This window comes from Columba livia, chromosome 5 (genome assembly GCF_036013475.1).
Source record: "Columba livia isolate bColLiv1 breed racing homer chromosome 5, bColLiv1.pat.W.v2, whole genome shotgun sequence".
NCBI classification, from domain to species: Eukaryota; Metazoa; Chordata; class Aves; order Columbiformes; family Columbidae; genus Columba; species Columba livia.
Window position 1 is genome coordinate 21,558,775 of NC_088606.1, and position 72,089 is coordinate 21,630,863.

Below are 72,089 nucleotides of genomic sequence, written 5' to 3' on the forward strand. Positions count from 1 at the left end.
TTAATCTACCACAAAAATTACAACATACCATCTGAAGAGATTAGTGCACAATCTGAGGCCACAAAGAAGATGGAGTATTTCAACCAGTTATCTGCTTTGTATTCAACTGCTGTCACATAAATCAGAGAAATAATAACCTAGGTGATGTGGGCACTGGGGTTTTACAGTAAAAAATATTATAGGTGCAAGTAAGGATGCCCATTTTTCCAATTTATGAGGCAAGAACAAAGTCAATGTGGAGTCTCACCAAGATAAAGGTATATATTTATATACCTTTCTAAATGCATAAAATATATGTGCTTACAATACTGTTATATGGATATGAGAATTGAATGATGTGCAGCAGAGGTACCCTTCAACTTGACAACTTGAAACAGAAATCTCTTCTTGTAAGTTGTATGATACTCATCTTTGCTGACTAGACTTCTGAGGAGCTAATGGGCTAGATAATTATGTCCTGGGCCAATATACAAGTACCTACACAGATCCTTTACAGTGAACCAGTGAACCTGAGATTGAAAAGGGGAAATATTGTTCTCAGAAAAGTAGCTCAAGTAACACAACACCAAGTTGCCTGTATGCCTAGGCTGCCTCAAAGACAAAGAGCATGGCCTTGCACAGGAGAACACTTGAGATATATGTCAAACAAGCACAAGCATCAGCAACCCAGGATCAGGTCACCTGCTGAGTGACACTAAGAATTTTGCAAGGGTGTAAGCACAGATTCTAACTCATCTGAAGGGTAGTGATCTTGATTTACATATTCTTGCAACCGCACTGTCATCTTTGACAACACTGGACTCACAGTAAAAGAGAATGATCACCTCAAAAGTTAGTAAATTTTAGAATGCTCCAGGAAAGGGCAAAAGTTAACTCAAGTAGAACTAAAACAAGCAAGGGACAACATTTTAATAATAAATATTATAAAACTAAAGAAGTCTTCAACAGTAGAGTGACAAGCCAATTTTCTGAGTTGTTTTCAGTTAGACTGTTAATCAAAAATTCAATAGAAATTCTCAGAAATTTTCTATTTTTCCTTCATGTTAGAAAATACAGATCTATTAAAGAAATTAATTTTTTAATCTGTATCATTTTCAACTACTCTTTGTGAGAAAGAAAACAAGATTAAATATTTAGTTATGGCTTAAAAATTCAGTTATTATTTTCCTCTGTTCTTTAGCTTCACTCTTTCATGATTGTGTAAGAGATTTTGATTTTGTTTTATTATTTTCTTACTATTTGGAAGAGAATAAAATTAAATCAGTTCCAAAATGAAGAATAAAAAATATTTTATATAGTGCTATTATCCAAATTTTATTCTTTAAGGACTGTACAGAATAATTTCTACAGACAAATTCAATTTTAAGATTTAGAGATTTTCTCAAGTATATTGTGAAGATGGAAGTTGTGTTCCTCACAATTACACACTATACTAGTTTTTCCTAATAGAATGCAAATATTTTAGTCTATTTTTTCCTTTGCCCTACTTTACTTCACAGATTGCTTCTAGCAGACTTTTTTTTTTTCTAATAGCTACTATGGTTAATATTTTCTTTACTTTTAATAGTGTAATTTTATTGACAAAAATATTGTCAATCCAGAAAACAGGAAGGATGTATGCATTAAAGAGACTAAGAAATTAAAGGAGTCAATGTGTTCACAAGTAATAGGTAGTATTATTTTCCTTATTTTGTTATCTCTTTCTTCTCTTAAATTGTGCACCTTCACAGGTTTGCTGAAGGAAGAACAGCTTACTGCAAAAATATAATTGTGTGGATATATATATACATACACGTACATATGAGAACAAAACGAAGGCAATGCAGCATAAGTTTCATGAACAGATTTGCTTTAAAACTGCAAGTCAAGCCATAAAGGCACAGATGTTTCAAGGTTTAGATGTGAAAATCTTGACTGATAAATGATTTATATATTTTCATTTTACAACCCCCTTTATGATGGGAACAGAGTAAGGTGAATTGTTCTGTAAGTAATAAGTTATGAGATGTTGAAACATATGTTGAAAAGCTCAGTGTCTTGAATTCAAAACTCAGTTCTTCTGGCTTATTCTTTACAGCTGCACACACATAACTTCTGTTTCATATATTTCACATTATCAAATACTATCATTAATCTCTTAAGAAGATGTTCAGAAACAACATCTTACACAACTCCTCTACAAAGAGGGAAACAAAGCTGCATGATCTGTTTTAGCTGTATTTCACGGAAACCTGGTGACATAAGGAAATATTAAGTGTTAGTGGTAAGCAAGAACTGGTTAAGAAGTTATTTCACAAAAGTATGTAGAAGTCCAGATACATCCAAAATCTTCAGAAATTTAGAATCTTCACATGGATAGGCTTTACATTACATATGATGCCAAGCCAGGCAGTTGGAGTGACAAAGAGTTTCCAGAATATTTTTATTCTTAGAATATTTTCTTTCACTGGCAGACCAATTAACAGACTTGTGTCAGTAGTTTGATGTAAAAACAAGAATAAATTATATAACCTGTTTCATTAGAAAGACCAGCTGTTTCTGTCTTCTATTTCTGAACAAGAACTTTTTCTTTCCCCATATTATTTTTATTCTCTAGCAATTTCTTCTTTTTTCTTTGCCCTACTCTCAAACTGCTTGGGTAATGAATGTTTTTCCTTGGAAACCAAGAAAAAGTCTTTGCAAATTGTTTTATATCTTTAATATTTTACATTAATGTCACAAGTAAATTTTTTTCATAAATTCATGGAAACAACAATTATTTACTTTCTCCAATTGAATAATACATGTCTAATTTTCCCAATTATAAAGAGACAAAAAATACACAAGCAACAGGATAAACACTCTGTTAAAATACAGCAGGGTAGGCAGAAGTAAAATCCCAAGATAGTCAAGTCTGGTTAAGACTTGAAAATCTGTATCAAGCAAACTCTGTCAGCTAATTGCAGTAAGAAACTTTCCTATGGATGGATGTGGTGCCCATCAAAACAGAGAAAAGCACCATAAAACTACAATAGTTTCACCTGACTTAGAGGCATTTTGCAGTATCTTTTATCTCCTCTCCAGAAACTATACCATATTTTGTAAAGCTTGTCAGCAAACACAGTCCTTCACCATTTGAAACCAACCATGTTAATTCTACACAGGTATAGGTTCTTTTTCCTCTAAATATACACAGACAGTTATTACAATTGTTTCCCACAGAAGCAAAGGTATGGAGGCAAAGTTTCAGGAACAGGACAAGCAAAGTATGGTTGTGCTGTTTTTGACACAGTGATCTGTTTATAAGGTTTCACTCCACAATGTGCGGAGACGCGGTCCTTTAGAATGACTTTACTCTTTTAAAGAAAAAGGAAATTAATGAAAGGTCTCAGGAGTATAAAATACAGGTGGTTCACAGAGATCTTTCTGTAAGTGGATGATAAACCAAGCATCCCATATTAATTCTATGGGGAAGGTATGAAAAACAAGACAAAGGCAGGAGTGAGTGAGTAATGCTGACAGCACAGAGGGAGTGTTGGACCTTGAAGTTGACACGGTGGGGATAGGGATTCAATGAAGATGTATAAATATGAGAGTGATATTATCAGAACAATCAACAAGGAAGATCATTTCAGGTCCAACTGGGGAACATGCCAGATCAACCAGAGCAGTGACAAATACTCCTTCGCTGCTTTCCAAGATGAGAACTAGAAGGCCAACCACCTCAAGGGCACGCAGGGTTGTGGTAGATTTTCTGCACCCCTGATGAGAAACTCGCATGACTGAGTACTTCCCTGAAGTCTCTGGACACCAACACACACAGCATGCGGAATAAACAAGAAGAATTAGAGACCTATATTTGTTCATATGGCTATGACCTCCTTGCTATTATGGACATGTGGTGGGAGAGCTCACATGACTGAAATGTTGTCAGGGAAGTCTATGTATGTTTTAGGAAAGACAGGCCAGCAAGTGGAGTTGGAGGAGTTTCACTTCATGTGAGGGAGCAACCCAAATATCTTGAACTCTGCCTAGCAGGGGATGACAAGCGAGTTCAGTCCTTATGGATAAAAATTAAGGGATAAGTTAACAAGGGGGACACTGTTGTGAGTGTTTACTACAGGCCACCTGATCACAAAGAGGAAGTTGATGAGGCTTTCTACAGACAGCTGGCAGCAGCCTCATGATCACATGCCCTGGTTCTCATGGGAGACTTCAACCACCCTGACATCTGCTGTGTGGACAACACAGTTAAGCACGTACAGTCCAGGAGATTCCTACACATCATTGGTGACAACTTTTTGACACAGATAGTGGAGGAGGCAGTGAGGAGAGGCGTGCTGCTGGACCTTGTCCTAACAAACCAAGAAGAACTGGTTGGAGATGTTGGCGCTTGCTGGAGCTTTGGCTGCAGTGACCGTGAGATAGTGGAGTTCAGGATCCTGCTTGGAGGAAGCAAGACAATAAGTAGGACTAAAACCATGGACTTCAGCAGAGTGAACTTTGAATTCTTCAAGGTCCTGCTTGCAAAAATCCCATGGGATAGGGCTTTAGAAGGTAAAGGAGTCCAAGAGAGCTGTTTAATATTCAAGCATCATTTCCTTCAAGCTAAAGACTGATGCATTCCCATGAGGAAGAAATCAAGTAAAGGGAGTAAGAGGCTAGCATGGATGAGTAAGGAACTCCAGTCAAAACTTAGGTAAAAGAAGGATGTTTATGTAGAAAAAGGGACAGACCACCTGGGAGGAATACAAGGAGGCTCTTAGGCTATGCAGGGATGCAATAAGGAAGGCCAAGCTCCACTTGGAACCAAATGTGGCCAGGGATGTCGAAGACAAGAAGAAGGGCATCTTCAAGTATATTAGAAGGAAAAGGAAGGTTAGGGAAAATCTAGGTCTGCTGCTGAATGAGGAGGGTGCCCTGGCGATGGATGATACAGAGAAGGCAGAACTACTGAATGCCTTCTTTGCCTCCATCTTTACTGCTAAAACTGACCCTCAGGTTTCCCAGACTCTAGAGACAGGAGTGCAAGTCTGGCAAAAGGAAGACTTTCCCTTGGTTGAGGAAGATAAGATTAGAGATTGTTTACACAAACTGGACATCCACAAATCTGTGGACCCCAATAGGACGTACTCATGAGTACTGAGTTGGCAGATGTTATTGCTAAGCCATTCTCCATCATCTATGAAAGGAGAACAAGAGAGTTGCCTGAGGACAATAGGAAAGCCAAGTCACTCCAGTCTTCAAGAAGGGCAAGAAGCATGACCCAGGAAACTACAGGCCAGTCAGCCTCAGGTGATGGAACAGCTCATTCTGGACATCATCTCCAAGCATGTGGAGAAAAAGAAGGTTATCAGGAGTAGTCAGCATGGATTCACCAAAGGGAAACTATATTTTACCAACCTGATAGCCTCCTATGATGGTATGACTGGCTGGGTAGACAAGGGGAGAACAGTGGATGTTGTCTATATTGACTTCAGCAAAGCTTTTGACACCACCCCTCACAACCTCCTCAGCAAGTTTGCTTATGATGCCAAACTGGGAGGAAGGGCTGACACACCAGAAGGCTGTGCTGCCATTCAGTGAGACCAGGACAGACTAGACAGTTGGACGGAAAAGAATCTAATGAAGTTCAACAAAGGCAAATGTACCTGGGGAGGAATAACCCCAGGCACCAGTACATGTTAGGGGCAGACCTGCTCGAAAGAAGCATTGCAGAGAAGGACTTGGCAGTTCTGGTCGACAACAGGTTGACCATAAGTCAACAGTGTGCCCCTGTGCATGAAGAAGAGTGTGACCAGCAGGTCGAGAGAGGTTCTTCTCCCTCTCTACTCTGCCCTGGTGAGGCCACATCTGGAGTACTGTGTCCAGGTCTGGGCTTCCCAGTTTAAGAAAGACAAGGAATTACTGGAGGGAGTCCAGGAGCAGGCTACAAAGATGATTAGAGGCCTAGAGCACCTTTCCTGTGAGGCAGGGCTGAGAGAACTGGGTCTGTTCAATCTGGAGAAGAGAACTCTGAGAGGGGTTCTCATAAATGTTTTTAAATATCTCCAGGGTGGATGTCAAGAGGATAAGACCAGATTCCTTTCAGTGGTGCCCAACAATAGGATGAGGGGCAACGGGCGCAGACTGAAGCGTAGGAGGTTACATCTGAATATGTGGAAAAACTTCTTTACTTTGGGGGTGACAGAGCACTGGAACAGGCTGCCATGAGAGGTTGTGGAGTTTCTCTCTCTGCAGACATTCAAAACCCAGCTGGACACATTCCTGTGCAATCTGCTCTTGGTGTACCTGCTTTAGGAGGTGGGTAGGACTAGATGATCTCCAGAGGACCCTTCCAACCCCAACCGTTCTGTGATTCAGTCATTCTGTGACTCTGTTATTCTGTGATTTGACTGCAGCATCCATTTAGGTTCTTGAAGAAAAGTCAATATATGAAGTAGCTCTGTGGGAAGAAACAGAATATTCTGGAGATTCTGAGGCAGAATGAACAACAGATATCAATATGGCTTTGACAAACTGGTCAAGAAAAGTATGAAAAGTGGGCAGAAAAAAATACGTTGTAGACACAAACAATGATAAGAAAATTGCTATTAACTGTTTCTCACATGTAAAAGTGGTTTTGGAATTAGGTTCTGTGTGACAGTTATAAATATGGCAAGCTAAAAATAAATAGAAAGCTCTATAAAAGAAAAAAAAAAATAATTAAGTGGTACATTTGAACTGAAAGCCTAAAGATTGTGGGTTATTATATTCCTCTTAGTGACGAAATAGCATAGCCAGATTCACAGCAATTTCTAATGTTAATTCCTCAGCTAGTCATAACATTTAAGCAAAAAGGGGGGAAAAGAGCATTAGTGGACCCAGTGTCATAAAAACTAGAAGAAAATGGGTTCTTTTTTCCTTGAGCAAAATTCCTGCTACAATTTATCGGTGTCTAAATTTAGATTGCATGCCCTTTGTGGGAGAGACACTTTTATTTCTTATGCTTTATATCGAGTGGTGAAGTGCCATACATATTGGCAGTGGTTTGTAACTAAAATAATGTTCATAATGCCTCCATTTACAAACCAAAATACATTATTAATTTGTTACAGATACAGTAATTTGATAGCTGTCTTCATTGTCAATCTAGATAAACTATTCTTTTTGGTTAGTGAAAGGCTAATTAAGTTACATAGTAGATAGTGTCTTTACCGTTGGGAAACCAAACTGGAGACAGTGAAGAAACTGTGCCACAATGATCTAGGTAATGAATTTCACTATACGTGGTTCAAGGTCCCATATTCAATATATTTTAAGAATGCATTTTAAAATTATTTCTGAAGCTGGCAAGTTGTATTTTTCTAATAAAATGTTTCCTTTTTTATAGAAAGGTAGACTAGATATTTTTCTAAATACTGTCTTGCACATTACACAATATATAATTTAAAAGAAGCTTGATGTTTGTGGCAAAGATCACTTTCTTTCTATTTTTATTCCACTTCATTTGCGTCTAAACATTCTAGATATTCTCACCGAGGACTGGAGTTAGTACCTCCTAACACAGGAGAACAAAATTATAATTAAAACTAAATATTACAAATAAATCTCACTCTTTTTGAAGAAGTAAAAATCTTTTAGTCCAAATGAAAAATTCCTGAGTCAAAATCTTAAAACTTTTATGAACCAAAATTTAGAGGAAAAATCAATTTGTGACAATGAAAACATACTATTTTGATTTCAATTTGTTTGTTTGTTTTTAATTAGCTAGTATTTTGGAACAAACGTCATGTTGACTCAATTAATATACTTCATTTGAAAAAGGCACAGGAATGTGTTTTGACAACTTTTGATTGCTTCCAATCTGTTTTTTAATTGTAAAATACAAAGAGTGTTGTTGTTATTCTCACGAAGATAGAAAGATTGAGGAAATTCTCATAACCATTAATCTTCCACTGTCCAAGAGAGGTAGAATTCCATCAAAGGAACAAGGTGTGTGGAAGGTCATTATGAATTAAGAAGAATGTATTCCAGTCTCACCTATTCAACATTAAACAGTGTGCATTTTGGAGGCTAGATAACGTTGAAGCATCCTTGGTGCAATTAGGAAAGAATTTAATACAGTTTCTTGCATTTTCGTGTAATGAAAACAATAGAAACTCTCTGACTGCTGTCTCCGAAAGAGTTAAGAAGAGCTCTTAGTGACTTTTTTCCAAGTGCCGACTCTGTGTGTGTCTGTGTGTGCATGCACACATGCACACGTGAATGCACATGTTTATGCCAAATCCATGCCAGGAAATTAAGGAAGGGAGAAAAAGTCTGTAAATCTACATACTTTCAACCAGCACAGCCATTTTCATTCAAGCATTATACTCTTCTCTTTCTAATTCATCTCAAATCCATGAAAATTCCTTGAGTTGGACTTTAGTTTAGTTTTGTTTCAATTAAGGCAAAGGTCCCAATTAAATAGCAAAATGAGAAGTTTTTGTTTAAAAAAGTATTTAAGAAGGATTTTGTTTAAAAAATAGTTGATTTGAGAATGCTTCACAGGTGACAGGACACACATGAGGCTTTAGCTGCCCCCTCTTGCCAACCTATCATACTGTCTCATTGTCTATTCATAATAAAACAAAAATCTTACATCATACCTGATGGATATGACAAGTGAAGACCTAGTTTAACTGCGTAACAATACAATTTCAGATTCACTAATGCACCTGAAAGTGTGAATATTCTATTATTTCACCTAAGAAAATTAACTTTAATGAATGCATAACATTGTCTCAGAATCACAAAGTCACAGAATTATGGAGTCACAGAGTCACAGAGTCACAGAATCACAGAATCACAGAACGGTTGATGTTGGAAGGTACCTCTGGAAGTCGTCTAATCCCCCAGCCATCTACTCAAGCAGGGCTACCTGGACCAGGTTGCCCAAGACCACATCCAGTCAGCTTTTGAATATCTTCAAGGATGGAGATTCCACAACCTCTCTGGGCATCCTGTGCCAGTGCTTGATTACACTCACAGTAAAAAAACAGTTTTCTGATGTTCAGAGGAAACATCCAGTGTTTCAGTTTGTACCCATTGTCTCTTGTCCTGTCACTGGGAACCCCTGAAAAGAATCTGACTCCATCTACTTTACACCTTCCCTTCAGGTATTTATATACATTGATAAAGTATGCAGCGGGATAAGGGAAAGAATGTCCCTTTGGCCACTTTGGGTCAGCTGTCCCAGCTGTGTTCTCTCCCAAGTTGAGAGCTCAACAATGGGAGGTGTCAGGTTCCACACATGTGGAAGAATAATCCCAGCCACCAGTAGAGGCTGGGGGACAACTGGCTGGAAAGCAACTTGATAGAGCAGTAACCAGGAGTCCTGGTGGACAAAAAGCTGACCATGAGCCAGTAATGTGCCTTTACAACACTGAAGGCTAAAAGCATCCCAGGCTCTATTAGGAAGAGCACTGCCAGCAGATTTAGAGAGATGATCTTTCTTCTCTACTCAGCACTGGTGAGTGGTGAATATTTGGAGTAATTTGCTCAGTTCCAGACTCACTGTTACATGATAGAGGCGGACATATTGGAGTAAGTCCATCAAAGGGCCCTGATGATGATTAAGAGATTGGAGCATCTCTCATACAAATACAGGCTGTGAGAATCATGATTGTTCAGTCTGGAGCAGAGAAGGTTCACAATGGGTCTTATCCATGTGTATAAATACCTGAAGGCAATAAGGTTAAGGAATACAAGCCCAGGCTTGTATTCAAGTTGTACCCAGAGAAAGGACAAGAGGCAGATGAGCACAAACAAATACAGGAAATTTCATTTACATCTAAGGTGTTTGGGTTGTTTTGCCCAGATTGTCACAACAGATTATAGTCTCCATTCTTGGAGATTACAAAAACTCTACTGGATGGGGCCATAAGTAACCTTTTCTGAGTGGCAGGCTGGACTAAACCATCTCCAGAAGTCCCTTCTAACCTCAAGTAATATGTGATTCTGAGCAATAATTCTGTGTAAATTATACTCACATTCCTACCTTTTAGTAAAATTCATATTCCAGATCCCTTCTGTTGCATATTCCTCAGTTTGTCTTTAATGACTAGAACACAGAAACCCCCAGAGCACCCCTAGCAGAGACACTGAGCATACCATTACTTGCATGACAAGGTAAGGAGTATGACATCCATAAACAGAACATAGAAGCCATTATGCCATTCAGAAAAGAAAAATACATAATTACAATTTAGAGTTTTCTATTGCAATATAAGAAAATTCTTTAAACAATTAATTAAATGTCTTTAACCTCAGAATAATTTTGTTCTGATTCATTTGGAACTGAAATGCAAGTATATTTATTTTTATTTTTGTCTTCATAGATTCACACTTTCCTAATAAAAACCCTCAATTGTATTCAAATAAACATCCTCCAGCCTGACAATCTCTGCACATTTCACCAGAATTAGATCTGCAATTCTCAAGTCACTTAAAATCTTGTCAATATGTGTATATGAGTGTCAATATTTGTATATGAGTGTCTTTTTAGAACCTCACTCTTCGTGGACCAATTAATATATATGAAAATTTTGTTCCTTTATAATATGTTGACAGGAAACGAAACCACAGATTCTAGGACCATTAAATGGAGTCACACTCAAAGATAGAAGTACCTGGAAAGATGGGATGCTGCACTCAAAACAATATGGGAGTAAAGAATATTCTGTGCTAGTAGAGCTGGGACAATAGGTCCAGAGGTTGATCTGTGTGTGTATGTGAGTGGGAAATATACACTGTGGCTAGTTGCTGTAAGGCTGTCTTTAACAAGAGTCATTATTCCCTCACCTTTATAACTGTTATGTTCACCTGCGTGCACTTAGATCTGACAGCACTCATCTTCCTTTCAAGAAACCTTTATTGAGAAAGGAAAGGTGTTTGTAGTACATGCTAGGTATTAAATGATAAAATGACCTCTGCAGTTCGGGGTTTTTGGGTCACTTAGAGATTTAATTGATCCTTAATGCTGAGGTGAATGCAGGACAATGAATAACAAAGAATCAGCATTAACTGTATTTAAATACTTGATCTCTGCAATTATGTACTGCTCTGTGCATGACTGGGGCTCTATATAAACACTCTGAATCCTGTACAATTTCTGAGCCCTTATTAGGCTCAGCCCTGAAAGTATGTTCGTATCCTTTTTATCTGCTTTAAGCTTTTCACTTCTTAATTGCATCAGATGACTTCCTGAGAAAAAAAATAAATAGCATTATCTAACTTATTTGCTCTTTATCAACCACCATGTTTCAGTCATTCCCTCTTAAACTAACGAGAAAAAGGTTTTTCCTAACTTGACTAATTCAGCAATTTTGAATCATCATTTTCTTTACAGGGATGCAGGAAATTGCCTTATTCTCTGCTCATATAATGGAATGGGTCTATCCTAAACAGAGCACGTCTTGAAATAAATAATCTCAAAATAAGATCTAGAGAATTGTCTCTTGTCAAGTTTTATAATCGTAAACTCAATTAATTCTTTGCTCATTTGTTCTCTTTCTTCTGAAGGGTGAAAGGAGAGAACCAGACTGGACAGAAGGAGATTTTTTGAAGTGTTCACCCTTGTAGAGTGAGTGTTAAATGGTTTTAGGCCATAACATCATCCAAAAGAAACAATTTCCTTTTATAGTGAGTGTTTGTTTATTTTCACATACCTCATCACCTTGATCAGCAAGGCACTAATGGAACTCAGAGCATTCTCTGTTCACTGACACTGTTATTTTTGCATTAAGACTCTGCTTATGATTGATGAGTTTGACATAAGCAGAACAGCCTCTGGCCCAGAAAGAATGTTGTTACTAAGAAAGAGACAGTGGTGGGCATGGCTAATCAAACGCTCTCCTGACAAAACAGAAATGTTGGGAAGATTTTCAGGGACTTTTTTTTCAGAACCATGGATGATATGTGCTTGAGGAATTGGGATTAAGGCAACTGGGGAAACACTGAAGCTCCTGTTAAGGTTATCGGCAGGGTTTCTTATTCTCTTCTTTGTCTTTCCTCAGCTACTGGTGGCCTAGTTGCAGAGCAAAACAGCATCACCAGAATAGCCCTTGCTATTTTGTTAGATCTTATTATATTTGACTGCCTGACCGAGTGTGCTGAAATATATTTGTCTGAAGTAAATATATCTTACTTACTTCTTATCCAGAAGGGCCTTTCTTAGTCACTTTGTCATGGAAACCCATTTTTAACCCAATCGCTATGATTTCTAGTTCCACAGATTTTTAGCTTATATGATAATTTGCTTTTTTGTTTGTTTGTTTGTTTTTCTCCTAGTTATTGATTTTGGTGATTGGTACAGGGGAAGATGTGTGTCTTGAGAAAGCCGTGATGGGTGGGACTGAGGGGGACAGAACTAAGCATGCATCAAAAACAGAGATTTGGTAAGTAGACCACAAAGGTAACCAAGACACAAAAGTGTACATGTGTTCAGAGAGAAGGAATTCCCACACTGTGTTCTCATAGCAGATGGAGTGCTTAAAGAGGATGAGAACACATCTTGGGATTCAAAGAGAATCAAGATAAACAGTCATAAATGGAACTTAACGTGTCCTATACTAAATACAAATGTTAAATGAAGAACAACTGTAGCATTCATAATGTATTTTGGCTGTGCTTCACAATCACTTTTTATGATCTGTAGGTGTCTTGACTGGAGGCAAACTTGTTCAGAAGCATCCATCAGTCAGAAGAATGGCTCTCATTTCTGCTATCAGCTCAACAACTAGGATTGACCTACATAGGTACCAATGGGCCTATTCTTGGATCAGATTTACACTCTCCAGAAGCTTAGAGTGGAGGAAACTAGTGATTGACTCTTTCTACATAATAGAACTAGCTGCAAAAATCATACTCTGACGCTCTGACTTCCTTCTAGTAATCCCCAGAACACAGCTATACAAATACAGAGATTTGTATACAGAGACATTTTTCAAACTTGTCTCAGAGCAAAATGATGATTTAAACCTGCTTTCATCTGCAGGAGTCTTTGGGATCTTCTTTTACATAGGTAAACTGCCCTGGCCAGAATATTCTTGTCTGATGAGGAACACTGCTGAAATTCTAGCACTTTTTTCCTCCACCTGTTATAACCTAGAGAGAGAACCACTTTCCTTCAGGGAACACTGCTTATTGTTTGAGCATTTATTTCCTTCATACTGGACTGGATTGAGTTCAGAGGCCTTTGGCTGTGGAAAGTCAGTTTTAGTCTTACGTGCAAAAATAATTTTGGCTACCATTTTATTGTCATTGATATTTAATTCTAAGGCAGCAAAGCCAAAGGCTGAAACTGCTTCTTTCTACTTGGAACAAAGTATAAACATATATTTGGTCAGAATTTCATCAACAACCAACAGGATTCTTGCATGTGAACAGATGTGTTTAATAAAACATTTCTCTCTAAATCATTTGGGCAAGTAACAGTGTCCTTACTGTCTGTAATTGAGTGCTGAAAATTTTCATTCAGGTAAATACAACAATTTTTAGTGTTTACCAAGAAAATCTTGAGTGAACTTTATTCCTAAAAGTACTATTCTATACATTGGCAATTAGAACAGAAGATTCCAATTGGTAACACATATTTAGAAGTTAAATATTGTACATATTATTGTAATATAACACATATATATAGTATGTTTCCTAAATTCTTCCTGTCTCGAAGTAGAGGCATATTCATAGAGTGTAGTTTATTCTTATTTATATGAGAAGAACAATGAACTCTTGAAATAAATTAATATCAATGTTTTGTTGCTTAAGAAAAAGGAGAGAAAGGTAGCCATCATTAGAATCTTCTGTTGATTCAAAGTAAGGAAAGTATTTTCAAATGTTATTACAAAGAACTCAAATTTCATGTTATTACTACACTAAAAAAACAGATTCAAGCAGTTGTAAAACACAAAAAGTAAATAGAAAATGTTCCTTCACTCTTTCATTTTTTCCATTTTGAAAATGGTGAATGTGTATAACTGTGTTTGCTGTGTTTATAAGTAGCTGATTTCTCAGGGGGAGTCAGTGTGTTTTGCATAAATCAAAAGATAATTCAATCAATCAATGGAGACAGATATGTACAGTTGAACAGTCATTCTTTCTGACCACATGAGGGTAAGACAAATTACTCAGTGAACGTATCTCTCTCAAATATTGATTATAAAATGGATTCTACATGAAATACTTATCTGCTTTTTAGTTTTATAAAAATAAGTGAAAGCAACGCCACTTTCAGTATTCCAGACATAATAAGAAAATATCTTATTGTAATAGCTATATTTATCATGTATAACATACTTGAAATTTGGCTAAAATGGTTGCTATATAACTAAGTAATGAAAAGGGAGGTGAAATGGGAAGAGGCAAAAGTGCAGAAGTTTTCATTTGGAAAAGATGCATATTGAAAACAAAATGTGACACACCTTAACACTAAAAGTAAAAAAAGAATCCTTCACATATAAAAAGCTCACATTCTGATAGAAATGTTATCCTTGGTGATAGAACCAACTGAAAAAAAAAAAAAAAAGCAAACAAACAAACAATCAAAAAATACCTGAGAAAATGCATTGTTCTGTAAATAACTAGGTTACAAACTCCTTTGCTTATTCTAACCTGCATTAATTTTTACCTTGGCTTCCTAGTGAAATTTAAAAGTCCTCAGTTTTATTTAAAGGAGTATTTCCTCAGCAGTAATGAAAACATGACTACTGTATTTGACAGCCTTCAGTGAAAGACAAAATGCGAATTTAAGTGTGGAGAAAGTCTTTATCTAAATGTGGATTTGAACATGAAGAGATAAGGAAGATCCTTTACCTCAAAGAATGCCTTAAACATGTGGGGTGACATAAGGGACAAAGAAATGCTTTAATGTGGACTGCTGCTGATAGAGGAGAAAAAAGGTCAACATTTGAAGAGAGAATAGAGCACATGGGGTAAAACAGCTCATTTTACTAATCCACACGAGAAGAGTAAAACCTAGGGAGATGTCACTAATCTCTAGATAGCATGGGACTTTGCTAAAACTTCAGTGCTTTTTCACAGTTTGTCCCAAAGGTGAGGAATAAAATGTGCCATTGAAGAAAAAGATAATTACTATGAAGAGTAATCAAGCACAGATGTAGCTTTTTGGCCAATTCTATCAATGTGAGAAGTTATTTTTCAACTGATTTTATTTTTAAGTGACTCAAGAAGGACTGTTTCTTGTTCACCTGAGAATAATGCAATTTGACTTTAAAAAAGACAATTAGATTGCATGAAATACGAACTCCATTAAAACAGTAAATGTAAACACCATTGAAATTTTACTCCTATAGAAGACTGAGAATAATAATGGGTTGATCATAAAGCCAATACTTTATATGCAGAAAAGTCCTAATGACAAATGAAAAAATTTCTATCTCCTTCCTCTGTTGGCAAAAACTTAATTTTTCTGTATTTTTATATTATTATCAGGAGTCATCAGTCCCAGGTGGTTAACTGTCCCTCCTTGTAACAGAATAATCTGTTTTCACTAGGATCGAAGATATCTGATTACAATTTGTCAAATAAAACTCTCAGTTGCACCAAGGAAACCATTACATTTTGGTCCACTATCTACATATATTCTTAACTTACAATTTTATATAAGTGTAGCTTTTTTATATTTTTCCAGCAGAAGGATTAAAAGGAGTAGAGATGAATACTACCACTAGCTTTACCTGTTGGTTTCTTTATATAAACATATTTGAGGAGAAAAACCTTTCTGTGCAAGATAAACCTGAAGTAAAAGTTTAGACACATGGAAAATATTCACAGGACTGGAGAAATAGCAGAGGAAAATCAAAGTGCGACAGCTGCAAAGTTATACAAATTAGTGGATGGAGAAAGAGAATTAGCAAGCTGTCTCAATACAGAGTGGAAACCATTCAAGCTTCTTGCTGAGTCTTATGTAAATCCTTCCAGTTTGACCAGGCTAACTACTTTAAGAAAGCAATTTCCTGCTGCCACAGAAATTTCACTAAAGAAACTGATACATAAATAAGTAGCGATGGCTTGTGGCCCTTCCCTAAGAGGGACCACTCAGGGGAAGTGAGCTGGGAAAGTCTTGAGCAGATTGGCGCTAAACAGTCTGACTTCATTCTGGAATTTAAGAATGTGTTGACCACCCTACTGCAGCATTTCATAACCAGTGTCTCTAGACTAGATGATTTAATTTCAGGTCAAGTTTAAATTTCTTACAAAACTGGAAAGAAAGACTATTTTCTAACTCAGGAGCTACAACTCTATGCCAGCTATGAACATTCTTATACATTGTGGAATATGTTGAAACTTAAATGCAAAATATAAAATTCAAATTCTGATTCCATCTGTTGCCTGGAAGGGTTCTATTATCATCTGAAACTTCAGTATTTGAGCACGAAAATAAATATGATTTTTTAAACAGAAGAATTATTGAGTCATTCACCCAAATGGCTCCTTTTTGATTGGAATAAAAATTAAAAAAAAAAAAGAAAATCACTTCTTTTAAAGGGAGTATCTCCTACATAAAAACCTCATAGTGCTTTATGGACACTAAAATTTACAACAGCAACTTCCCTTTTTGAGCTACTAGCTCTAATTACCTTGGTTTTCAGATGATAAATCTAGAAACTAGACAGATTTGAAACCACAAGAATATTTGCTGGCATGTTTCTGTTGACTTGAATTTGACAGTTAGCACCAGGGTAAATTTAGGAGAGAGGAGGAGAAGATTTATCCCAGAGAAAGCCAGACAGAAAAGCCTTCAAGCTGAGAAACTTATTCTTCTGGGTCAGTTCTGTCTATCAAAGCTCATATAGAAATGGCCTGGTTAGGTTTGCATACAAACTACATGATATACATGTTTGCTTGAAGCATTTATGTAAAAACACAGATACATACACTGTACAGACAATCTAAATATATCATGCTTATAAGTTACCAAATATGTTCACAATATAGCAAATACTATTATACAATACCAAAATACAGTATCACTACAGACAATTCCCAGATCTTCTTAACTAGGACAATAAAGGCCAAAGCAGCACCAGGAAAAACATTTCCTAATCCATGTTGGACTTTAAATTTCACAAAATACTAAAACAACACCATTCAAACAGAAAATAATGTATTTTGCCCTGCTGAAATGCACTACATGCATTCACACACACACAAAAAAAAAGGGGGGGGAAGGAAAGACTTGCAGTCACATTTAGAGGAAAACTTTCTAGCTACCAATTAGGGAAAGATTAAATACAATATAGCAGCTGTTCTACAGGAAAACAAAGGATCTATTCAAGGTTTACCATGTCTTTGACAAGAAAAAGATTTCTAGGTACATCTACATTCAACATTGAAATAAGGTATGAGTTTACAGTGGATGCACTGTTTGCTTAAAATTGTCAGTTAATAAAATTGTGTGTGTCTGCTAGACAGTTTACTATCGACTAAATGCTTTGAAAGAGTAATTCAGTGGTGGTTGTTGGATACCCACCCACTCCCCACAAATTCTAGGGATTCAACTATGGAGGAAGAGCATCTCCAGATGCTTATGCAACCCTTTCTTACATGAAAGGATATGATGTACTCTTCAAAGTAGCTTAGACCCTATGGCATACATAACATAGCATGCAAATCTTATTGGGTGCACCAACATGTACCTTAAGAAGCAACAGATGCCTAGGTAAAAACCTGACAAAAGATGAAATATTGCTTTGAATGTACTTCAGCACTAGAAATCAGTGGATAAACACTGATTTCCATCAGAGTGTTACTCATAGTGTAGATAATTTATTAAAAAAATCTTGTGATGAACCTCTTAGTGCAGGTTTATCTGACATTATACAATATTTTTCTACTCGGCAAATTCACCACGTAAGAACAAATTTAGAAATCACAGAGTGTCTCCTATTAAAAAAGTGAGAAATATGGCTTTCTAATTTTGGTCTTATATAAAAACGTGGCAAAAATAAATAAATAAATAAATAAATAAATAAATAAATAAATAAATAAATAAATAGAACCGTCATCATATTTTTCTGACTTGTTTTAGAACAAAACATCTTCAGAAGCTCCTTGATAGGGTTAAAATAACTGAAGAGTAATTTCTGTTGAACTTTGCACTATTGAGTAACACAAAAAAAAAAAGCTGCAGTGGATTATTACCCCTTGGTAAACCCTTGATAGTTTAATGATCTCTTTTTGCCTTTTTTTTTTTTTTTTAAAGTCTTTCTTGGGAGTAATAAGAAGCAGTGACGTGAAACTGAACATACTGAATTTTGGCACAGATACCAAGGAACACACCTAACTGCAAGGTTTTTTAGGACAGACATTAATTATCCTTTTGAAGGACAGAAGGACAGAAAGCTCCATTATATTAAATTAGAAGCAGGTGTATAAAATACTTTGATTTGATGAAACAGGGAAAGGACAAACTCTGCCAACATACCTTTACTAACATTTTACACACTCAAATTATTGTAAATGCAACAGCATTAAAATGGTGCAGAACAAAATATCAAGTAAAAATAATTTGTCTTTCTTTTCCCTACCTTACTTAATCACCTTTAGGCATGTCTGAAGGTGGAGTAAGCTTATATTGACTTTTAAAGATATTTCTCTTTCATTTTTTTGGGGTACACATTTCTACAGGTGGGCTCCTTGCATTTTGATAAATGTTTGCTGAAAACTTTGTTTAGGAAGCTGTTTGTATAATTCTCTGGTAAATTTCGATTCATTCAATTTGCCCTAATAGTCCTCTGAATAGATTGTATGGTTTACCTGGATTATGAACGTCAAAAGGATAGCTGTTGATCAAATGTACAACGTGAAATATAATGTAAAGAACTATCGAAGGTAAACCTTTATGCTTAAAGAATTTCACATGCAGAAGCGATCAAGTACTTCAATATTTATAGAGAAGGAAAATAATTGCAAATTAATTATTTGCTTCTGAAGGTAAATACTTTTTTTTTTTTATGAATCATATAATTCTGCTCGAATTTCATAGGATGGATTTGTATACATTTACAGACTACATAATATAATCTTAGTAGGTTTCTATACAAATTACTGGAAAACAAATATTTAGAGAAAAACAGTCAACACACTCGTCTTGGTTGCAAAGGATTAAAATCTCTATGAACACACACCTGAGGGAGGTAGTTTTTAAAATGTCCCATTGTATAGTGGAAACTAGCCTATACTTCAAAATATCACAATGTTTTTAAGAACTCAAAGAATTTTGCAGTTGTCATTTTAAAATATTGAGTTTTGAATTCTTTGCTGTCACCCCCTCTCTTGTGCTACAACTTGAATGTACATGGTACCAATGCTTACAGAAATCAATAAGGTTTTTTAAAATATGTATAACAAACACTTCTTCTCTATGTTTTACCCTAAGAACTTGAACCTGGAAATACTGAAACAGCTGGCATTTTGAGCCAAGGAACCCAGTTCTGCTAAGTGGATACAATCAAGTACTTGTCATGATTGCCCTAAATGACTGTTACAAGAGATGGGGATCACAGATGTAAAATCCTTAGCACTTTCACAGTCTGTAGTGAAGTCTGTAGTCTGTAGTCATACAGTATGTATCAGATCTGTTTTGTGTTATCTGCAAAGCTTCCTAAACCATTAGAAAGGGAGTCACTCAAACTTATTCTGGCTAGATCAAAACTGCCTTAGTGGCTATTCCAGTTAAGTGTAGAGTGTTGTTGACTAAAACCAGGCAACTAAGTCAGGATTTGATGAGGCATCTAAATAGAGCAATTGCTAAAAAAAAAAAAAAAAATGCAAGGTTGGAGGAGTTATCCAATTCAACTTGTACAGGTTCATGAGCACAGTTTTCTCTTTGAGGCTGAGAAACTGAATTGAAGTAGGTCAAAACTCCATAACTGAGGCAAAGAAAGGGTTTGTATTTCAGTTTGGACTTAGCAGCACAATTTGTATCAATGTTCCTCAGGTTAGCGAGAGGAGTTGCATCGCCATCTGGAGTTGATCTTTCTCTACTCACAAATCCCAGAAGTTACTGAGGGAAAAAACAGTAGTAAGTAGCAACTTCTGTAGTGTGTTCAGGTAACGTTTTGGCCAAAGCTATCCTGGAATTAAGAAAGGTCAATTCAGCAAATTTGCATTCAGCCTAGGCATGGTACCCAGTTCTGAAGTCTTACAGTTTGAGAGGTTTGTACAACAAACATCATGCTGGGCTGAACATATTATGCCACACTAATGTGTCTGACAAAACAGGACTTAAAAACTACAGTGAGTCTAAAAGGACTAAAACCGGCCCAGAAAAAAAGGCAATTAGACTCATTGGTGCAATTTCAGGCCAAGGAAAATGTAAGCTGAGGACTGAGTGTGTTTGTGAGTGGAGTGTATTTGACATGTAACAGGAATCATGTCTGGCTTGTGGAAATGTTGTTTGCTAAAGTCATTATCACCTCTTTCTCTTATTCTTTTATCTAAGCTTTCTGCCATTCTTCCTCTTAAACCTGGAGCACATGCCTTAAGCCAGCATGTTCTTTGCTCTTTCAAACCCCTCCTATCTGATGCAATTAACTGTATTGCACATATTTTAGGGATAAAAAAAAAATGCAAAATTAAAGTCCCAGACATGGGAAAATCACATATTAACTTTCTGCACTGATCCCTCCAATAAGTCTTTTTAATACTATGAAGCAATACGCACAGTACTAACAATACAGCCTCCACAGCGAATTTTTTTTTTAAGAGTGAAAGCAACGAGTTGGAAACAAAATGAAAAATGTAAAACCACATTTTCTCCAAGTGTCTTTTTACTTCAGGCTAAATGCATTTCATATAGAGAAAAGTAATCTTATGTTTCCTAACCTGAATAATTTGTAGAGACAGTTTTTGTGGCTATATGCCATCTTTCGATCAATAGCCCATTTTGGTTACAAAAGCTTTTTTTAAAAAATGTATATGCTGCAGAAAATATTGCTTAATAAATGAACCACCTTCTTGCAGCATCTCTAAAATGAAACCTCCTTGTGCAGGTGGATGGTTTCAGGTTTTGGTTCTTCTTGCACCAGCAGATACCTGTAAATTGGTCTTCTAGCTCCCTGTCTCAGTACAGGTGAGAATTAGCTAGAGCACTAGACATTCAGATTTCTCCATCATGTACTGTGACATTTTGAAAACTGAAATCTCCTCATGGAAAAAAGCTTTTCGGAAAACTTCCATTGAAGTTGCATCTAGTAGATTGCCAAATGGCAAGTACCTGATTGGGAGTAATAATACCTTACTTCATAACAGGCCATTTGTTCCTCTAAATCATTTCTGTTATAGAATTAAATTAACAGGAAATTCATTTTCTTGAAAAAAAGTCCAGTCAGCTTTCATATTATGATATGTAAATGGATGTCTCCACAAACCTTTGTTACAAATGGCTTCTGGTTTATTAGTTACAATAATGTGATTATATTTTTGCCTGGAATTGCCACCATATCTGAAGTACATTGTTTTCAGAAGATTAACAAAAAATTCCAAGTTATCCATTAATTATAATGTTTGGATAAAAAGCAGGGGGAATACACCACCAAACATAAAACTGATGTAGAATCATAGAATAGTTTGGGTTGGAAGCGTTCTTAGGAGTTTTTAGGAACATTGCTAATTAAATAATGCAGTGTGAGATGTTATTCAGTGTTACTTACCTCCTTTATGCAATGAAATAATTGTTACACAGCTGATGCTCTGTCCTCTGAAATTCCCTCTGCAAATGGCTTTTGTGCAACGATCCCAGTGAGCCCTAAAAGAAAAAAAAAATCCAAATAATTTATTAAATCATCTTGAACTGCCACTGGATATTAGCAATGGCAAGAAGCTGAACAAACACCTTTCAGTTAAATCAATAAACTACAACTGATGTAGCTGACATTTTCTGATAAATACTAATGGAGATTCTCTCACACCTTTTTTTGTTCTGTTGAGGATGTAAGTTGCTGAATCTTGAACAGAAACCTAGGTTTCTTATAGGTAGAAAAAAATACTGGCATTTAGGTCCATGAAGACAGAAAGGTTTCAAACCTCAGCTGAAATCAATAAGATGGAGATGTTAAATATTTCTTCTCTGGAGTCTAGATTTCCACATGATGTTGTACCCTAAATTACTACTAAATATTTGAACAGATTTACAAATAGTGACATTATTATAATGAGACTAAAGGAACATTCTTTAAGGAAAAATACTAAAATTAGTTTTCATAGAAGAAAATATAGGTTTTTAGAATAGTCTTTCATATATTTTGAAGCAACATTAGACGTTAGCAGTGTTTATTTAACTGTTTAATGTATAAACATATACAGAGTATCTTATCCAAGATGGTAAAATCTGAATGATACAACAAGCTGTCATTTAGAAAAAGAATGACAGCTGTTTCTCATCTTTAAAGTCTTTAAATGGAAACAAATCCCCGTTTCTCAGTGTCTCAGCTAAACTTCATAGAATTTGTTGTCAAGCTTTATATCCATTATTATATTACTTTGTGCATAGTTTTCATTTGCTCAAGAAAGGTCTGTAATGGTGTTTTTTATTAGTCATAAATGAACAGAAGTTTTGATTATATCTGTGGTGGAATTATAGAATCCATGCCTTTAGTTTTAATTTAAAAGGTAGCTTGTCGGTGAGTAAAATATATGTGAAACACTTACAGATATCTCTGCTTATAGTTAGCTGTGATCTCAGGGACATTAAAGGATGCAGTCAAATGCACTTAAAAAAAAATCTCATAATGTTGACAACTGATTTACTAGAGCTTTAGTTGTGGAAACCAGACAGAGCTATCTTATAAATGGGCAAATAGAATGGTAGCAGTTGTGAATTATGAAACATTCTAGCCATAAGTAAATAACTCAGTGATAAACAGGTTCATTTTAGGTATATTGGTTGAGATCAACAATTAAATATTTGTAAAAGAGTTTTCTATTAGATTATTTTCTTCTTGTTTCAAAATTCCATATGCTTTCTGTTTGCCCATCTATATGTTTTTTTGAACCAGTCTGTTAGAAAGATGTTAGGCCAGACACCTTTCTAAGAGTAAAGGAGTATGCTACCAATCAAGTCAATAGAACTTAGCATACCTGAAAATACTGTCTCTAACAAAAAATTTAAAGCGGCATTTTATTTAACTTAAAAACAAACAAATAAACAAACAAAAACAACTAAACAAAAAAAGCCCACCACAACCTGAAACTTAAAGAGACAGGGGATTAAGTTTTCAAGTACAGCAAACATCATAAACTCTAATTTGTTGAGCATGGTTATTATCCCTGCAAAAGAAACACACAAACCCAAGAATACACCACACCAACAATAAGCTATCTATGTATATTTAATATTCTATTTTTTTTTATATAGCTTTCAAAGAATAATTATCCCAAAGTTTCTGAGTGCAGTTCTTCCCAGTGACAGTGGAAGTATATCAACCTTTTATACATGCAAATAATACACATATTAAACTGAATAACCACAATATGTTTAAATATATTTGATTTGTTCTAAATGGGTCTCATGTTCAAAGTTGCTGGCTATCGTGTTCCCCCTTGCCTCCTCTCACAGCTACCTGGCTTCAGGGTGAGTCACATCAACTTCCTGATCCAAAAGAAAATTGACAGCAACCAAAAAGATTAGCTTGCCATTACACGAGAAAGTTCAACTGATTCATCCAGGCTGAACAGTTCTACAAGATCCAACACAAGAGAGGCAACAGCAACTAAAAGGCAGAAGAGTGTAAAGTATAAGAACACACATGTTGCTTTTGATGGTAGTTGGGTAGCTTTTGGCAGTAGATTCTGATTTTTGGCTAAGAAAGGAGGAGGAATCTGGTCAAAATAAGGAAAAAAAGGATAAAGGAAACAAAATGCAACTTGAAAAGCTAATGAGCCCACACTCAAAACAAGCCATTCACCTATTGTTGATTATATAAAGTATTCTCCTAAACTTTGCAATGCATAGTTCCACAATGCAAGGACATTGATAGAAACAGCAATGGATAGCAAACACTTTCACCCAAACCAGTTCCCTTCCTATCACAACCACACAAAGTTATCAGAAGCACTCTTCTGATAAAACATTAGTGGAAAAGCTCAAACAAGCCTGTTATCCTCCTAACTTTCCTCTATGTAATCACATAATATTTAATTAGAAATTCCATTTAATCTGTGTCTTTGCCATTATATTTAAATTAGTGACTCCACAATACACCATGCTTATCTTTTCTATGGATATGAAGAGTTTCAAATAAGTGCTAAATTGCAACTGATAGCATGGAAAGAAAAATCTCACCTTAATTCTAACCACCAGCTTGGTTACAGTGGTACTTCAGCTGCAAAAGGTTGTTTGGTTTTTTTGTGTGTTTGATAGCTGGTTCAAGTTGGTTTGGGGTTTTGTGTGTGTGTGTGTGGTGTTTTTTGTTTGTTTTGTTTTGTGTTTGTGTGTGTGTTTTGGTTTTTGGTTGGGTTGATTTTTGTTTGGGGTTTTTTTTTGTTTTTTTCCTCTTTAGATAGGCTACATTTAGCAGCAAAAGCACTTAAGCCTTAGTGGATCTATTCAGTGCCATAGAATATACTTTCTATGCCTGATTTTGACATGGTTTAGAAGTTACTCTAATGGACAGTGAGATCACATTTGGCATTGTTGTCAACTTATATCGCATAGTGCATCTAACACAGGTAACACAGGAAAAACTGTATAAAAGAAAACAGGGCAAGTGCTGTGTCAGTAATATATTGCCATGCTCACTTTTGGGGCCAGGGATGACTGAGGAATATTTAAGAGGGTATTTAATTCTTTGCAGAAATAGGAGGAAGATTGGAAATGTATAATGTAGCAAATTCTGCTTGCCTTGAAATATGGAATGAGCTGTGCTGTGATCCATATACTTGTGCATTCTGTTTTACTGATGTGCCATTAGAATAAAAAAAAAATAAATAAACCCATTAAACCTCAATCTTTACCAGTTTTCTGATATTGCAGAAAGAGAGAATCACAGCAAAAATATTCTTATATTTCTGTTGTTGAAGTTTTTATTGGAGGTAGATCGGATAGGGGACCTGGATCCCACTCATGGACTGAAGAAAGATAGCACTGATTTTCATCATATTTGTATTAATTCATAAACGAGGTTGTTTACTGGGAAAGACATAAAGCAAGAGATAGAGATTGGGTTCAAGTTGGGTCTGACATTGATAGAACTATTCTTTTGAGCTTTCAACATAAAAAAAATTAGAAGCATATCACCTTCATCTCGTCTCAGTCCTGGACATTCTGTTCATTTTTTAGGTCAAAATACAAAAGCACTTTTCATACAGATTGTGCATTCCTGAGCACCACTGGTTCCCGGGCTATTCCTCAAGAAATTGAACTCAGATGAGGCTTAAAGGTGACCAAAACCAGAAAGAGCAACAGAACTGCAAACACTCAGTCATGTTGTCCCGGTTTTGTTTTAAAGTTCAGCTAAGTGCCTTCTAAGTGCCTGCATATTTTTCCTCAGACACTGTACTTGGTGCTGATAAGAGGACCAACAGAATGCTGAAGAAGTCCATGTTTAGATTTATTACTATGGTAACCAAGTTTAACTGACAACTGGACATATTTGGAAGGAGGGGCAGATGGAACAGGTGATTAAAACTGACCAACTGAGTATTCCATCCCATAATCGTCATGCACCCTATATAAGAGGGCAACCACGAGGGTCTTGTCCCTCTTTGACCATGGCTGGCATTTAGAAAGGACCCTGTCTGTCTGCCTGCGATCTGGAAGACCTCAGGCCCCGCATTCCTGAAATCCAGTTTCTGGTTTGCTGTGAAGTCCCACCCCTGACTTCTAGGTGCCTGCCCTGCAGCTGCTGGAGCCAAGCTGGCTCCTCGCTCTGCCACTGCTGGCATGACACCAGCTCCATATTGAGCATTCCAGATTGGTTTTGTATATTTTGTATATAGTCTCTATTTATTAGTAGCATTAGTAAAACCCTTTAAAACCTTCCAACTTGAACTCTAAGTCTCCCTTCCTTCTTATCTTCCTTATCCTCTTTCCAATCTAAAGGAGAGGTTGGAGAGAGGGTGAGGTCGTAACAGAGAGTGTCTGCCATGGTTTATTGCCACCTTGCTTTAAACATGCCACTAGATTTAAACCAGCTTCTCTTGGACTAAGTTTTCTTTGGATGGAGATGTTCCTATGATACAAAGGAATAACTATGATTTGGAGTTATTATGAAGGCATTTTCATACAGACAACAAGTTATTGTACCTTAAGCCAGTGTTTGGTCATCCAAAGGCATACAAAATAAGGAATAAATGGCTAATCTGCCTTTTGGTTGGTTGACAGAGATGACTAAGGCTATGTGTGTGGTCTGAAGAGTCTGCATCATGTCACCTGGTGGTAAGGCATTTGTCACCAGTGCATCACTCTGCTCAGCAGCCCTGAGTTCAAACAACTGTCCTGCCCTCCTCTGTGGTGTCTTTATCACTGTTTCTCCAGCTCAGCACAGGAGTGGGGACTTTTCTGTGCAAAACTGAGGATGAAGAGCAGCAGAAGGAAGTGGCTATCTCAGAACTTTCTCCTGGTTCCTGAGCTGTGCAAATGGTTCCTTCTCCTTCTCCACCACCTTCTCCCGCCTGCTTAGTCTTAACCTCAGGAGTTCACAGGTGGCATATGGGGCTATGAGAGAAACCAACAGATTCTCCATGGTTCCTGGTCCCAAAATTATGTTAATACAAGCAATATAACCCTGCCTGTAGGGTACACCTGTGGGCAACATCACTATAGTAAATCCTCACAAATTTATCCATTGTGTGATCTCTTCGAAGAAACATGATAACCATATTTACAGCCAGTCTTGGTACTTGTATCAAGAACCGAAAATGCAGTCAGTATTAATAGCTTTAATAGCTTGTGACTTTATTTTTTTACCTTTTTTTTTTTTGTGTGTGTGTGTGTGTGTGTGTGTTTACTATTTGCTTGTTTTATGTTTACAAGTGGAAAAAAAACAAGTTCATGGAATGCAAGGTGAGAGGTAACTTCATCTAAATTCAGTCATGGCTTCTCCTGAGAATAGAAACACTGACAGTACTGCTATATGTATGCCATACTACAAGCTAAATTATAACGGTACCTGGTCAGAATGTTTGTGGCTGTATGAACGATTTGTACTCTTCTCATTCATTACATATTAGAATCACAAAATCATATGAATTTTTCAAATTACTCTGAAAATCCTCATATAAAAACTTGTTACATATATAACCAATTCTTCTTAATTAACTGTATCTGAATTTTAAATAACAATGGAGAAATAATATTATGATTGGGAATTCTTGTAATACAGAGAATTTCTGTCCATGAAAAATTACTTATTCATTCATATTCAGGTTGCCCATTCATCTAATTTTGACAGTGAAATCTCTCAGTGGCATTCATCATAGCACCCCTCATTTTGTAGTGAAATCAAGTATCCACTCAACACTAAATTGCTTGGCTCTTATTTGACTATGGTCACTCTTAATGCTTTTAAAATCCATTAGCTTTCATGCATCTTATATCAGATTGACAATGTTGTTGTACAGAATGAACAGTTACCATTAAGTCAAACAGAAAACAAAACAAAACAAAAAAGTTAGCTGTGAAAATGTGAGAGTTTATATGTATTGATCAGGAAAGGCCTGCTACAAATGTCAAGTGTAAAACCACATAAAAATGTAGAAACATTAATATATTTTCTGGACTCAAACAATGAACATGTGTATCAGAGTGCTCTGGGTTTCTCAGAATTACTTTTTCTGTTTTCACATAGAATTGAAGGAAGATACTGTTGTCTGGTATACTTGATTAGATATTAACATTAGCTGAAGATGACATGATGTGTATGATTTATTATAGCTATATACACTGTGAAATGGTACACCAACTAAACAATTATTACTGGCTATATTAGCCCTCTGCATTGAAGCTGATCTCACGGTTGATGTACAGGAATTTATTCCTCTCACAAATTCTCTACCAGGCTAATCTATTCCATACAATCTAAACAAGATGTACATGTTTTATATCTTAAAGTAAGTACAAGTGTGTTTTGACTATATATATATTTAAAAAAAAAAAAAAAAAAGTAACTATTCCTTCTCAGAAGCCTTTTCTGTTTGGTAGAATTCTGAAGATGCTACAACAAAAACAACAGCAACATCTTAAAGGTATTTGTTTTTTCTTTTTTATATTTTGAATAGACCTGGATCCACAATAAAGCTCCAGTGCTGTACAGGCTGATTTCACGGACACTTAAGCCCAGACCAGGCTCTGTGGCTTACTGGAAACTCTGAACAAGTTCAACTAAAGGCATAATCTGAAGTCTTCCAAATTTTGAAAACTTTGGGGAAGTTCATATTTGAATCATAGCTCCATTATGTTGGATTGATAGTGATCTCATACACCAATAGTCATACTAGGTAACATGAGTTAGTAGCAGTTATAGAGTATTTCCTCACAGAAGCAAGCAGGTAACTCACCTGTGCTTCTGGACATTTTAAGAGACTTTGCTTATAGATAACAACAAATAAAGACATAAAACTCTTTAATCAGCATGGGTTATACTTGTCTAGCTCTATTTCTAATAAAATTAATAAAGTTCATGCTTAGTATGCTGGTATCAAAGAAGAGAATACAGACCTAAGCTGTAGTTCCTTCTCCCCCTGCTTGAACTGGGCTGGGAACCGCTGAACAGGAACATAAATGGATGCTTACTTTACTGTTCCTTGACCATGTGTTAAATTCATAATTCGTGAAAATATCCTTATTTCTTTCCATACATCTAAGCATAAGCAGAATTTCCTACGAAACTACATACTAAGGGAGAGTTTTGGGAAATTCCAGAAAAATGCCCAACTATAAGTATGTAGAATCAAAGTCATATAATTCCAAACTTCAGCTTTCTCTATCCACCATAAGACAGTTGCATTGATGGAAGTGTACTACTAACTGATTCTTCTTGCAATAACCAGAACAAATCTCCTGTAGATAAACTCCTTGCATATATGAAACTGCTTTCATAACATTTTTTTGTGATTGATAAGTTTTCCCCAGTCATCTTTTTTTTACCTTAACTTTCAGGCTTTTCACTGAGCATCTGTTAGCTAAAATGAAGCCTATAATAAACATTTATGTCCCTCTTTATGCTGATTGTTGTTTACACCTATGTGGCAAGGCTGTAGGAATATATTGAATATTTATGTAGCAAGAATTTGCACCTCCAGCCTATTAAACACTGAGTGGAGCAGCTGGGATTCTCTAAATGCATTCAGGCCACTAGCTACATCTATTATTTATCTACATTACAAGCTGCATTTGCAAAGATTGTTCATTCTTCCTCCTCTAACACCTGATGACAGCTGAAGGGGAATACATCTTTTTTAACTCCTTCAACATCCCCATCCATTTTGAATTACATTCTGATTTGCATTCTCATTATGATTAAGTAGCAATGTAGAAAGTCAAATGCTTTTTAAGCGAAAGATGCTATTATGGAGCCTGCTGTCTACTGTTAATAATTATTTACCTTACAAAAGCATGAGTCAGGGACATTTTTATTAAGCAATCTGTTGTGTACTTTAGTAATTCTAAACATTGCATGAGGTAGGCCTTGTACCAAGAAAGTCACAATCTAATTTAAGACAGAAGTTAGAAGCACGGCATCAGAGAGGAGGAGGAAAGGAGAAAAAATATAAGATCTGATGGTTACATAGATTTACTTCAGAAACAACTTATTAATTCATTGCCTGGCACTTGTATTGAAATAACTGAAATTAAGAATGTTATTTTTATTCTTTTTTAAAATTATTATATATGCCAAAGTATTTAAACTACTAATTTGTTTTTTTCCCTGCATGTAAATTTTATTCTGTCAGGGCTATTCCCAATGCTGAGTGAGAGTACTCAGCATTGAAAAGGTAAGAGGGAAAGAAGGAGATTGTTTCAAGTCCATAAGACTAGCTGTGAGATGAGGAGCAAGCTTCAAAGTCTGCTACAACTCCTTGATTCTGGCATTTTGCAGCTACATTATTGGTAACAGAAAATCAGCTCATGCTTCCTAGGGAGAAACAAGATCAGGAACTTTGAGTACAAACTCATATTGTTGCAGCCTGAATTATTGTTTTAGAGGATGAAGATGGCTGTGGAGATTAAAAGCAAGGAAATTATAAATCTCTTATAATAATTCTATATTGTATACATATATAGCACAAGATAACAATCCATAACATATTTGGTACTGCAAATCAGTAACTAATACGCCTGTTTGCTGATTTTCCCAGTTGAAGAAATCAATGCTGTTCTCTTCAGTGTAAGTTACAAGACTTTGTCAGATGGTTTCCCACTTAAAATCTATCTAGTCTATTTTAGCACTACTGCTAAACTGGAAACGTGTTATCTTCTAGATAGTTTCTGCATGAATTTCTGCAATGCAAGGTAGACCTTATTAAAATATGCATATTAGGCAATACTTTCAATATAGTGAATATATTATTGTTTGCATTCACCTTGTCCTAGTTTTGTATCAAAAGTTTCATAACTATAGCAGTTTCCCTTTAACAAGATAATAATATCCCCTGCAAATCTAATGTATAAGCAAAAGAGTGTTCAAACCAAAAATTATGTAGCTCAAGGGTTAGCAATGAGGAAACATATCTGTTGGTCTGTGCTAAGCCATGGCCATGAGATGGTAGAGTACATGAGGGCAATAAGTAGGACTGCAACCCTGGACTTTGAGAGAGTTAACTTTGGCCTACTTGGAGGATTCCCATGGATTAGGATTCTAGAATGCAGAGAGTCCGGGAGAGCTGGTCAATATTCAACCATCACTTCTTCTAAGGTCAAGATCACTGCATCCTTATAAGCAAGAAATCAAGCAAAAAGAGCAGGAGACCTGCATGGATGAGCAAGGAGCTTCTGACAAAATTCAAATGGATGAATGAAATGAATGGAATACAGAAAAAGGGACAGAGCACTTGACAGGAATATAGGAACATCGTTAAGAGTATGCAGGGCTGCTTGAGGAAGGTTGAGGTCCACTTGGAATTAAATCTATCAAGGGATGTCAAGGACAAAAATAAGGGCTTCTTCAAGTATATCAGAAGAAAAAGGAATACTAGGGAAAATGTAGGACAGGTGCTAAATGAGGTGGGTGCTCTGGTGATGGAAGATATAGAGAAGGTGTGGTTACTGAATGTCTTCTTTGCTTCAGTCTTTACTGCTAAGGTCCACCCACTGGAATCCCAGAGTCTGGAGGTGACAGAGAAAGTCTGGAGAAAGGAAGACTTTCTCTTTGTTGAAGAGAATCAGGTTAGATGTCATTTGGGCAAACTGGACACCCACAAATCCATGGGCCCTATTGGGGTGCACTCATCAGTGCTGAGGAAGCTGGCAGATGTTATCGTCAAGACATGCCCCATCCTCTTTGAAAGGTTATGGAGAACAGGAGAGTGCCTGGGGACTGGAGGAAAGCCAAGTCATTCCAGTCTTCAAGAAGAGAAAGAAGGAGGATGCAGGAAACTACAGGCCAGTCAGCACTGCCTCCATCTCTGGAAAGTGATAGAACAGCTTGTTTCGGATGTTGTGTCTAACCATGAGGAGGAAAAGAAGATGATCAGGAGTAGTCAACATTGATTCAACAGGGGGAAATCATGCTTGACCAATCTGATAGCCTTTTTTGATGGCATGGCTGGTTGGGTAGATGAGGGGAGAGTGGTGGATGTTGTCTACCTTGATTTCAGCAAAGCTTTTGATACCGTCTCCCATAACATCCTCATAGGTAAGCTCAGGAAGTCTGAGTTAGATTAATGGACAGTGAAATGGATTGAGAACTAGCTGGATAACAGAACTCAGTGATGAGTGGTACAGAGTCTAGTTGGAGGCCTGTAGCTAGAAGTGTTCCCCACGGGTCAGTACTAGGTCCAGTCTTGTTTAACCTATTCATCAATGACCTGGACAAAGAAAAAGAGTGTGCCCTTGGCAAGTTTGCTGATGATACAGTACTGGGTGGAGTTGCTGGCACACCAGAAGGCTCTGCTGCCATTCGACAAGTCATGGACAAACTAAAGAGTTGGGCGGAGAGGAACCTAGTGTCAACAAGGGCAGGTGTAAGGTCCTGTACATAGGGAGGAACAACCTCATGCACCAGTACAGGTTATAGGTTGACCTGCTGGAAAGCAACATTGCAGAGAAGGACCTGGGAGTTCTGGTGGAAAACAGGCTGACCTTGAGCCAGCAATGTGCCCTTGTGGCCAAGAAGGCCAACAGTATCCTGGGGTGCATTATGAAGAGTATGACCAGTAGGTTGAGGGAGGTTATCCTCCCCCTCTACTACGCTCTAGTGAGGCCACATCTGGAATACTGTGTCCAGTTCTGGGCTTCCCAGTTTGAGAAAGACAAGGAACTCCTGGAGTGGGTCCAGCAATGGGCTACACAGATGATTAGGGGACTGGAGCATCTTTCTTAAGAGGAAAGGCTGAGAGAGCTGGGTCTGTTCAGCCTGTAGAAGAGAAGGCTGAGAGGGGATCTTATCAATGCTTATCAAAATCTCAAGGGTGGGTGTCAAGAGAATGGGACCAAACTCTTTACAGTGATGCCCAATGATAGGATAAGGGGCAACAGGCACAGACTGAAGCATAGGAGGTTCCATTTAAACATGAGCAGAAGTTATTTACTTTGAGGGTGACAGAGCACTGAAACAGGTTGCCCAGAGATGTTGTGGAGTCTCCTTCTCTGGAGACATTCAAGACCTGCCTAGACACATTCCTGTGCGATCTGCTCTAGGTGAACCTGCTTTAGGAGGTGGCTTGGACTAGGTGATCTCCAGAGGTCCCTTCCAACCCCAGTCATTCTGTGATTCAGTGATTTTGTGATTATAAACAGATAGTATAAACAAAGGTTATTAATTGTCCTATACTCCACCAGTGACAGACAGTAGAATGCTACATTCCTTCAAAGTGAATGGAAACTTTCTTCACCCGCTCACAACACTTTCTGACAGAGTCAACATCTACTTCACCTGGATATATATATATATATATACATATATATATATATATATGTATGTATGGCAAGACTTTACATATAGGTTAAATTATCTGATATAAGTCACAAAGGCTGTATTGCATGAAAATAGAAGGATGAATGTAAAATCCATCTATCTCACACTGTCCCTATATCTAGAAATTATATTATTAGAAATCATATTAAATGTAGTCCATTTTTATTTCATTTTTATTAATATTGGAAGCAGGTTCTAGAACCTTATTAGCTTATTCATTTCTTTCTTATGTAAAGTTCATTAGTAGATGTTTGATTTCTACTCTGCATTTGTTTTTTTACTTGTTTCCTTCATTGCATATATTATCTAATTATAGCTAAAAATCCATTAATTTTAGGTGATGTCCCATTTTTCTAGTAAGACTTGTTAATGAAATTGCTTTCATTATACAGTGATTCGTCACTTCTAACTTTTTTATGGAATTCTAGGAAATGTACTTGCCCTAGTTCAACTCAAACTTTGTGTGTCAGTGCAGCTTAACCAGTGATTCTCTGCATTTAGAATCCAGTTTCTGCTCTTTGCTGGTCTTAGTTTCTTCTGTGATTCTTATGAAAGCTCAATATAAAAGCATCCACCACTCCTCCATGATGGTTTAAAATGTCACGCTTTTATTGATGTGTTGTGTATGCTTAGTTGAGTATGGTATGTTGTTTATGGTATTTATGTATTTATTGGTTTTAGTCCTGATCATACTAGAGGAGGAATGGATTCTTATGATAACATAATCTAGGAAGAAATTTCAAAGAGGCATGTCAAATTCTGCATAAATGACATCACATTAGAAAATAAAACAATTACAATACTAAAGAAAATAATTGATTTTTCGGAGACAATGCAAACAGCAAACAAATAAAACGTGTGTCTTTGTATTGTAATTGTTTTATTTTCTAATGTCATGGCATTTATGCAGAACTTGACATGCCTCTTTAAAATGTCACAATTTTTGGAAGAGCTAATTAAAATATTTTCAAGAACTTTTTTACCACATCGAACTGTAATTTCTTGTATTCTAAAGTACACTAACTTCTCCTCCTCCTCAAGTTTCTTGCCTTAGATTTCAGAGCAACCAGCTCTCAGAATTTTGTCATGATTACTGTATGTTTCCATAAAACCTGAACTGTTGAAATTATCTTTCATGAGATTTGTAGCATTACCACTTTCAGGCTTTTTTCTACATACATGGGATTTAAAAAGTGCTTAGAGAGAAAGTTAAGAATGTTGTATGTTCTGCAGAGGCTTGTGCACAGATCAGCAAGTATATGAGTTCGTTCCAAGCAGACCTCAGTTCCATGTTTGCTGAGGCCTCTGAATCTAGTCTTAACAGCAACCAGAGCTGCCCTGGAACCACTAGACAAAGATTATTCATGTATATTATGTATATTAGGAATGTCAATCGTTAATGTCCTTAAGAAGTACAGAAATGTTCTCTCCCAAATTTTAAACATAGGAAAATAAATACCATAAATAAATGTTTTTGACCATGATAATACAATGCCTGTTGCAGAGGTCTAGCCTAAGAAGTACTCTGTGAAACTTACTTTCTGTGAGTATTCAGAAATAAAATTAGGATAGAAGTCATATTATTATTTTCATTCTTTATGCATGTTTTGATATTGTCCAGAACTCAATTAGAATCAGCCATCATTATACTAAGCACAATCAAAACCATATATCAGAAGAAATTTTGTGCCATATGTATGAAAAAGTCTTTAATTGTGCTTTTCAATGCTGTGTATACAGTCTTGCAATCATTTCTAACGACATTAGTTTTATTCATAAGTGGTCAAGCCAGTAACGTTTTTTTAAATGGAAGGTTTTATTATGGAAGAATAAATGTCATTCTCCTGCTTACAAAAAAACAGCACAGAAAAAGAGGTCAAGCAATGCCAGTTCTGAGAACTGTTACTCTAACCTGATTACTTTGATTATCTGTAATCAAAAAAACAGCTTCAATTATCTGTAATCAGAGCTGTCCAAATGTTAGTAATAAACTCTTAAATTCCACTGGACCTCGGAGCATTTTAGCACTTCATAAAAATCAGTTGTGCCCTCTGTGTTGTTGACATGATGACGCAAATGATGCAGTATCCTAATCAGCATTATATAGAGTACGCATTACCGCATTTACAAAAATTGTTTTTTCACTGTTTGACATATGTTCCTCCTTCTCAATAAATCTGTGCAGTCTCCCTTCTAAATCTCTTCCTTTCCTACCTTCACAGACACTCCTGATTTTCCCTCCAATACCTTTATGCTCTCAGATTTCCCCCATCTTCTAACTTCTGTCTCTGTTCCTCACATGGACAGAGGAATAAGTCCAAATGAGCCTTCTGCTTCACCTTATCCAATTTCCCTTTTCTTCTTAGTTTGGCTCTCCCCATATTTGTAGTTACTGATGATGTAATAAAATTCAGAGTGAAGATCTTATTTGGTAAAGATTTTAAGCCAAGGGTCACCATGCTCTGGATTTCTTTTCAAGAGATCAGAACAAACTTTTAAAATGCTGAAATATACATACGTGCAACAGATAAGAAGGAACTGCTATAATTAGAGTCTTTCACATGTTGCCCATGTGTTTCCACATGTCTGGAGGACATCTGTCTCTTGGGGTGGTTTTATAAGGGGAAGAGGAGGATTGCAAAGGCTCAAAATTAATGTGGAGTACACAGTTCATATTGTATGACCAAGGAAAGTGTGAACACCTCCCAGGTCTTCTGTCACCAGTATACCCTCACCCAGTTCCACCTTGCTTAATATTCTAGTAGGAGATAAAACACAGTACTCATGTCAGCCCAGAGAAAAGTAAGAAATAGGAGTACCTTAGGACACCTTTATTTCCATGTTTATGGGCACAACAAAACAGAGAAAACTTTTTTTGGAAAGGAAAGAGAGAAGGAGGAAGAAGAAAACTAAATATATCTTATTCTTAAGGAACAAAATCCACATTCATCAAATGGTAGGTGCACTATAGATACTGGAGGTAATTACATTTTTTCAGCTTTCAGTATAGACTCATATGACACAGGAACAAAAGTATTCCTAGAATCATATAATTATTTTGGTTGGAAGACACCCTCCAGGTTATTGAGTCCAGCCATACTCTAGCGCTAAACCATGCCCCTAAGAACCTCATCTATACATGTTATAAACACCTCCAGGGATGGTGATTCTAACACTCCCCTGGGCAGCCTGTTCCACTGCTTCACAATCCTCTCCATGAAAAATTTTTCTTACTATCCAATCTGAACCTTCTCTGATGCAACTTGAGGCCATTTCCTCTCATTCTATCACTTGCTACTTAGAAGAAGAGACCAACACCCTCTATGCTACAGCCTCCTTTCAAATAGTTGTAGACAGCAACAAGGTCTCCCCCCAGCCTACTTTTCTCCAGGCTAAACAGCCTCAGTTTCCTCAACCACTACTCATAAGAATCATGCTCCAGGCTCCTCAGCAGCTTCATCACCCTCCTCTGAACTCTCTCTAGTACTTCAATGTCTTTCCTATAGTGAGGGGCCCAAAACTGAACATAGTATCCAAGATGGGACCTTACCAGTGCTGAGTAGAATGGAACAATCACTACCTTAGTCCTGCTGGCCACACTAGTTCTGACACAAGCCAGGATGCTGTTGGCTTTTTTGGCCACCTGGGCACACTGCTGGCTCATGTTCAGCCGACAGTTAACCAACACCCCCAGGTCCTTTTCTGCCAGGCAGCTTTCTAGCCACTCTTCCCCAGACCTGTAGCATTGCATGGGGTTGTTGTGACCCAAGTGCACGACCTGGCACTTGGCCTTGTTGAACCTCACACAGTGGGCCTCAACCCAATGATCCAGTCAGTCCACATCCCTCTCTATACCCTTCTGACCCTCCAGCAGCTCAACACTCCCACTCAATTTGGTGTCATCTGCAAACTTACTAAGACTGTACTTGATCCCTTCATCCAGATCATTGATAAAGATATTAAACAGAACCTGCCCAAATACTGAGCCTTGGGGAACACCACCTGTGACAAGCTACCAGCTGGATTTGCTACAACTCTGTGGGCCCACTTGTCCAGATATTTTTTTATCTGTTGAAGAGTACACTTATCCAAGCCATGAGCTGCCAGCTTTTCCAGGAGAATACCATGAGTTATAGTGTCAAACGCTTTACTGAAATTTAAGTACAAAACATCCACAGCTGTTCCCTCATCTATTAAGTGGGTCACCTTGTTATAGAAGGAGATCAGGTTGGTCAAGCAGGACATGCCTTTCAGAAACCCATGCTGACTGAGCCTGATCGCTTGGTTGTCTTGTATGTGCTGTGTGATGTCACTCAGGATGATCTGCTCCATGACCTTCCCCAGCACCAAGGTTAGACTAACAGGTCTGTAGTTCCCTGGATCCTCCTTCTGGCCTTTCTTGTAGATGGGTGTCACGTTTGCCAACTTCCAGTCAACTGGGACCTCCCCGGTTAGCCAGTATTGCTGATAGACAATGGAAAGTGGCTTAGTGATCACTTCTGCCAGCTCCATTAGCACCCCTGGATGTATCCTATCTGACCCCATAGACTTATGGGTGTCTAAGTGGTGAAACAGGTTGCTAACCATTTCCTCTTGCATTATTTGGGCTTCATTCTGGTCCCTATCCCTGTCTTCCAGCTCAGGGGAGTGTGTACCTGGAGCACAACTGTTCTGACTATTAAAGACTGAGGAAAAGAAGGCATTTAGTACCTCAGCCTTCCCCTCATCCTCTGTCACTATGTTTGCCATTGCATCCATCAGGGGATGGAGATTCTCCTTAGCCATCCTTTTGCTGCTGATATATTTATAGAAACATTTCTTTTTGCCTTTTACAGCAGTAGCCAGGCTTAGCTCTAGTTGGGCTTTGGCCATTTCAAGTTTCACCCTGCATAATTTCATGGTATTCTTGTATTCCTCTTGAGTATCCTGCCCCTCCTTCCAAAGGTTATGAATTCTCTTTTTATTCTTAAGTTCCAGCTGAAGCTCCCTATTCAGGCAGGCCAGCCTTCTTCCCTGTCGTCTCACCTTTCAACACATGGGGATTGCCTACTTGTGTTCATCTAAGATTTTCTTCCTGAAGGGACACCAACCTTCCTGGACTCCTTTGTCCTTCAGGACTGTCTCCCAAGGGACTCTGCCAACCAGCCTCCTAGACAGAAAAAAGCACATTGACCAGGGAGTTTTTCGTGTGGTTATCCTAAAAATCGTCAGTTGGAAAACCACACGCTTTTTGCACTGGAAGGGATCATACACTCCTTCTGTGCTCTCAGAAACTCAAATATTTCCAATGTAGTTCATTCTTATTTTCATTCTTCTGATCCCCAGTTTGAGCTGTCTAAATTAGCCTTGTGCAGCATGATTTTTATATCATCCATTAACAATGCTTATTATATCATCCATCTCTCAAATTGTATTTAATGGAGACTTAAAGCAGTGTTTACAACTGTCGCCAGGGTGCCCATTCATTACATATTTCACATGCAGAGAGAATTTTGTTTAATCACCACAATTTTTTGCTATCAATCAATTTGCATAAGGGCTGGACAAGTGATCAGGATGAAAAATTGAATCCAGCTCATGTTATTGATTAGGAATATCTGACCTCCAAACGAAGCTTCATTAATTATGCTGTCTTCCACTTTAGAAAGCAGAAATTTGCAAGTTTTCATTACATTACTTCATTGCATGAAGCATCAATATCATTTATGATGTCTGTATCATTACAGACTCGTTAACTCGATGCGTTCTTTAATGTGACAGGTACTGTGTCATCAGCTTATACATAATGATATGACTTGGGAATAAACACAATTCTGGAAGTGTCTAAGTTTTAGGATTGCTAAAATTGTACAGTGATGCCTGCAATACTAATCCAAAGGTAGAAGAAAGTTTGTTAAAGACTTTGCTTTAGGATTTAGGTCTCTTGCAAACACATTTTCAGAATAGCCCATAAATCGTACTGGTTTCACCTATGAGACGTAGGCACCTAGAGTACCAACCACTACCTTACAGTAGATTTTCTACAATAGACAACTGTGTTAGACAATGTTTGTTGCTAAGTTTTAAATGAAAGATATTTTATTTTTTTACTCAACACAAAAAGTAGAAAGATTGAATATGCGACCCAAGTGCACACTCACAACTGAGAAAACTGAAGGGGAAAAAAATAAAAAGCACCAAAGCATGTGTCTCTTTTAACTTTAATTATGTCTTAATTCTGCAACTTATACATTCATCAATTATAGGGTGTAAGGAACGTTGCTAAATACTGTGGAGGTAACAGTACAGCCAAATCCAGGATTCCATATAAAGTTCTCTTTTTGTCCATCTTGAAGTGACTTCAGAGTAAACACCTTATCTTCTGTTATTCTACTTAATAGATGTTTGGGATGTAACTTGCATCCTGTCATTGAAAGCACAAGTGGTTCCAAAACCTGGTTTTGGCTTTAAACACAGACTTTTCTGTATTTTTTTCCCGTGTATGCTGACTCCAGCACTTTCATTGCCCTTAGCATGATGTTATGTGGGATGGTTATATGTTCATTCTTTTCAGAAAACTGTGCAGTTATCCATGCAAAACATGGTTGTGCAGTATTTTTTATATTGAAGAAGAAAGCAGAAAAAGAGATTCATGGCAGACCAGAGAGAGGCATTTAACTCTCAGAAACAAACATAAAACATTGATAGGCTTTAAGGGAAAGGCATGGGATTTTGCTGACTGAAAATGGCACTTAGGCACAGATTATGCTCCAACAATCCATGGACATATGAAAGCAGCCTAACATCAGTTGTTTTGCTTCTAGCTCAAATCTTGGTTTTCCAGTGTGAAATATCCCAGTGGATTTCAGTGTTTGCTATTTGTCGCTCAGGAGAGCACGAGTGTTACATAAAAAACTCAGGAGGTAAGTACCTTCACAGCATTGAGCTTCAAATATACTAGAAGTTAAATAATTATGCTTAAATACTACTGAGACACTCACCATATTAAGTCAATTAACAATTCATATTTCAGACTATCTAAAAACATTTCAAGGTCTCTGCTCTTAAAATAAGCTGAGCAGTCCTTTGAGATACCATTTTATTGCCTTCAGGGTGGAGCGGACAGCTCTTTGTGAGACTTTCCACACCTGTAATTCCACACCCTGCAGGCCTTGTCAGTAAGAATTTGTGAATGTCCTGCATGTGTGAGTGATAGATGGTTACTGATGATATAACTAGGAAAGCATTGAAACATATGCTGTGGAGTAAAGGTATCTCTCTGACCAGATGTGAATTCCTGTTTGACTGTCAAACCTAAATTCAATGAGACAGGTTGAAAAACTCTGTGCCCAAAACAACAGCTCTGTCCTCAGGAGTAGGGTTATTTGCTAATAGTATTGCTCTGGCTTTCTCCCTGGAGAACCAGAATTTCACACAGGATGAGCCCAAGAGAGAGGAATTCATACTGAACCCAACTGAATTGCTTACATCAACAGGGAGATGTTTCTTGGTTTAGCTGCAAAGTTACTCTCAGTATAACAGCTCTGACTGGACACTAGTCAAGACAAGCAAAAACCTAATTTCACAGATAGATTCAGGTAGCCTGGTGGAAGCCAAACTGTTGTCTCCCTCATCCTCAGGACAGACAACTTCACATTCAAACACTATCTGGTGTTTTAGATTTATCCAGACTGGAGAAGACATGGTCCAATTTCCCTGATCATTACAACGTGATTTTTTGTGACTAATACTTAATACCTCATCAAGCCAGATACTTCAGACATAACCAACACCCTCAACTTCTGATTTCATTTTGCTTTATTTACTCTATGTAAATATACACATAGTTATCTCACTTCTTTTGATTATGTTCCCATCTTTCCTCCTTTATCATTTTCTCCTGAATAATAAGGATCTATATGGGCAAGAGTCTCTTAGTGATTATGTGAGGAAAAAACACCTGCAGAAGTAATTAAAGAGGTTGTACTTTAAGCACCAGAGGGAGGAGTACAACACAAGGTGGGGGCTTGAATCATAGATTTAGTTTACACTTTTTTAAAAAAAACAGGGCTTAAGAGAGTTTCACTGTAGCCATATTGGCACCTCGCAAGAAAGCTGTGTGTTTCATCAAGTCTTGTGTGGACACCCAATGGAATAACACTTAATATTTACATTACAGAAATTCTTCTCCCTCCAGAAGATAATTTGGTAACTTTATATTACTTTTTTGCTCTTGGAACATTTTCATTTCAGTAAACACTATTATAGGACAAGAATAAAAATTTCAAGGAAAATGGGAAGGCATATGTATGAGCATGCATTTGTGTTTTTAACTTCAAGGCCATAAATATAATAAATTGGAAACATAAACAGTTACTGATTCCTTGTAAAAAACACAGAATAATTAAGGATTATAGTATACAGAAATTAAATTTCAATTTAACTGTAGTATATAGGAAGTCCTATAAGTCTGATCTCTTTAAAGAAAAATTATGGGACTTCAATGGTGACTGGTTATAGACCCGATATACTGGGTTTCTCTCTCCTTACCTGACAGGTAAATATGACTTCTCATTCTACCCTCCAACAACAGATAATTACCTACATCTCACCATTTACAGACAGAATATGAGATAAACAATTCTTCACAGGACACATGGTTGGGAATTCAGATGGAGAATCTGGAGGGAGAGAGATTTGCTAGAGCTGTTGCTGCAGACTTGCTGTGCTGGCAGAGCTCTGGAGGGATAACCGAAACAGCCAGAGGTATTATCATAATGTCATAGAATATTTTGACTTGGAAGGGACACATGTGGGGTCTCAAACACAGGAAAAGCAGACTGTACTGTAACTGAAAAGTGAGATTAATTTAAGCAGAGCCAGTTGCTCACTGATGTTCTCAGTTACTTAATCCAGTAGCATCAGATTAACACATTTTATAAAACAGAGGGGGAAATTCTTTAAGCATATCCATTGAATCCAGTGTCCTATAAGTTTGGCTCGCAGGCTTGAGCCTCAGGAGAAGTCAGAGTTCTCTGAAAGCTGAGAGAGCATCTTTGTTTTCTTTATGTTTCCTCTGTCAAGAGTTGACAAAAGCTCAGCTAAAAAGAGCCAGACAAAATGTAATTCTCTGTGTGACTGAGAGGTGCGGAGATTTGCACTTCGAATAGTAATAAGCTACAGACTCCATTCCTAATCGAGGGCTCTATTCCCTCCCAAGGTGGACTTTTTTGCTGGTTAAGCACCAAAAATCCTGCACCTTTACATTAGGCTGTTTCAGAAGATAGAGATCATTCAAGACAAGCAGTATGTAAGATGTATATATATTTTCTCCCAAAGAGCTTTTAAAGTCATTTAAATATTTCCTGTTTAGTCTGTCTCCTGATGAATCTGAGATAATGTTATTCCTTAGGCATTAGCAGTGTTGTTAGCTTATTGCTAACAATATTTAACATCAGCAGGATTTGCACATTCCAAAATTGCAGTTACACCAGCTTCCTAACCAGCTCAATTAGATTCACGGGGCCAAATTTGTACAGGATGTCTTCAATAGTTTCTCTCAGGTGGCATTTGCTCATATGTTAGAAAGAAGTACCAAATTTTAATTTGGTCTGCAATAGATTAGTTCCAGGTTTACTCTACCCCTGAGATCCATCCTGGTCTTTCTGCTGCTAAACAATGATGGAAAAGGTCATGCCAGGTATTACTCTATTTCCTTTGATGGATGGCTATCTGGGATATGCTTTGGCTCACAGTTTAAGCAAGACCAACACTCAAGTTTTGCACAGCAGTAGCTGTAATAAATGAAATTCATGTTACATACAGTCGTGTTCAAAAGTTTACTGAAAGGATATTACCTCTTATAAAATCTAACCATGATTAAAATCAGTGATTATAAAGAATGGCATTACACATACAGAGACAGTCAAGAGAAATGATAGGCCAGATCCCTTAGGTATATATTTAATTCATAAACTCTGTAATAGGCTCCTTTGTGCAAAATACTTACTCAAAGCACTTTTTGTCCTGGTCTTGAAATTTATCTAGAAAATCAATTACCCCATCACCCCATGTGAGCTGGCTGAAGGTCTCTCATTCATTGACCTTAATATACTGTGGAGATCTCACAAAACACCTGGGGACTGATCTGTCAGGAGGAGTTTGTCAGATAAAGTCATCTTCCTCCTGCCATATCAATAGAAAGGTTAGTCTGCTTTGATACTTCCACAAACTGAACTGGATAGTCTCAGTTTGCATCTGTTGTGATTGCAGACTAGCAAACAAAAGACCCAATCCTTCTGCAACTATATACAGTAACTACCATTGGGTCTCTGCAAGGACTTGGAGAAGGAAATCATGGCCAAAATAAAATATTGTTAAAAGAAGTGGAATACCAACCTTATGCGGGCAGTGCTGCTACTTTTCATGCCTGAACACAGACAAAATACTGTCCACAAAGTGTGGGATTTTGTATTCTAGTCTAACCATTGCCTTCATAAGGCAGTTCCTAGTGATCCTTCTATACTTTTATTTAAGGAGTGGTTTCATGCTGGCCTTTAAGTATAATTATTTTTTGTCTTTTTCCATCCACATAATACAGCTACTTATAGTTGCACTGATTGCACATTTTATCATTCAAATTATTAAATTTGACTTCTCTATTATTTTTAGGTCTCTATTGTAAAGGTTAGGTGCAACCACAAAGTTGAGTACTAACAGCTCTGTGTTCAAATTTAACTTCAGCTTTCCTACAACAAGGCCAAATAAAGTAATTCTTTCCTATACTTGGGTATAAAATCTTTCCCAGCTAACCAAATCCCAATAAACTAAATTAATAGAGCCTGATTTTGCATGTGCATACTGCACTGTAAATCCAAAATGATCACTCTCATCACTGGCTCTATACTAAATAAGCATCATCTTGACTGGGCACAGGATTGTGCACCATCTGTTCCTAGTTAAATATCTCTTCCCATTTTGATCTATTACCTGGGATTACTAGATCATGCATTGTGGGTAACCAAACTGCTAGCACTTAAGCCTCTGAGCACACATCTCAGATTGCATTTCAGGCGATGTCAGGCCAGGATGAGGGAGGAGAATCAAACCATACCATCAGCAACCTAGCAAATGCCTAGTGAACCTCTGGCTCTTTTAAGTCCTCATTTAATCACATACTTACAGTAAAAAAAAAGTAGATACAAACAAGGTGTTCTCATTCTTGTCCTTTCTGTGTACTTTGTAACATAGTGTCAATACTGGGAAAGCACCAGATACTCACATCTGATAGACTTCCTTCCTAACCCCAGACTGGGGGAGGGAAGAGAGATTTAAACACTAGAGTTATTTAAAGCTTAAAGCTGAAGGAGGTTCTCTGGAGACACAGGTTTCAATCAGAAACAAAATTAATGTTGCAGTGAAAAAAATCTAGTCCCTGATGAGGAGACTGCAGAACCAGTGTGCGGTATGGAATGAATAACATGCTAGTACTATGTTCTTCACCAGTGTTCAGACTCCTTGAGCTTACCCAGCCCATCAGAGATAAAAGGCTGCTAGAGGCTGCTAGGAACATTTAGACATTCCTGGACAGAATGAGTGAGATGTAAATGCAATATGAGACATTAAACCTGATCATGTCTCCTGTTCTTGTACTTCTGATCAAAACTTTTGTCTTACTTCATGGACGGGAAATGCTGCTTTCCACGGTACAGGGAGGCCACTTTGGGCTTGCGGTAGTTCTTGCTATGCCCTGAAAAGAATTTCACTCTGGAATATCCTCACTAGAATTCAGAGCCTCACAGCTACGTATGGTTTGTCTGTGACGTTAGGATGGTCCCTATAGCTGCATCCATACCTGAAAAAAAAAAAAACAAACATTTATCCTCCACACCTGGAAAGATCGTCTAGTATTATTATCAAAAACTCTACTTGTCATGTTGGGATTCATTGCACATGTCAAATGCTATTGAAAGGCTGGCTGGCTGTTTCCTTTTGCCCATGAACACTTACTGTTTTCTATTTTTATGGAGTATTTATTAATTTCCTCAATCTGAAAAAAAATCATCCCATTGATGTTTTGGAGTAGGGTAAGTGATTATTCTCTGTGACAAAACCAACAGTCAATAAAGAAGGAACAAGTCTGTTATTGTGCTGTTAAAAAGAAGTGGTGTTTGGTGCTTCTGTGTAAGTCAAGACTATACAAATGCCCTAGAATATAAGTTGTAATAAATTATGTTTTCAACTCTGTGTTGTTCATTTTTTTCTGAAATGAATATGGATAGATTATGATGCCTAAATTTATTTATTTGAAACAAGGTCTCCTATAATTTCTGCAGATTATTATTCTTATATAGATTTAATTTATGAATGCCTTGCAAGTATTCAAAAATTATAAAAACAAGCACATTTACACTTTGCATTTGGTCAACAGTGCATGTCTGTCTCTGGACTATGTGGAAATAAACTCACTGTTTGGTTTTACACTTCTGTTCTAAAGTATGCAATATGTGTTACTTAAATGAATTTGAATCCTAGTGACTTTTCAGAAGATACAAAAACACGAGGTATAACAGTTTCAACGGAAATTGTTTTCAGTTTTGAAAAACATTTGGCCTATTTTTAAAAGTGCCGCTGAAATTAAAGATACTCTTTTTCTGTCTCAGTGTGTAAGGGTCTGTATGTTGTCTTTATATCCTAATCAAACGGCAGTTTGAGAGATTATACATCTCTTAATTTTCCACTGTTGTTAAAGGTATTCTTTTCTACCACTCCAGTTCTTACTTGCTAGAGGCCTTTGTTGTTGAGAAAAAATATTTCTGAAATGTTTTGAAATGTTTCGCAATAGATACAGACAAGATGTGTTATTATTAAAACTGAGAGAATGTCTTCCTTTCCAGCTGATCTCTAAAAATACTAAGTCAAAAAAAAACACAATCAGTTCTTTCTAAATCAGCTTTTAAGTTAAATGAAATGAAATAAAATACAATAAAATAAAATAAAATAAAATGCCCCCAATTTTACATGTCAGTTACTATTTTGCCATGAGTTTCTTCACACTGACAGTAATAACTGAAGCAAAACAAGTGTATCAGTGAATGAAATGGTGAAACAGCAGCTAACATTTACAAAATTCAAACTCAATTCTGCAACCATCTCATTTCAAGGAGAACAAACTGTTGTTTAGGATTTTGACAACAGTAAATTAGAATGGGTTCCAAACTAATAGGATGCCTATTTTGTAAACTAGAAATCAAAGACTTGTCTGCTTGCAAAATAAATAAATCCTACTCTTTTCAAATCACTTTGTGGTAACTCTAGATTTATAAGGATAATTTCTTACCTTGGACACTATGGCTCACTGTTCCCTCAGTTGTACATCCTAACTGGCTTTGTATTATTTAATGACCTAATATTTACTGTCTTTTCTTTCAAAGTACAGAGGAAGAAGTGATGGTGGGATGGCTCAAAGGCAGCCAGACATAAAACATACCCATCATTTTCAAAATAGAACCACAGAAATCCAATATGTATGTTACATGCATTTGAACACCACTGTGTTATATCTTCTTGGCATTTTAAATATAATTTTTGAGAATTATCCTGCATTGTTACTCCTCAGGAGTGCATCTGGGATTAGTATAATATGATTGACAAAGGAGAACCAGGGGAAAAAAACATTTGCTCTGATATCAATTGCTAGCTTTCTGCAGTATTGTTGCAGGAAGTCTGCAGTGCTGGGCTCATCCTCTTCCAGGCAACTTACTTTCAGGTAATATCCAGAAAGTGCTGTTACATTACATGACAATTGCATATATATTAATGAGTTGTACAGGCAACTTGTTTGCATGCTGCTAATCTATTCCTCAGGGGTATGAGGCACAAGAACCAGGACGCAGAAGCAGCCCAGGTTCAAGGCTGCTCACTAGAATGGTTTGCTTAAGAACAGCCCCTCGTTCTGCTTGTGGAGGTCAGAAACACAATTACCATCTGAAAGGAGAAAATGAAAAAGGATGCTGGGAAACAACAGGGCAAACTTAATTTCTTGGTACGAACAAATCCAGTTTTGATTGTTTTTGTTGGAATACAAATCTGCTCACAGAAGATCTTTATTCTATATTTCTTAAAAAATAAAAGGACATACATTCCGTATTAAAATATCACATGTGAATAGGGTTTGAAGACTGTTAAAGAATGTTAGATAATTAATCTAACAAGCTTTTAAAACAGTCTGTGAAATAATGTAATTTCTTATTTATATGTCGATTTAAACCTTGTCTCATAGGGTATACAGTCAGGATATTTCCTAGGGAACTCTACTATTGTCCACAAATCATCCTATAGGTTTGTAAACTCTGGTCAAGTCACATACTGCATGTGGCCACTGTAGCCACAGCATGCTACTTACATGCTGTGCAGATTAATAGTATTCACTGTATTAAGGATGAATCACTGACAGTATCTTTCTCTGATCTCACATTGCAAGGAGTCTGGAGTAGGGCCTGCAGGACTTCACAACACAGTAGTTCTTTTTTCTCAACAACACTTAAGTCAGCCTACAGTCACCTTTTCTTCTGGGAATGGAGAAGAATATAGAATAGAAGTGTAAAAAAAAAAAAAAAAAAAAAAAAAAACAAACCAAGAAAACCCACTCTTACTCTATTTTCTGTGACCAAAAGCTCTTGGTTTAGATGGTCAGCTCATAGGACTCTGCTGCTGGCTATGTCTGTGTGTATGCAAGCACATATGTATAAACCAAGCTGTCCTGCTTTGCTGGGCTCCTTCAGCTTCTTCATACACTTGGATCTGCTTTGCTATAATTATTTCTGTGTTGAGATGCATCCCAACCTATTATTCATATTCTGGCCAGCTGCAGGGGCCACCTGTGTGATTGACTTACAGGCTCTTGAATCCTACAAGAATGACTAAAGGTGAAGTACCAAAGAAACAAGCTCTAATCACATCTGGGCTGAGGGGCTGTTGCTGCTGCCACTCTCTCATGTGGTGAGGGAGTGTCAAGAAGTCAATGATGATTTAGCAAGATAGAATGGATCCATGTAAAGAAAGATAAACACTTCAGGAGCTGACAGCCTACGGCTCAAGCTTGGAGGCAGCTGGGTTTTACTGCAAATGATTACAAATTGCAAATGACGAACTCACATTTTCCACAAGTGATGGACTGATATAAGACCATATAAGTTATTTTATTCTCTCCCTGTCCCTTCTGAAGGCTGATGTTGCAATGCCGTGGTATAGGTGTGTTACAGACCCCTTACTCTGTGGATGGGATGGGAGGACAGAGGTGTTTTAACACTACACACAGCTTTATTTCAGTTGGAAAGGCTCATGCATTTTTCTGTAACTAAACATGGCAACTGATATGTTGTCCAACTTGACAGATATTTCCCATGAAAGGAAACTTATCAAAAGAACTCTGCATCTTTCATGTCCTGACTAGCTAGTCAAACAAGCTTCATTTTGAAGTGAAAAGGAAGGATAAACATTCAAAGGACTATATATGTAGATGATATGCGGATGTTTGAATTCACAGATCTGATGTACTTTAGAAAGGTGACTTATCCATTTCTGCAGGAGACAGAAGTAACAGTATAAGCTTGAGGTACAGTTACATCCCATTTAAGTGAGAAAATAATTCAATAATTGTATAATTTCATATCTGAGCTATGAACTGTAAGATTTATCAACAGTAAATATTATTTTAAAATCCAATAGAGAAACAAAGCCCAGTACTTATGGTTTGTGAAGGATGGATGTTGGAGCCTATCAGCTCCAAGCACATAGAGCCGACATTTTGATCAGCGTCAGCATCTCATACATATGAGATACTTCAGCAGCACACACAGATTATTTAGGTTCTAGAAGCTCCACAAGTTCATATTGAGAAGCTTATCTGCAGTGTGAAATTATTCAAGTTCAAATAATAGAGCTCTTATTCTGACTACATGTTACAAAACTATATGTAGTGTTAATCTTTTGCAGCAGATTATCACAGAATTATATTCTACTTTACAGGCTAGTATGATAGGAAGCCCAACCCCCTTTCAGGCAGGTGCTGAAATATTGTCACATACACAAAAGAGGCTTTGTAAAGCAGTGAGTAGAAGAGGGAGGAGGTGAAATACATATATATGTATATGTATATATATTCTATTTTTTTTTTTCTATGGTACAATAACACCTTCCATTTTAGGATCTTGAAGCACTGTAATTAAGTTTCCCATCTCTCCTAGTATTAAAGATTTTTAATGCCTTTTAACAGGAGAAGAGACAGAAAAACGTGAACAGGAGATAAGCCGGTGTTTGCTCATCTAATGCATAATGAGAAGAAAATATGCACGGTTTAATAATTATTTTTATTTTAGCTTTTCATAAAGAGCAGTCTTTCTCTTTCCAACCTAATCATGAGGTAGGTGCACACTAAACTGTGAAAAAGTGTACAGCTCAGGATCACCCATAGCATGGCAGGTTAATTCCACAAGTCTTTCGTTCCTCACATCTTCCAGCATTTTATAGAAGGTCTTAAGCTCTCTTTTCATCCACTATTGTCTCCTGATTTAGTGCTTCAACTTACCTTTCTTGACATACTTTCACTCACTCAGGTGTGTGTTGATTACTCTTTTGTTATAATTGTGTGAACCAATCTCAGCAGAGAAAGGAGAAAAAAAGAGATAGACAAGATATGTTATATAAACTGAAGACTAAGGAACTGAACGTGAGATACCCTTCATGCCAGACAAAATGTAAACAGTGAACTAGATGAAAGGAATCTGAGAAATAAGAGAACTTCATATGGTTATGAAATTACTGGAAATTAAATCATGAACTGAAACAATTTTGTTGTCTTAATGAACAATTTGTCCTTTTCTCACCTCTGTTGTCTTGATTGTCTACTATGAAATCTGCTCAACAGGGGGCGTTTTCATGTCAGAATGTGGTGGTTTTAGTTGATCTATGTGTTCTTTACCAGGGCAGAGGGCTAGCTGTGTTTCAAACTGGAAGAGATATCTGCAGCCAAAAGAAGAGTCTCTCCATTTATACTAGGGAAGACAGAAAGGACAATGTCTACCTTTGTGCTCCATGGGTTCAATGACTGTCAGTAGAGGTCAGGAAGTATTATCTCCCACCATGAAGTGCACACAGAAGTTCAGCGAAAATTATCCTACAGTCTTTCAATAAGAGTTCGTAGACACCCTTTATTTTTCTGCCTTTGTTCCTAAAACATCCTAAGTCCTACATGACTGGTTCTGGGGGGTTGCATTCCTATCTGTGTGTGTATGTGTGTGCGTGAGTGCATGTGTGTTGACCGTTTAAGCTTCAAGATCCAAGGAAAAGAACTGTACCTGTGGTATGAGTTTGTGCAAAACTGGGCACATTGGGAACTCAGTGGAATCCTCTTACTCCTATAATGCAAATAAATATTATTTTGAAATAGTAAGAAAAGCAAAAGTATAAAGTGTTATAATATCTTAATTCACTTCAACACCTTTAAACTTCTGAAGAAACATGACTCATCTGTAGCTGTTGTACCCTGGCCTTCATTTTTTATGCAATACCAATCTTATCCCTCAGCAATAACAGTTCTAAACACTTAAAAAAAAAAAAAAAAAACCTCTCCTGGGCACATCATTATTCTTAGGCAATATGTTGCAATTATGTGTCCTGTGAAAAGACCCAGAAAACCTAAAAGGTGGCAGCATGATATATCTTCCAAAAATGCCATGTTTTGAAACAGCAGGTGTATACATTTTGTAATTGATGACTACACAAAATGAGTTTATTCAGATACCACCAGTAGTACTGGTTCAGGGGCAGCAGTAGCTGTGACTTGGTAGGGATGGATAGTGGCTTGGAACCATCTCCCAGCTCTGTTGCAGTGAAGGAAGCTAAAAGCTGGTCCACCTGCTGTGTCAGACCTCTTTCATGAGGTTCACACAACACTACTGACACACGTCAACAAGTTCTGATGGCTTTTTTTCACTTGTTCCCTTTTGTAGCTGGGTTAGACAACACTCAATCTGAAACTTGACCCCCTGAGAACCTATCAAGGGGACCTGCTACAAGAAGGGATATTTAGATGGCAACAGGACACAAGGACTTATTTATGCCCTTAAATTCAGCAGAGTTCTTTTTATAGTACTTGAGAGTTATGGGATTTATGGTGCAGTTCTTCTCAAAGATTGCATTTCATTTATGTAAAAAAATCATTTTTTAGATTTTTACACATTCTGTCTATTAGTGTTTTTCTGGCACAATCATTAGAGTGAGTTACAACTGTATTAGGTATATTTTATACTCTACTTACGATGTAAAAGAGAGGTACTTGCAATGATCACTGAGAGAATGAGTGCCTTAACCAGCTTCAAACTTAACCTCTGCAAGTCTCAGTGCATCTGAACACACAGAGAAGCTCATTACAGTTTTCTCTGCATTAAGTCAATGCCAGTGCTTTCCCACACTTACACAAAAAGACTGAGAAACAAACAGCAGCATCTATTCATTAAGCAAAAGAAAAGGATCATCTTTGTAAATGCCCAATTCTACTAAAAAAAATGTATCCCTCCAAATCTGTTGAATAAATCCAGAGCCTGCTCTTCCTCTCACTGATGTCATGGTAAGTGACGAGTCACCAAGTGAAGTCTTTAGGGCTACAGCAGAATCAGAATTGTTCCCTAGTCCCTCCTTCCATTCTCATTTTGACAGGTTTTACACTGGTGTGTGCAACTACCAAGTTCAATGAATTTGCTCCCCGTTTTCATTCATGTAACTGGGATCCCCATCTTGCCTTTGGGATGATGTGTCAAAAGATAACTAAAATAACATATCACTCTTAGCCAAGAGATATCCTCGTGGGCAGGAAAGATAAAGCTGCTATACTGCCAAGCTATTTTATCTCTGTCTCTCCTTTTTTCTTTAATCTTTTTTTGGAGGGTGTGGATTCTCCATTTGTAGCCCTGTCATATCCTCAATGCCCTAGCACCTTCTCTGCAAATATAGATGAAAAATAATATGTCAGTTATAGAGAGATGCTCATTTGCATGAAGAATGACAACCTTATCAAGCTCTTAAAAGCCCTATGTGATCCATTCAAGCATCATTTCTGCATTTGAAGTAGCATCCAGGTGCCTGGAGAAAGGAAGGCCTGAAGCTGCCAAATCACTTACTGCAGTAAAAATAGGTGAAGAAGAAAACTAAATACAATCGCTTACTAAATTTAGCTGAGTCTAAATGCAGCTGGGATGTGGATGAAAGACAGAAGTGTGTAAGGGAATGGAAGTAACTCTATCACCTCCCATTGAGAATGCAATTAACAGAGGGCTGCAGCACAAAACCTAAAAACCCACAGATGGATTTAAATTGCCTCCAGTGTGACACAACCTGAAAAAATCCCTTTTCACTGGATTCTACACTGATGCTGATTCTACAACGATACTGAAAGCTCAGGGTTATTTTATTTGGTGGGGGAGTTCTGCTCTAAGTTGGACAACAGCAGACAGCTTTACACCTTTCTGTCCCTCACCTTCCTTCAAAATGCAAATGCTGAGACATACATGGGTTTTGTCTCTGTTATATTAATAAATAAACTGAATGCAGCAGATCTGGCAGAGGTCAATTCACAATCTTGCTTTTTTTAATGTTGAGTTTCGAATATTATACATAGAATGCTGTAAAAAGTGCATGCATGTTTTGTAAAATGCAGAAAAAGTACAGGTGAGGGGCTCACAAATGAGCTGTTGTCTTCTCCCCTAATTTGCTGTTAGCAGCAGTGAATACAGGATGGCTCAAGTTCTAGGTCAGACTCTGCAGATGGATTCATTTCACAAAAAATATCGAAGCTGTGTTATTCAGTACTCACAAAAAAATGTGAACAAAGTAAAATCATAGGACATAGAAATTTCACATTTTTCAAAATATGTTGTTTACATAAATGACTTTTTTTTTTTTTAAAAAAAAAAAAAAGGAGGTCATCCTGCTTGTTACATAAGAAGGTTGGTATTTTACGAAGCAATATCTTGCTAAGTCCATACTCTGCTGCATTCTTCTGGCCTCCCATAGCATATTAAGAGTGAGAAGAAAGAACAAGTATTTTCTTAAAACTAAATGAGGCAAGCAGTAGTGAGTTTACCACTCTGGTAGACTACAAGGCAAAATGTGAGATGCTTATGTTACAGAGTCAGTATTAACCGAATTGCAGGTGACTAATTTAATAATGTAAACACAGTGAAATAGACAGTAAAGAACCAAAAGGAAAAAATCAGAGAGAATGATAACTTTTAAAGTAGTCACATAGAATTAATTAAATGCACATATGGAACATATATGTACATGTGTGTGTGTGTACTTACATCTTTGTGTTCATAAAGAAAGAAAGAGCAAGAGAAATGGAACGAGGTTTGCAGTTCTGTGTTGTTGTCCCTTGATACATGAAACTCTAACTGTTACCTATGAGTCACAACCCCTGTACTGACAGCAGAAATGCTCCCACTGGTCAGGCAGGCTCCTGCAGCAGGAAGGTGTTACTCTTGTCTTTTTTGCAGGATGTGGTTCTGGGCAGCAGCAAGCAGAGACTCTGAACCATCCACTGGACTTTCTCTCAGGTGTCCTTACCCCAACTTCTTATTGCGCATTACAGATCATACAAACCAGAAAAAGGGGAAAAACATTACAATGGAAAACAGGAAAAGCTAATGATTGTCTATTTTCACGGTTTGTTTTCCACATAGGTATGAATATTTCAAATGAGTGAGAAGGGGACCTTTGTAGTCTATCAAAACTAATGCAGTGTGTGTTGTTATTGATGCAGAAGACCCGTCATCTCTTGGGGGAGTTATTCATAATGTTATTCGTGGATATAGTTTAATCAGTAAATACATGAATGGTTACAGTCATTAGTCATGTTATACTGCTTCATAGCCTTCTCTAGAAAGTCCTTCTACCTTTTATGGGCCATGATAGATTGGTCTTTCACCTTTTCTAGTTCACATTGCAGTGATCTTGACTCCTACCTTCATCTTTCCTCTTCCACCTCCTCCTCCCTCTCCAATTTATTTCCATTTGGCTTTCATGGAAATCATTCATTGTATCAGCAGCTCCCCTTTAATCAGAGCACTGCTTCCATTTGAACTAGCTGGTCAAATGACTGAGGGTCCATTAAGTGAATTATTTCAAGTTCTTGCCCCTTTCACAAATCTGCCCCTAAAGTGAAACAGTAAGTAATAAATTTGAAGCGCCTCTCAGCATAGTGAGGGAAGCAGACTGCACTTTACAACTAGCAATTAGCCCTAGGGCTTCAAATATATTTTTTTTTTTCCTCAGCACAAACGACCTTTTTTTTTTTTTTTTAAAAAAAAAAAAAAATAAAAAATAGATATGCCTTGTCCAGATTGCAGTGCCTGACACTGCCAGCTTGCCTTCATAGTCTGTCCCTTGTTTTATAGCATTTTCTATTTACTCAGTGATGAGGTATTCTGGGAAATCATGATCCAGTAAGAGCAAATACCAGGTAGATTCAGTGCCATCTCCACAAACCCGTTATCTCATTCTACCCACTGAGGTTCACATAGTTTTGGGAAATGAACAGGACTATAGGACAAGGATGTACAAGGTGAATTTTGAGAACTAAATTATCCTGGAATCTTAATACATAACAGGATTTCTGTGTTGTGGTTATGCAGCACAGTGATGGCAGTCATAACAACACCTAGAAGCATGTGAAAGAAAATTCTTTTCATCCTTCATCAGTTAAACAGTTTGGTTTCAAACAGTAGGATGCAGAAAGAATCAGAGACCAGTTTCTTGTTTCTTCAGTATAACATTCTGTGTGTCAAAATGTAAATTACTTCACTGGCTTCTTTCTCAGCATTCTAATTTGTCACTTTTTTTTTCCATTCTCTTCATTTCTACCTGAATTTATTTTGTACTTCTAATTATCCAGCTCCCCAACCTTCTGTTAGCCTTCTCCCTTCCCCTTGCCCAACATTTTTTCTTTCTTTTTTTCTGCCCTCTGACTGTGCAGGAGACAAGAATTCTTTTATCTCTTTTTCAGCTGCATCTTGTAATACTTTGTTCTTCTCTGTTTCTTTTTCCAGCTCAATTCATATGCTTTGTGATACAGCTTTTATCAGCTTCACACGTACTGTTGCTATTGCTTGTTCCTGATCATTTGTTTATATGTCATCAAGTACAGCATGTGCTCTTGGCAGAACATCTGCAATTACTAGATAGTTTCTCATCTAAAAATGTAGGGTGTTACCAACTGCTATAACTGAACTGATCTATGGCTATGGACTGTGATTAGGGTCTTTTTCCTGTGACAGAGACTATAAAGAAAACAGGAAACATGGCCCTGTACAGTTTTCTGAAAGGACAGGTGGGAGTTTCTTATCCAGGCTCAGACAAGTATAGAACAAGTAAATATGCTAGCATCTTCTAATTTTGATGTCGTCAGAGAAGAAACTGTCCATATAAATGAGACAGAGAGGAGTTTGATTTGGTATCACGGTAAGTATTTTGTTGTGTGAGAAAGGCCAATAGAGAAGTGACTGTTAATTTAGGGGGGTATTCTTCCAGTGTTGCCAGTGATTTACTTCAAGAAATATTGCTCAATCTCAAATAAACTTATTGTTAAAGCAATACGTAAATGCTTCTCTACTCATGCTGGAAGTCAGTAGCTATGGCCACTTACATTTATAAATGGGACTACTAATAATCGGCAGATTGTGATCTTACTGTTTTCCTTTACTACCAAGCAGGTAGTGAGATTCAGTAATTGGTAAATGCCTCTTAGCTGAGAGCTGTAAATACCATACAGTTTTAAACACAATAAAGACAGAAATACATAACAGCTATGCAAAGACCAAACCAAACTCGGCACCAAATCAATTTCAGGGGTAGTGTTCTCCCATTAAAGTAATTTTAGCAAGTCAGTCTTGGTAAAACTGAAAGGGATAAGTGAACCAAAATGTGTGCAAAAATTTTAGGAGGTTTTAGTTGCTGTTGACCAATAACACAGGTGAATTCAAGGAGACCAGTGTTGCCATTACAAGCTCCAGTGCATGCAAGAATAGTTCCCACTTAATTATATATATATGTATATACCTAAAATACATAAATCACTGCTTTAACTAACTCAAGTAACTATGCACAATGACAAAGGTCTTGTATTTGTTTGACAGTGAAGCCCATATGCATCATGTGGTTTTATTTCTTTGAAAATTTGTTTTGAGAACTGAAAAGCATCATAAGGCAATGGTAATTCTGGGGAAAATTTTCAGAAAAAGCATTGTATTCCTTTCATTAGCTGTCACTTACAATATTGCTGAACCAGCTTCCGCATCCCCTATTAACCAGGGGTTCGTGTAAATTGGGGAAATTCTTAATGAATAGCCACTGCATCTGTCACTAAAACTATCGGCTTTATCCTAGATAACACCTTTCAATAACACCAGCTACTCTGAGCTATCAGAGAGCCTTCATCTGTGTGACAGAGGAATTGTGCTGGGAGGAAAGAAGCAATGGAGGGCTCACAAAATGGCACTGAAGAGATGATTCACTTTGGTTTTGAACTGTGTTTTGTCTTTGAATCATGCAGTGGCAGCAGGGCATACAGGTGGTTGTTCGGAAAAATTATATTTTTAAGGTATGTTGGTCTACAGGACAGCTGATCTGCAGCACTTTTCTATGTTCCCACTTTTCAGTATTTATGATTTAACCTGATCCAGCCCACAAGTCTGCAGCAAGCTTGCTTTCATTGCTGTCTGGATGGAAGTTCTCTTTTTCTGATGCTTTCAGCCTTGAGAGAGCTCCCAGGTGGCTTTAAAGCTTTTATAGCTCCCTGTCATTAATTGTAATTGATTAGCTTTCTTCTTCTGACACATTCCTGATCAGCTCCAGCACATCTTCACATCTTTCTTTCTCTTATGCAAAGACTTTTTTTTTTCCTTATCTCTGTTAGAAATCACAAGTGGCAGGTGTGGGAGTAAAGAGTTTCCTTGATGAACTCTCAAGCTTTTCTATTGCTACCTAAAGCTCCTGGCCTTTTAGAAGGCTTGTTTTCTATGCCTATCTTTCCATCTCCTTTTTTCACCAGTCTGCTCCTTAGGACCATAATGCAATTTTATTAATTATAATAAAATTCATAAACATACTTCTAGTATTTATCGTCACATTCTCACAGTCCTCTTTTCACTAGCTCCCTTTGCTTTCTTCAGTTACAGTGTTTGGCGTCTTCCCTGTTTCAGGGCAATGGTTTGATAATATTCCAGTCACCCAAGGTATCATCAAAAATTAGCCCTGTAGTTTTCACTTCATTGTTAAGAAAACCTTTCCGTGTTCTGCCTCTGAAAATTCCATTTTCTAAATATCACAATGAGAGAGGACCTGGATTCTACTCAAATCTGAGTCATTACTTTTTACCTACTTAAAATTACTCATTTGAATTCCCAATGGGTGAAGCGAATCCCCATCCCTTATTCTGAACAGTGGTCTTCATAATCAACCTAGATAAAATAGCTACACACTCAGAACACTATTGAAAATCTGGAACATTTTATTTCTCCTGTATCTACCTCAGTAATGGTTAATTTCAGACACATCAGAGACTATAATTCATAAGGAAATGAACTGTTGCTCACACTCTGCACACTATAAACCAGTTATGTTGCAATTGTCTCCCCTCTGCTGCTTTTGTTCAGGAAAATGTCTCAGTGGGGCTGCTCCCAAAATAAGCGTTCCTCTGATACAGAAGGAAGAGCAAAGCTAGACCTTTCATTAGGCAATAGTGTAGATTCAGAAAGGGCTTTGTTAGAGAATAAAAGTTTGAAGTGTACAAAGCAGGTACAAGAAGGTGTGGTCTTCCTATGATTTTTGTTTGTTAGCTCTAAACTTACTCAAGCAAAACACCGGAGCCAAAGACAGTGTTGACATTTCAGCATCCCAGTCCTGTTTAGATCCCCACAATATTGCATACATAGGACATCCACTCTCTGAGAACTTTCATTGACTGTGTCTTGATCTACAGTAAGCCTTTTATCATTCTTAGACACCTCCTGATTAAGCATCTTGTCTAAAGTTGGAATAATATTTCACAGATTTTTAATCCCAGAAATCCATGTGAGCAGTGTGAATCTGAGGAAGCCAAACACCAGACATCCCAAAAGCCCAGAACTTCCCCCTTGCTCTCACCAGGAGAGGCTGCTAGACCAATTATATCCAGGTGATGCTAATATATGCAGAGTGAATCATGTTCATGGAGAATTTTGCTCATTATGAGCATTAAAAACAACTAAGCTTAGCTACAAGAACATTATTGCTTCGTTGAGAGCTAAAAGACGTAATGGTAGACACCACCTGCAAACAAAAGATTGTCATGTTGGGAAAAACCCCTCACCATGAGTCCCTTGCTTGAGAGTATTTCTGAGTCATGCCAGATCCTTGCTCTTTACAATGTAATGGAAATCTTAATTTCTACTGCCACTCTACATATGCTTTCTCTCATCTGGAGTAATTTTTAACAAACAGATTTTCTCAGTCTTGTCTCTTTTGAAATAAAGAAGGAAAGAAGAACAAATATCCTTTGTCCACCCCCCAAGGATATTTATCTTTGTTAACACAATCTTGCATTGTCCCCTTGAATAACTTAAGATTTGTTTTGTTGTGCCCTGCGTGGCTTCTGTGTCCCCAGAATCCTAGGGCAATGGCAGTGCCAAGCTGGCACACTGGAGCAAAAATGTCATTTTTTAATTATGTGGTTCTGAGGGGAATCTATTATCTACTGCTGAGATGCTGAAATCAGACGATTTATCTCCAAGGCAGCTCTGCCTACAATCTAGAATATATATCTCTTGTCACTGCAGGCTACAGAACGAAAGGATGTTTTTATTTCTTGTGCCTTATGTTTATAAATTTATTCTTTTAAGCTTTGCAAGCAAGGGGCATGGTAAATAAAAGTCAAGTTCTGATGCTTCTCCAGGTTCTCTTGATCTCCCCAGTAGATTGCCCAAGGTCAGAAGGGATCTAGCTGCCCTTCAGTTATACACACCCTCAAGAGCTCATGTGCCAACAATAACTAGCTCAGGTATTATTAGTCACTGCTCTGAGGACTCCAGGATGATGGTACTGTATGAGCGAACAGCATCGACAAATTGGCCGAGCGACCCATATACCTTAATTAATATAAATACTAACCTCTGTTGGCATTTCAGGCTAGGTGCCTGAAAGTTTGAAAGCATCTCCATTTCTCACACACTAGGCATTTTCATTTAAATGTAAACTAATATACTTACCAGCTCATTCACAATGATTCTGAATTATTTGTGTTTCCCCCCTGAGGTATCAAAGCAAATGAAAGAGTTTAGTACATATTCTTTTTTTATCTTCAAAATCCATTACGCAAGCCACTCTGTGAAGCAGGATCAGAGCTGCCAGCAATTCACAGATAGTAACAAACAGGTATATTCCAAATGTTTTTAAAACAATCCTGCTCAGATATATTTTAAATTAATATGTATACTCTGCATCTTATAAAAGTTTACAAAAACGTTGCATGGGAGGACAGAGGGAAAGAAATATTGGAATATCCCATCAGAACTGTAATTCTCGCATTGCCCTCTAGTGCATACATGACAACATGACACCTTTTTTTTTTTTTTTTTATCTCTTCATGTTATAAATTACTAAAATGAAACCTTTAATGTCATCTGATAGTTTGCTGCATTTAATTTTGACAGAAACATTATAGACAGCTTGTTTGAAATGCATGACTAAATTGTTGCCTTATCCAATCCCTTCTGGCAAATCTGAGAAACATCAGTTCGATTTATGTTGCTGGCAGAAATGCAGGCCACGTCTTTTCAAAACAAAACAAGGATCATTCAGAACAATCCAGACCCAAAGTGCACCGTGTATAAATTAGGGGGTGCCTAAATTCTTTACTATATGAGGGCAAAGAAAAGCCTTCAGGAATATGCCATTAAGCTGTATACACATTTAAAAGTCAGCTGCCTCCCCCACATACAGAAAGATCAGCATATAGAAGAACACAGGGACATGAAGAATATTTAAAGTGGACATAAATTTTATACACCAAGATGAAAACTACTATAAAACATAGTAGAGACAAACATTTGAGAGACTATGGATACTAACAAGGCCTTTGTTACTTAAAAGTTTAGCTGCAAGCATCCCTCAGTCTCTGGCCAACCATTGGTGACTTTATGAATAAATTTAGGGACATATTCATTACATTTAGTAGAAGTAAATTAAGTACCTATTTCCTCTGGTATCATATAAATTAACACAGAAATCCCACTTCAATTTATAATGAGTTCTAGTAAAAGAAAATATTTTACAAAATATTTAAGGAAAAAACAAGCAAACCAACCAACCATCAGGTTACAATGACAAATATTTTAGAAATGCATTTTTACCTTTGTACCTGCAAAATATGCTACTGATGCATTTTGTGTACTACAGTATAGACAATGTTTTTGCATTTGAGATGTTTAATGACCTAATATCATCACCTCTTCTTGACATAGTCCTTCAAAACATATTTGTAGCAGTTTTTATGTACTGGTCCACAAGATACCATTAAGTAATTTGTCAGCCCTCCACAAAGAACACTTGTCAGGATTTCACGGCTTTTGCTTTCAAAACCAAAGCTAGACAATAAATGCTATAAGATCTCTCTTCATTTTTCAGATGCGGAATTGCAGCTTACACTTTTCGGTAAGCAAGACAGTGATGTGTTTGAGCAGTTATGCTATTCTCCCATGCAACTCTAGAATGTACATGGGTACATATAGGAGATGTAGTTGTATCTGTACAGGTAAGAACATTTGCAGGAGACAAAGACCCTGGATAGAATCAAGATTTGAATAGCAGAGGGAAAGAAATGGGATGCTATGAAGGCACATGGCTGTAATTGCATGTGTAAGTGGGAAAGCATCTACCATACTCGTACAGTTAGTGAAAGAACAGCTGCTGAAGGAGCACCTCAAGAAAATCTAAGCCTGGCCTTTGTCCAGCATGATATGCAGTTTTGCCACTACCAATGTAGAGAAAAAAAATGATAAGCCACTTTAATAATCCCAAACTATATTATTGGAGCACTGTGTGACAGTACCCAATTCTAACAAATTCAATTCTATATTTGTGCAATAAACTTCGTTAAAGATTCTTTAAGCTTCATTAAGACAACTTCTGGACAACATTTGACAAATGTTTTTGTTCTTATATTTCCATGTAATCCAGTGATCCGCAAGTCCATGGGTTTACCTCATTCTTTTGTAGGAACCTGCCCCTGAAGTAACAACAGTTCCTACCTCACTGATTTTGTCTGCCAAGGTTCTGACACACTTGCTCCCAACGTTTTGAGAGCCTTTTCTGGACTTCATAACCCAATAATTCCAAAATAATGATAGAAAGAGTAGCAGAATAATAGTTCATAATAATCATAGGATAGTAATAGTTAATTTTAAATTTAATTCTTGAAAATATGCTGGCATATTCAAAGATGTTAGACCATCATGAAAAAATAATAGAGGTTTTGATTCATTTTCCTGTTTACAGCTTTGGAACAACCTTAGCAAGAAGCCAGGAAAAAAAAAAATAAATAAAGAAAAATGTCTCAGGATTGTACTGCCTGCCAAGCACAGCCCTTGTATCATTGCTGACTAGTCTATGGTTTTCACTTCACAAATCTTTTCACAAATCACCTGAAAGGAACAAAATCATCATCAAGACAACATGGGACAGGCGAGGCCTTTCCTTTTCTTTTTGTGTAAAAAAACCACAAATGACTGGCCTGTGAGCAATCTTTTTTGAGGTATTTTTAATTTGGTTGTTGCAGAATTACTTCCTCAGGTTGACAGATAAATAACTTATTGTTTTAAAATCTTGTGTTCTTTGTGCTTGCAATCTCATGCTTGAAAGCTCATGCTTACAAAACAAGATCTTAATCACACTAAACTGCCACCATACATGTGCCCCACATTTCTCTGTGTCATTCTTAAGCCTGCCTATCTCATGTCACGAAAGCAGGGTAAAAATAGAGAGGCACCATAGTTGGAAAACACGCATAGCTGTAGAGCTGCTCTTTATGTGAATGGGATGCTTGGTTTCATGTCCCATTTGTGTGGTTACACCTCTTATTTCTATGTAACACACCACCAGCAGGAAAGATTTTCGAGATCTAGCTACTGTTCTTATTACTGTGTGCAGCAATTTTTCCTCTCTGCTTGAAAGGCCAGTACATTGCACCATCACTGGGGAAAATCCAGTCTTGATCTTTTTTCTGGATAATTATAGAACTTCAGTCTTCCAAATTCTGACCATCCACACCTCGTAGCTTTGCTAAATTCCTTTGAAGCAGAGAGAACTTATATCATTGAAGTGGAAACTCAGCACAGTTAGGGAACTTGACAAAAAAATCTCTAAAAATCTGATATAAAGCGTCATAGTTCAGTTATCTAAAATCAACATATTTTGTCTTCAGAACATCCTGAAAGTTTTGAGGCCTCATGTGGCTGATTATGAATGCATTCACAACTATGGTCTCACAAAATGCCTGTGGATTTTGGTAACTCTGTTTTGTATTCTTTTGTACATTTTGTTGTTTTGTTTTGTTTGTTTGTTTTTTGTGTGTCTACTGCTCTTCAGAATGTTAAGGTTTCTTTCCCATCCATTCCAAACTAGGGCAAAGACTTGAGATACTGTTTTTGTTCTGTGAAACAAAAAGCCAATGATAAGCATTCCGACAGATTAAGGGAAAATTTTTGTGTCTAATTCAAGCACTTGAATTTAACTCTTCCCTAACTTAGACTTCTGGTCACCCCACCTAGAAAAGACAGACACTTTTGGATAAATCAGAACTTACATATACTGGAGTGATTTCAAGGGGCCCATCAAGTTCTCTTTGCTGGTCCTTGATTTCTTTCTCTATTAATGTTTTCTTTTCATGTTTAATTTCAGCCTGGGATTTCATGGAGCCAAATCCAAATTTGCGAACTTTACCTGTGAGAAATTCAGAGGCCATAACTTTATTATCTGCCATGCAAAAGTAAAATGTGGCATAACAAGTATGATAATGAAAATAATGAAAATAATAATAAAAGATTTTTTTTTAATCATTGTGTTTCCCTCTGAAACACCAGTTTTAATTCATCAGTATTCCCACTGATGTATATTTCCCCCAAAGTAAACTCTTGGCAAACTCTGATTTTGCTAATGTGTCTCTCATTACTGTCAAAACGTACTTTTCTATAGCACATTCCGGGAAATTACTTTAACAATATTTTTCACTATTCTTTTATTTTAAGCAATTGACCTTATTTTGAAAACTAATGAGTCTATAGGAAAGATTGGTGGCTAAAGGACTAAAAATATTCACACATTCTGACCACTCTCTCATCTGAAATATGCATGCTGACCTTAAGCTAAGGACATGAAACAAGAACTCTGTGGTTTGCATCAGTTTAGAATATATAACCAACGGTCAGCTGTAAACACGTGTCATACATCAGCTCCTTTCTTACAAGGACCCAACAACAAAGAATTTCTTCCAGCTCTGGGATAGCTCTCAGCAGTCATGATTCATGGATCATGCAAAGGTCACAAAATTTTTCAGAAATATTGTTTGAAAATAATAAAAAAAAAGTCAAGAAAGACAGGATGCCTTTCATCGATCTACATATCAGTGTGTGTGATCACAAAGGCATGGTCTGATGAAGTGACTTCATGTATTTGCCTATTCTTATACCATATGCCCACGAGATGATTCTCATGCAAATCAGGTCCATGCACCATAAGACTAAAGTTAGTCCTTGAACTATGTGTAATGTGGAGTAATGTGGCATTGGTTAATGTGATATTGCATACAATGCTGCTGGGCAACTTTGTTAGTTTTCCCAGTAACTGAGAGTTGTGCCAATCATCCCCAGCTTGATAAATTTGACCCTAAAACCTTCCTATTTGGCTCCACTCAGAAAATATTTAGGTGATAGGTGTCTCTAGGTGCTAATATACTTGTAAGATAAAATGAAAGGATTACATCACTAATGCAATGTGAAAAACAAAAGGGGGAAAAAAAAAAATGTGATATACATTGTCCATGGCACAGTGCCCTACTTCTTATTCACTAAATGCTGCTCTGTACCAAATGTGCAGTGAAGTCAGTAAAAAATGGAATCACAGAAAGAAGGAAAATATAAACAGAAAGCTTTATGGCAGTGATTGATTCTAGCTTTGTTAACCAAAATCAAAAGGGCTTGGTATGAGATTGACCTTAAGCTAGGATTTCCTTTTTATCCTTTTGAATAAATACCCATCCTGGAATGATCAAAGATTCCTGAAATTCTCAGTTGAACATGTTGCAAAACATGTTCCTGGTGAGAACATTCTTGACCAAAGCTAATTAAAAGATAAAAAATTGTGAGAAATGTAGAAACAGTGCACAGAACGTCAGACAATATAAAAAAAATATGTGGTACAGACATTAGCTTTCACTCATATTTTCTAAGTGCTGGTATCTGAATCTAAGAGAGTAAGGAGAAAGGCTAGACACAAATGAATTAACACTCCCAAAAAAGGGTTGCTTGCTGTGTTTACAGTGAGAGTTAGGTCCTCACAAACATCAGGATGAGCCATACGGCATTGCACTAGCTGAAAAATCTGATCCTAATCTAATCGTAGGTGTTTACACATCAGACTTTGTGGATATAAGGAAGAAATTAAAAAAGCCTGAAAACAAACAAATATGAGTCAGCCCATGTCTGTGAAGTTGTTCATGATTTGCACTGGAACAAGAAAGACAGGAAATTGCCATGTAGCCTTTGTTTACTATGTACTCTTTATCTTCTGCGTAAAATTCCAAACCCAATTTTGCTTTCAGTCTTGGACAAACTCACCTGTTCAAGTAAGTTATTTCATCTGTCAAACTCCTACACACTATCAGTGACATCTAATTATTCCAGTCTTGAAAGGATGATGGCAAAACAAAAGAGAGCACAGGTCATGCAGAAAAGGATTTAATTGCATTTGAGATCATCTTTTGTTCTATTTCTCTCATCCTAAGAACCTGACAATTACACACTTATTAGTATATAAAGGTATCATAGAGGTATCATACAGTCCTGACAGCACACCTCTGTCAGGTCAAAATTTTAGAACAGAATCTTGTCTCATTTACTTGATCCTAAAAGAGATCAGCAGAGATCAGCAGAGATCCCTGATTTTTTTAATACGTGAGCAAAGGGGAACAGCTGAAGCTGAAGAGAAACCTGAAGATCCTACCTGAGATAGTACAAGAAATAAACAGATCCAAACAAAATAATAAGCACCTATATGTATTTTTTTTGCCCTAGCTTTTCCTCTAGGTCAGTTCTGAAACAACTTCCAAGTGACATTAAAAGAAATAAATGCATTTTATGAGCACATTAGTACTAAAATTAAGCCTAAATTTTTCCTACAGTCAAGAGAGAGTAAAGGGCTTTTGTCCATTTGGAAAAAAAAAATTGCAGAAGGTTGTTTTGTAGATGCCAATACAAACCCCATGTGTCTAATGTCTTTTTAGTTTCAGCCTTCACTGAGAGTATCAACAGCAAATAAACTGTTAACATAGCTGAAGGTAGTTAGAAACTCATCTTAAAATAGAGATAGTATTATTCTAACTTACAGCAACCATACTACCACAGATTAGTTGCTTAAAGTTACTTAGTATGATTCCTAGCCATAGTCCATACATTAAAAAAATATCACTGGAAATTAGGAGCTTAAGTAGTACAGACCTGTTGGATACTCAGAATAGCAGAATAAAATAATCAAATTATTTCTAGTCAAACTAAAAAAAGATAGGAGATTAATAACAGTTGGTCTGAATTTGTCAGGAATACATCTTGGTAAACCAATCAAAATTCCTTATATAACCTATTATTCTATTGTAAATACAGGGGAAAGAATAGCTGGTATACACCTGGGTTTCAATAATCCTCTGCCATTGTTTCACGTAGCGTTTCCAAAAGTAGGCCAACAAAATTGTCTAAATTAAGGCATTAAGTAGATCTCACCTGTGCTGGAAAAACACTGTCATGTGGCAGCTTCCAATTGTTAACCAACATCAGACTAGAAGAGGTATCAAATTGAGCCTTGGACATGTCTGTTCTGAGCTTGATGCAGCTTAATTTTGTCTTTAATGACTTGAATGATTGAATAGATAGTCCTCTGATTACATTTACAGGCAATGCACAAGTCAAGTGGAAGGTAAGGAATTTGAGAAAAAGGCCTTTCATTCCAAATAATCTTGACAACCTTCAGAAGAAAAAAGTGTATACACTAATAGGAATAAACAGCAAGCTATTTTTTTAAAAAGATCACTGGTAAAAATATTACTTTTTTTTTTCCTTTTTTCTTGAATTACCACTTTTTTACTTATCTAGAGGAGGTTCTATCATTCAAAATCTCACCCTCAGAAATAAACCTAGTCAAATTGGCTTTTTATTATGTTGAAATGTACTTATATAAGTAATCAAAATTTTTTAATTCCCACTTGCCTGTAAGGGGCAGAGAAACTCATCTTTAAATACAAAAAGACAGAGATTATAGCAGGTCACAGTCAGAAGGTATAGTTCCCTTCCCTCTTGTCAGCAGAAAAGATGATCTAAAACATTCTTCCCTATCTGGGTTTTGACAGGATGATGATGATGATGATGATTATTATTATTATTAATAATAATAATAATTTTATTTTTTAGCAGGCATTCATTAGATTCCAAAAGATGGGTGAATGAAAGATTATGATAAGATATACATAGGCTTGACTCTGGATAAAAGGGTAGCATCAGCTTGCTGTACTGACACATAATACACTGTCAATGCTAAGACAGTGGCACATTTGGAACTCAGGATAAGTGATCACAAAGTAACAGGTGTCAATTTGAATACAACTGGCTGTGTAAATATCCCCTAAATTTGAAAAAAAAAGCCTTGCAGAGGTTGGGTTTATTTGCATTCTCAGTGAGTAAAAAAAACATGTGTAGGTTTTTAGTAGGTTTTGGGATGTTTGATTGTGTTTCGTTTTGTTTTGTTTCTTTAACCCAGAAAGTTTTGTGATATTTCTATAAAAAGACAAGAACAGCTGTACCTCTGTTGTTTCTCAAAGACACTTGTCCAAGCTCTTTATAAAAATCTCCAAGCGAGGTTCCATGTCCTCTACAGACAATATGTTCCAGTGTTTCAAAATTTATACTGTCCCTCTCTGAACTTCAGGTTTCTTATATGAAATGTATTCTCTTAGCCATTTTAACTATAAAAAGCTTCTCATTTATTTATGTTTTTCATCCATTCTTAACCCATATATTTTTTAATCTCCCCTTGTATCTTATTTTCAGAATTCAAACTAGGCAGGATCCTCCAATTTTCTGTGTAGGGCCTGTTTTCTGAATTTCTAATTCTTCCTGGTTTTGCTAATTATTTTCTCCTGATCCACAGTATAGTGTCCGGCACTCCAGTTGGGGTGTGAGCCCCTTAGGAGGTAGGACTGGTTGGCTCAAACTCCGCTTTTAGCAGACCTCCAAAGATTATCTAATCCAAGTTTTCATGCTAAAGGGAGCCATGATAAGATTATATAGTACCTTGTCTAATCACATCTTGAAAACTCCCAGCGATAGAGAGTCCAGTGGGCCTGTAATTTCCTGTAGTTTTTTGGATCCTATTTTGGGCCCTTCTTTTATGTGGGTATAGCATGTGCCCTCTCCCAGCCATGAAGGGATATGCCCTGATCTCCATGATATCTCAAAAATTATAGAAATAGAATTAAGAACCTAAGAAATATTGACACGAAAAGATGTAAAGCCTAAGAAAGAAAGAGGAGAATAAGAAGACAGCAAGTGAAAAAGGTCAAGGACCGGCCCATTCCAGGAGCAGTGGAGAACAGCATTCCCTTGCCTGAGGACAGCTGCTTGTGTGGCAGGGACTGAGCAGGTGTTTGCATTGAGGGTTGATGAGCAGAATAATGTTCGGCTTAGTAGAGTCTTAGTCCTAACAATTCACTATGTTTTTTAATAGCTAAATGGTTGCTCTCCTAGCTTACACGGTGTCTATTCTGCCCACACAACCCATCTGTTCACAGATGCTCAGGCAAAAGCCACCAACTAGAGGAAAGTTCACAGTTCCAGCTCCCCACATGTGTCCCTGCCAATCACATCTTGGGATGCTGCTTTAGTGCCATGCCATATAACCATGAGGTTTGAAGGCTTCCAATTATTGTGAGCCTAACTAGAGTACTAGTTCGTAGAAAGAACTCCAAACTCATGGCTGAGATGCATCAAGGACAACCTGGTCCTGAGGACGTTTGACCCTGAAGGCATTTCAGAGAGGTGGCAGCAAGGGCAGGGGCTGGGTGTTGCGAGTGGTGGTTGTCCCTGGCCACCTCTCAAGAGGCGGCCCAGCAGTTTGTCACTGCAAGGTACACCCACTGTATCAAAAGGAAATGAGGAAATTTGAGACTGATTACATTAGCCTTAAGAAATGGCACTCTCCACTACCTCAGCTTCCCAGATATGACACCATTTTTTAAAATGTCACCACTCTTGGCAGTTTAAAAACATCCCAACACAGTAACCCTCTCCTGGTAGAGCATAGCTCACAGATTCAAACTTCATCCATATTACATGAGGTACACTTGACAAATTGTCAGTTTCAACGCTTTCCCAGCTTTATCCTTGCAAAGTAATTTGTATGTTCTTCCTGACCTCACAGCCTCAGCCCCAATAGCTTGAGCCTAAGCCTGCACGCAATGATAGGTTTCTTTTTTTCTTTCCTACCATTCCTGCCTGACATGTCCCTCAGGTGGTCCATATTGTGCACCCATCTGCAGTTCATGGTCAGCCCACTCAGGGTTTGGAAGAACCTAAACACATATAATCTGGCATGACAGCACAGGCTGGCTCCTCCCGCCTTCTTCATGCAGGGCAAATTAAAGATGTAGGGCTTGGCACAAAATGGTACCTCTTCCATAGGCTGTCTGGAAAATCTGTGGGCACAGGCTATGGGATGCTACAAGAACACCATTTTCATAGTAAGCAGGCACTTACTCAGGTCAATAGTTGGACTGTTATTTTATTTGTCCAGCAGCAAGTACTCCAACTGCATACCAAGAGAAGGAGACCATATACTCTTAGGCACCCTGGTAGGTCGCTGTGCTGGTACAGGCCTTGGTCTGGCTTTGTTGCTAACTCAGATGTTGATGAACTTCCTTAACATACTGTATGGTTGTCTCTCCATCCAGCAGCTAGATGACGTTCAGAGGACTTCTCAGAATCATATTTCTATGCCTTTTTCTCCATGTTTTCCAAGAGCCTAGCTGAAGTATCATTATCTTCTTTTTATTTTCTTTCATGCACTGGTCCTTTTCTACTGCCAGTCTTTTATCCTACCAAATTAATCTTTAAGTGTTATTGTGTCTTTGTTCTTGTTGCTCATTTTCATAGCATTGGCGTTTTGTTTGTTTGTTTGTTTGTTTTGTTTGCTTATTTGTTTTCCTTTTCAGGAGGAAAAGCTTATGTTTCAAAAGACTAATAATTGGTTTTATTTTCTTCTCACATGTACCTCTTTTCCTCCACCTGAAATATGTAACCGTATATAAACACCACAGATACCCCATTGCTTCATGTTTTGTCTAGAACCATCTCCCTCTATTTTAAGTCTCTGATATTTTATATAAAAAGTCTTACATGTGACATTGTAGTTATCACTTTAAACAAGTGTAATTTTGCTTTTACTTTTAAAAATCTTTACCTGGGGTACAGACTTGCTAAAACTGAAACTATAAAAACTGGCAGATTAATACATTATTTGGCTGGGAACAGGAATAACTGAGGGGTACACAAAAGTTTTACATGCAGCAATTGCTTGCACTAGAAGCAAGAGCAAAGGACAAAGTTGAAGACACTGTTGGACCTTAAGGCACCAACTGCACATTGTTTTGTGCCTTTTTTAACCCTTCTTCTGAATTAGGCTTGTCTGTATCTTTGAATTTTCACTGAATTTCTCTGAAAATTCACACCCTGGAAAAAAGGAAAGTTCTCAGAATTTTATAATTCCCAACACAAGAATGTCCACAAGTTCCATTTGCATATTTCATAGCAACCTATCTGTACCATGAATTGCTTCTTACTGTTTGAAAGGTGTCCCTAAGAATTTGGTTTTCTTAAATGTGTAACAGCAGCTTTTGAATTTTTCACAATCTCCATGTAGTTCCTGGACAGTGAATCTTTTACCACTCGATACTTTTGACAAATACATAGATACAGATAAAATTTCTAGAAGTTCAGTATTCCTTTCCTTCAATATTCACATCTACTTATTTTGTTTCTGTAAATATTCCATACCAATTAACTACCTAGCCGGGTAATAAAACATAAAATGTAAAAAAAAAAAAAAAAAAATCCCATGACTACTTTTAAGCATCTAAGCAGATATTTATGGCAATGATCCCTAGCCTGTGACGAGTTTATGAAATATGAAAGGTGAGTAATTATTTTCTTTCTAAATGTTAATTTTAGTCATCTCCATGTTGCATTTAAGATCATTAATTAAATATGAGCATCTTTTACTGTCTTACTACATTTTGTACGGAAATTAATACAGGTTCAGTGAAGTGGAATAATTGCAGAGGGGCCAAATTATCGAAACTAATTATTGAGGACACACTTATTGAGAATAAAGTTATATCCACATCTTCAGCATATAAGGCAGCTGCTAGGCAGGTAAGGAATCTGCTCTGCATGGTTGCCCACCCCAACCTGGCCTACATTCTTGGATGGCAATGCATGGAGGAGGCCCAGTGTGTTGGCAGTAAGAGGTACAGGGGAATGGAGTGCTGTGGAGATACTGCAGCCAGGCCCTGAGTATAAGGCAAGTAGGGAATTCAGATGGTTAAACTAAAAAAAGATAAATGTTCCATTCCATCCAAAATGCTAGTTTTGAGACAGCAGATGTTCTGAAATTTGTCCTGTGGATGAACTTTGCTCATTATAATATCATATAATATATCACAAAACACCATTCCACCTCAAAAGACATATACCTCCATCAAGCCCTTATGCCCCTTGAAGCCAGTGCAGTGAAGTTTTTACCTTAAAAATCTAAGTGGGAGTTTTTATACCAATCGATAACAAAAGTATATATGATTAGGGCAACAAAGATGATTTAGGGAGTGGAGCATCTCCCTTATGAGGAAAGGCTGAGGGAGCTGGGTCTCTTTAGCTTGGAGAAGAGGAGACTGAGGGGTGACCTTGTTAATGTTTACAAATATATAAAGGGTGAGTGTCACAAGGATGGAGCCAGGCTCTTCTCAGTAGACAACCAGTGATAGGACAAGCGGCAATGGGTTCAAACTGGAACACGAGAGGTTCCACTTAAATTTGAGAAGAAACTTCTTCTCAGTGAGGGTGACAGAGCACTGGAACAGGCTGCCCAGGGGGGTTGTGGAGTCTCCTTCTCTGGAGACATTCAAAACCTGCCTGGACACCTTCCTGTGTAACCTCATCTAGATGTTCCTGTTCCAGCAGGGAGATTGGACTAGATGATCTTTCGAGGTCCCTTTCAATCCCTAACATTCTGCGATTCTGTGACTACAGTTACTCAAACCCCACCTAAATGTAGAAGATAGTATAAAATACCCTAATACTAGGGGAAAGTTGGGGAGGACACCACACTTTTGGGTAAGATTTGCGCGCTTGGTTATATCAAGCGTTTCTCCAGGACACTTAGACTTCAAGCTTCTATTTGTAATCACATTAGTAGCACTATATATTCATCTTAGAATTTATATATATTTGGTACCAATACGTATTTTTTGCAACTAAAGTGTGTTTTTGCAGACTGTATTTTATCAATGACAATCTAAAAGAACTTGTACCTGTTGCTGTAATAAACCTCATTAGTCATGAGAATTTCTCATTGCATGCAGTCAGACTTATAGTATTTATTGTACTATTTGTG